Genomic DNA, 72,089 nt, shown 5'->3' with positions numbered 1-72,089 from the left:
ATTTGAAAATTATATCCTTGTAGAGGAGATGAGTGAAAGGAAGACACTTTTCTGCTAGCTTGGATATGAAGTGAAGAACTAACTAAAGTCTCCCCTGGAGGGATTGTAGCTAGCTCAAGTCCTAAAGAAGGTTGTATGTTGATAATGGCTTGTATCTTTTCAGGATCAACCTTGATTCCTTTAGTTGAGACAATGTACCATAAGAGATTTTCAAATTTCATGCCCAAGACACATTTCTTAGGGTTTTGCCTAACTTTGAAAGTTTCTAAGTGGGTGAATATCTTACATAAGATAGGAAGATGATCCTCTCAGGCATGAGAGTTGGTAAGAAGGCCATCTACATAATCTTCCATAAAAGTGTGCATCATGTCATGAAAAATGGTGGTCATGACCCACTAATAGGTAACCCCTACATTCTTAATCCAAAAAGGCATGACATTCCAATAGAATGTGTCCCATACACAAGTAAAGGCTGTCTTTTTCTTGGTCGTCTAGTACTATTCCTATTTTGTTTTATCCTAAAAAACCATCCATAAGGGATAACATAGAATGTCCCTCTATTAAGTCCACAATTGTGTCAATATTTGGAAGGGGGAATTCATCTTTAGGACACACTTTATTGGCATCACGAAAGTCAATATAGATCCATATTTTGTCATATTTCTTTGAGATAGGTATAATATTTGATATCCATGATGCATATGCCAATGGTCTAATGAAGTTGTTACTAAACAATTTCTCCAATTTTATTTTGACCAATAATGTGATGTGAGGATGCATTTTCTAGATTTTTTTTTTAATGAGCTTGGCATCTAGAGAAATGTTGAAATGGTGGAGGATTAGATTTAGATCTAACCCTGGCATGCCAGTGTAGGACCATGCAAAATTTATTTTCCTTTATTTGAAGAAGAGAATAAATTCACTTCTTTCCTCTATAGTTAAGGATTATTCCAAATGAATTAACCTGGGGTCTTACTCTATTCCAATGTTAAATTTCTCTATAGGTTCAATTAGACTATATGAACTTTAATTTGAATGTTCAGGCAAGGTATCAATCATCTCATTCGTCGGTGCCATAGTTTGGTTTACACCATTGGATGCATCATTTCTATTTGTTTCAATTTTTTTCTCAATACTAGCCACTATGGGGTTTGGGTCATTATTTCTTTGATGTGTTCGCCCCTTTCTTGTATGACTACGATGATTGATATTAGACCCCATCCATATGTATTTCCCTTGTTCTTTGTAAATGAGATGGTTCAACCACGTTAAGGTATATAAAAATATCTTGATTAGTGTCAAAATTTTGGATGTTATGAGGTTTGATTGTGTCCCAGCTAATAAGCTTGGGATAGACTAAGGATAGTAACTCATAGTATAGATGGGATTCTATGGGGTTCAAATACATGAACTCATTTGATGACTCATACACCGTATTGGTTAGATCTATAACATGTGCTTCTTCTAGAGTGTTGGGAAAATAGAACTTGTGAGTTGCTCATAATACTTATCATTGATATCTATGGGAAAGAAGTTTGGAAATAAGGTTTGAAACTAGAACCCATCATTAGGTTTTTCAATTTCATATGATGTAATGCTAGGTGTTTTTTCTGTGTTATCCTCTAAACCATTCTGATGTTTGTCAACTCTGGATGGTGAAGTGAATCCTGAATGAGGAGTAGATCCTTGTACTATAGAATTGTTGGGTGTTAGAATGTGAACAAAATAATACTCTTTATCATGAATTTATTCTTTAGATAATGAGTCAAATTTCCACTTGGTGGAATCATCATCATCTTTTTTTATTAGGGCCATCTATGGATGGTTCTCTTGTATGATGTAAATCAAGGAAAGATAGGTTCACATTCTTAGTATCAGCTGCTTTTCTGGTTGTTGACATCGTTTTCTTTAGGTACCCACACCAAGGTGGAGGAGGAGGAATCACCATGTTTGGAATGAGATCTAGAAGTGAATTTTTCTCTTTCTTGTTCTAGATATCCTACCCCTATTTTTGATTTGTTGGATATGAACTATGCTACTAGGGGTTCAAAAATACCTTTACCTTTCCCTAAAGGACCATCATCCATATAACCCATCTTCATCCTTAGATAAAAACCTTTTCCAAAGAGGTGAAGGGAGATTTCAATAATTTGTATTTGCTCACTTGCTTCCTCTATGAAACTTGAAGATACACCATTGTCTTTGATGAAATGGTAATGATAAGGTATAGCAATTGAAGATGGTTTACCATGAGATCTTGGAGATATGGGGGATCAAACAATGAAACTAAATACTCACCTAACCCTCTTTTTTGTAACTCACACTTACAATTAAAATCTTTCATCAAGCAAACCATTTTCTCATAATGTGACTATTTAGACTCTTTTGATGATGATGGTGAAGGAGTGGAAGAACTGGAACAACCTACTTTCTCTTTTCCCTTAGTTGATGTAGATAAGTGGTTGTTGTCTTGAATTATAGATGCTAAGGTATTTGTTGATGTGGATTGACTAAAAACATTTATCAGAATGTTGATCTCTTCCTTGTTATGAGGGATGAGGGAATTACAATAGTGTGCATGGTTTTGATCCCTTGGTATTGTCACCTCTTGGCCCATGTAAGGAAATTTCAAATGTTGGTGGTAGGTGCAAGGGGCAAATTGCATGTCTTGAATCCATGGCGTGCCTAACAAGATGTTGTATGTTGACTTCAAATCCAAGACTTGGCAAACAATTTCTTTTACTATAGGGCCAACCCTTATTGGCAGAATGACCATGATTTTAGAGGATCTCTCCTCATCATCATATGCTTTAATCATGAATTTCTTTTTGGGATCAATAGCACCCTTTGTGTACCCTAGGGATTTTACCAAACTCAAAGTGTAAATATTTAGGCCTACTTTGCAGTCAACTACAACTCTTTTTACTCTATTTCTATGAATAAAGACCTCAATGTGTAATGGAGAGTTTTTTGGATGTATGTTATACATGTCATCTTAGGTTGAGAAGGATACATAATGGAGGAAGACAAGGTTACTTGTCATATTTTTAAATCTATTAACATCAAGGTTGTTTTGCACTAAAGCTTAGGTAAGGATATCTTTATGTTATGGTGATATTTGCAATAATTCAAAGATGGAAATGTCAGTGAGATTCTTTAATTACTGGTTGACTAAACTATATTTAGTTATAATGGAACTTGTGGTTTCATGTATTAAACTAGTTATTAGCCCTAGTAGAATGACTTTGGAGGCTTGACCTCAGGTAACAATGTTTAATGACTTCTTTTTGTGTTTATCTTTAATCACATTGACATTTACGACATTGTCAAACCCCAAGATCATATTGATTGTGTTATCATAATTACAGGAATAATTGACATTATTGTTAGAGGATGTGTTCTTTTTGGCTTTGGAGGATTCACCCTTCTCATGTTTCATAAAAAGATTTTTGAAGACCACATGGCCTTCATTATTTTGAAGATTTTTTACTTTGATAGTTCCATTATTAATCAATTTTTGTATGGCAGCTTTAAGGGCATAATAATTGTTGGATATATACCCCTATTTCAGTGGTAAGTGCAAAAATGTTTGTTACTCCACCACTTAGGTTTAACTTATGGTTTATAGGGCTTGGATTCTAGTAGGACAATAAGTTCATCTATTAAAAGCATTTGCAAAACACTTTTGTAAGATACCATGAGGGATGTGTATTCTTTGGGTATGTGTGAAGATTGATATCCTCTCAGGGAAGAAACTTGATTATAGGTTACTTGTTGATTGGAAGTTAAAGGAGTAGTTGTGTTTCATTGATAGAATGGGTGAACATTTTCTTGTTTAGGTAGGTTTTGTCTATTATTTAAATTGGTATTATTGATAATTGGATATTGCTAGTTTGGATAAGGGTAAGGTTGTGATTTAACATGATTTTCCTCAACCTCCCCATCATTGACTATGTTTTTGTTGTTATTTCTCCACTATTATTTTTGTTTATCTACTAACTGATTAGATGAGTGATGTGTTTGTGAGGAGTTATTCGAGAAACCTTTGCCATCTTTTGATAGCTTAATGATGTCATTATTTATTAGGGTTTATTCTACTTTAGTAGCATTTTCTAAAGTAGTCTTGAAGGCTTTGGGACCTTGAAGTTGGAGCTAGTAATTCATAGAGTTTAAGAGTTTGTTGATGAATTTTCTTTTTCTCCTTATCCAAGATGTCTCAGTGGCATTTAGAAAAAGTATTTCTTCACCTTTTCAAGAAAACTTTAAAGGACTCTCTGAGGAGTTTATTTGTGTTGCACAAATCGATCACAGTAACTTTTCTTTCAATATTATATGAATATTGTGCAATAAAAACTAAGGCCAATTGATCAAAAGAATTAATGTTGGAGGGTAGCTTGGAGAGCCACTCCATGTCTTTCCCTCCTAGGCTTCTAGGAAATAACTGCATTAGGTAGGTTGTTTCATGGAAAAAATCCATACTTAAAGTATAGAATTGTCTGAGGTGATCATGAGGATTGGATGTGCCAAAATACTTATCATATTTTGATAGTTGTACATTCTATGGAAAGGGGATGAAGGTGAAATTTTTTTTTTAATGGGAGGAAACATACCTTCTCGAGGTTGAATTTAGTGGGTTGGATCTTCCCTCTTCCCTCTTTTCATTTTTTTCCATTTCTAGTTGTAAATCTTGGAGTTTTTATATGACAACTTCCAAGCGTGATTCTTCTTCATCCCACTTAAGGTTTTTTATGTCGAAGTTAGATGATAATTTGGCACCTTGTTGTGCTAATGATAGTAGGTATCATTATATATGGCATTCGAGTATTTTGTCCATTCTATTGATAAGCTCAAGATTTTTTTGAAAATCCTTGATTTTAGTTTCAAGACTCCTTTCATCCCATATGTTAGATGAACACATTTTGTTAAAGGGCTCTGAGTTGTATTTAGACAGGAGTGATTCATTGGTAGTGGTATTTGACGAGTGGTCAATGGGTGTAATAGGCACAAAAATGCTCATAGATTTGATCCTCATTTTTGCTATCCTAGCACTTACCCGTATGGGTGATCTTTTAGGCTCTTTCTATTTTGTAGCTACACTAGTTTTATGTAGTGGCATGAGACATGGATGAGATTCCATTGACTCTTCCACATTTTAGAAGTATAAGGATTACTTTTAGACCAAATTTCTGGGAATACCAAGCTATATTTCAACAAGCAAGTGTTTGGTATTGTTGATGACAATAAACTCAATTTTGCAATATAAGGTAGGGGACAGATGTGTATTTCTATTGGTTTCTGATTTGATATGCAAATTTGAAGTAATGATAACAATTAGATAAAAGATTTGATATTGAATTGGAACATGGCTTGCTTTGAATGTGGTGGTTAATTTTAGAAATCCTTAGTTTAGTAGAATATTGAAAAAGAAAAAGGGTATCTAAATCTATCATTTTTTTATGAATACTATGGGTATAGATAGCTTTTGTTTAAATTTTTTCATCAAATATGCTATAGAAAGGTTTAAATGTGCTATTTCAATGCTTGTGTGCACTAGTTTATTGTGTGCTATTCTATAGATTATATGCATTGTTTAAGTCTTCAAATGCATTGCAGTTTTAGTCAAATGCACTATTACAAGAGGCAAATGCATTACAGAAAGGGTCAAATGCACCATTTCAAGTATTGAATGTGTTATTTCAAGGTATAAAACATCATTTGTATTGGGTTTTGTACCAGTTTGTAGTTAAATTTTCCAAAAAGACCGTGATCTGAAATTTATTAATGTGTATTACAAAAAACACATTCAAACTAACTATAGTATAAATAACAATAAAATAAACATGCAGACACCTAGAAAATGAAAGAAATCACTTCCTAACAAGGTTAGCTAAAAGCTGGTGACTATAGGGTTTTCGTGTTTGACCAATAATGTTCAAATTTACCTCTCTTGTAATAGAGAGCTTCCCATCAATGCCATCACAATTGGCTTGAATTCAATTGGGAATGTAAGATGGAAGGAAATTCCTCTCACCAGCCCTACTAAGGAAAATCTTGGGAGGTATCCCTCCAATGGATGAATAATCTACCTAGTAAAAAAGTAGGAAAAGTAGAAATCAAAATTAGGTTTGAGAGTTTGATCACTCTAAATACTAAGAGTAGATCCCTATTACTTTGATCTCCCAAACACAACATATAAATATTGTTCAATTATGAGCCTTTACCTACAGAAGACAAGAGCTCCTACTTAATTCCACATGTTTGTTTGGTCCCAAATTGATTGCCACTGACCCTTAGAGAAGATTTGGCATTCTGATCAACTTGGTGAGTTGATAGCATAGGTCTACTTCTGAATAGATCAACAAAAGCAAACTTTCTACTTAAACTAGGTTATAAATATAGAAATGCTACAATCTAATTGAAAAGGGTTTAGGCCTACCTAATTTGATGCTAGCAAAGGCTAGGCACATTTCTGAGTGTCTTCATTCCCTTCTCACAATTTTTAATAATCAATGAGTTCCTGTTAGCCCATAAGAGATCTATAAACAACTTATAATTAGATCTACAAGTTAGATATGGTGATTTAAAACTTTGATCATATGTGCTAAAAAAAATGGCATATGCATTATAGAAATGTGTAAATGCACTATTTAAACAATCAATACGTTATTTAAACATGTAAATATGCTAAAAAATTTATCAGATGTGTTCTAAAAAAAGGTAGATGTGTTACATAACACTTCAAATGCAAGATCACTTTAAATGCATTAAAAGACTATGCAAAAGTGCTAAAACAGTGTTCAAAAGTGTCAAAGTGTTAGAGGAGTCTCATATCCATTGTTTGTGAGCTCAAGAATGTCTTCAAAAGTTCACTATTGCTGTTATGGATCTTCCTGAACATTGTAAAACTTGTAATAAGTCAAATCTACACAAGAAACTAGAGAAAAACATAGATCTAGAAGAAAAATAGAAGAGTAGAAAGAAAATTTGAAGAACGTAGAGGCTTTAAGACAAAGCCCCACAGTGGGCACCAATTTGTATATGGTAGATTCACATATTCATGAGACCTTAGTGCAGAGTTCTATCGAAGTAACAATGACCTATTCTAAACCCAACAAATCATTGTTAAACAAGAACTCTACGAATATCCCATTTTCTCTAACTACAGCCATTAATATTTCTACCAGACCAACATCTCAGTAATAGTTCTAGAACAAGAGTTTGCTACAAATACAGATCTATTGAAATATATACTACATCTATATGAAAATTTAGATTATGTTACAATTGATTTGAAAGTCTGTTGTTTTCCTTTGTTATCTGATTTTGTCCTTAATTTTCTTTATTTGATCAAAATTTGTGTTGTTTTAAGTCTTTGCTAATTTTTAGGTCTCTACAATTATAATATCCTTAATGCCCAATTTAATGTATTCTCTAGTTAGAGGGTGTGGAAGAAAAGAACCACCTCTTTCTAGTTTGAGCAACCAACCCTTAGTCATTGCATTATTGTATTCGTTAGCATTGATGGTGAATTAGGCATTGGATGCATTGGTAGTCCAATCCTCATAAAATTTGTGCAGAGAAATTCTCAACACACCCATCAAAAAAACTTTTGTTCACATATACCAAGACTTTTCCACTGTAGATGTAGATACATTTCTTATTAGAATCATACCTATCTCGACATGCTAGGACAAGTTCTAGGGAAGGGATGGCTTTCAGGGAAACCACAAGCTTGCAACAACCCACTCTCAAAGACTTTTTGAGATATTGATATAGGTTTTGAATTAGAGAATCTAGCCATTATTGAGGAATGTATCCTCAATCTTAGGTAGGAAACTACTTATGGCTGATTGCTTCTCCTTTTCAAACAATTTGTGGCAGAACATAGCCATGAACAATTGAGATTGACTAGCCACAAGAAAAGAAGAGAAAAAAAGAAAATATACAGACAAGGATTTAATTTGTAGGAAAAGAAACAACAACCAACATTAAAGAAATTAAGGACTCATCATGTTGGATGCATGAAAACTTTATTTTATATGAGGCCTAAAACTATCTTCTTGTGTCTCGAGACAAAACATAATTCTTATCTTAAACAACAATGGAAAAATGAATGAGAAGAAAACAATTTTTTTAATGCATGTTAGCTAGATAAAAAGATGTGTAGATGAATAAGAGTATAAGTGAAATGATAGGTACTTTCCATCATGAAATGTTTTGGCCTTCAATTTTGCACATACTGAAACATATCTTGCCATCATTCCCATTAATCATCAATTAATATGAGTCTTTTCCATGGGTCTTAGGAAGTCAAAATCATCTTTCATATTACCACTTACTTAAACATGTGTCTATGCTAAGACAAGATTTAGGCCCATGAACCTTTGAACTACTAATGATAGTTCAATGTTCAAGTTTATTGGTCATAATATATTGGAACTGGTGCTCATAAGATGACAAGATTTGAAATCTATTGCTTAAACTGATGAGCTTGAACATAAAATGTTTGACGTTCAACTTCACTAATGAGCAGTAAGGTCCAAAAGATGGACAAATATCCTAAGCTTGGACTAACCTAATACTATGAACACGTGAACCTATGAACCTTGAACATTGAACATATATGTTTAGAGTTCAAGTTCAACATTAAGTTTAGGAAGGAAAAGTTATGCATAAAAATAATGGACCTCAGATGCTTTTAACTAGTGAGCTCTCAAACCTTTTGGTTCATGCTCAAGACTTATTTCTAGAATGGAGGTTTCACTTGGTTATGTGACAAATGGGTATGGCATGCATAATAATAACATCCACACATGAAAATAACATTTTGACACCAGAACTTAATGTGAAAATCCAATTTGGAAAAAAAACCACCAAACTTGCTACCAATTTTTCACTCTTTTGAAGTGAGCTCAGTTAAGAACCAAAATTGTTAAAGACTACACACCAAACTACTAATTGTTAGAAATGCTTTAAAATAATTGAGAGGGGGGTGAATCAATTATTTAAGGTCCAAATGTCCTATTCAAAACTTTTTACTAAGTGTAGTGAGCTCATTCAACCATTCATTCATCCAAGCTTTAACTTTTCTAATTGACAAGTTACTGTAAATTAACATGCAAGCCTAACACATAACATAGTGATTTATGTGGAAACCCAATTTGGGAAAAACCGCTAATAACATGCTACTCAATTCTCACTCTTCTAAAGTGATGCCTTGTGAAAGGCCTGCCCTGTTAAAGGCTTACAACACACTATTAAATGTGATCTTGTTAGAGGATTTATCCATCCTGTCAGAAGTGGGCCTGGTTAGAGGACTTTAGAACATTCACTTGGAATGTCACCTTGTTAAAGGATTTACAAATGGATGTTAAACCAACTTAAGTCCATAGGATTTTCATATCTAATATAATTGCTAGAGAGTATTAGAAAGTATTTGACCTAATTACAACATACAACTTAACTTGAAAATTTCAAATCACTCTTCAACTCCTTCACATTGCCTGGCTTTTAATCTCTATAGCTCTGACAACTTGCCCTCCTTTCAAGCTTTGTCTCTTTGAGTCTCATGCTCAATGTACCAGTGCAATCATCACTTCTTTTACTACTTATCGAAGTAGAGCCTTTGTGCTTTATTCTTCCTTCTCCTAGATGTCTTCTCCTTGACACCCTTCTAACCACTTCAAAATTTGGCACACCAGCAGCTCTTGCTTCTTAGTCAACGACTCCTTAAATATAAGTCTTGGAGTTCCTTGTCCTACTCAATTCTTCCTTTCTTTAATTCCAATTCATATAGATTAGGTAGGATTCATTGAATCTAACCCATATCATGTTCCTTTTAAAAACTTCTTGAATAATCTTTTTGAATTCACCCAAAAATGGTTTACATAAAATTATGTGCCACCAACTCATCATCCTTATCTTCCAAATGGTTCACAAAAGTCAAGGTAACAACTATGTTGGCTTAGATTTGTTGAATCTTTGACATTTCCAATAATGCAATAGCTCAAAACTATTAAAATACTAGTGCTCAACACATACTGTGTTACTTAGCATCAACTATATTTTACTAATGCTCAACACCTGTTATATCACTCGACACTTGTTACTTTGCTCAGCACTTGAACTTCACTCGAGACACTATATTTTCTTTTTTCTCAACTCCAATTGAGAAATTTCTTGGCTTCAACTAGCTTGCTCGACATCGACTAATGAACTTAGTTTAAGCTTTGCAGTCACCCTTATTACAACTTATTCCTCCAATGTTTCTAAGTGTGGCCAACCTCTGTATCTTTGAGTATGTTATTAATACACCTTTTAACCATTGTCCTAACTAATCCTTGCACTTTATTACAACATCATAACTCAACCTTTCCCTTAGGTGCTCTTGTTACATCTTGTTGATTAAGTCCTCTTCATCAATCAACTAAATGATAGTACTTGGATCTTATAAGAAATTGTCATTCCTGCAAATAGTAGGTTTGACATCAATGACAAAACAATGATTAAAAACATTCTTTTAAAAAAAATCTCCCTCTTTCAGTCTATCTTTTTCATCAATAATCTTTTCAATCAAATTTGCAACAATCTCCCTCCTTGGCATTGATGGAAAGACAAACTGACCGACCATTAGACCAAACTATTCAACCATGTTATCAACATGCTAACTAGGTTAGAATAGCAAGTCAAATGCCAAAAAGAAAATTGTGTTACCATTAGTTTTCACATCTCCCTCTTTTGCTAACTTCTCCCTCTTAGTTGCTATATCCTATTTCTTTCCTTTCTTCCTTCTTATAGTTTCTTCCTTTGTATGTATTGCTCATCTTTTTCTATTCTTTGTTCTGATTAGCTTCTTGCTACTTCTTTTTTTCTTTCTCTAGATTTGACAAGTTTCACTTTCTCCCTCATATCATTGATCATTTGCTGTTGATTAGTTTCTTTGCTACTTCTCCCTCTTTGACAATAATGCCAAAGATATAATATCTTAGCATCTTAATATGAAAGTGTAGCTTTTGCAAGTTCTTTCACTTTCTCCCTCTGTCACCTTGCTTGTGACTAATTTGGGTCTTCTACTCTCTTGATTACTTTAGGCATGAGTCCTAAAGTAAGTATCCTTTCCATCAATGTATAATATTTTAACAATCAATTCATTTGATGCAGGGTAGTCTTGCTTTTGCTTTAAGTAGCCTTGGCTAGGGGTATCACCCCTAACTTACCTCAAAGATACTCAAAAGCATCTTTAGGTAGTGCTTTTGTGAAGATGTCAGCAATCAATTGCTTTGAGCTTACATATTCCATCTTCACTTGTTTTTCTTCCACCAATTCTCTTACATAGTGATATTTGATTGCAATATGCTTTGTTTTATTATGCATCATAGGGTTCTTTGATATGTTGATAGCACTTGTATTATCACAATAGAGTATCATAGGCTCATTTAACTCTTCCTTTATACCTTGCAACAAGTTTTTGATCCATACAATATTTGTGCAATTGATAGCAGCTGCAACATATTCAACTTTTGTTGTGAACTACGAGGTGCAACTTTTCTTTTTATTGGTTCACATAATTAGTATTTTTCCCAAGAAAAGTGCTCCTCCATTGGTTCTTTTTCTGTCATCAATAATACCTCCATAATCTACATCAGTATAGGCTCTTAACTCAAACTTTTTACTCCTCTTATAATACAAACCAAAGTCATCAGTTCCTTTTAGGTACCTTAGTATTCTCTTTACTGCCATTAGGTGATTTTCTCTTGGATTTGCAAAAAATCTTACCACTATTCCAAAAACTAATGCAATGTTTGATCTACTATGTACAACATACTATAACTTTCCAATCATTGATCCATACATTGTTTGATTCACTTCAGCTCACTCATCACTCTTGGATAACTTATGTCCTGTTGCCATTGGTGTGCTAATTGGTTTTGAGTCTTCTAATCCAAATGCCTTGTGTATCTCCTTGATGTATTTTGAATGGGTTAAAAATATACCATGCTTCAATTGATGTACTTTCAAACCAACAAAGTATTTAATTTCTCCAAACATTGACATCTCAAACTCATATTTCATCTGATTAGCAAAATCTTTGCATAGAACATCTTTTCCTCCAAATATTATATCATCAACCAAAATTTCAAATATCAAAATGTCTTTACCTTTTTCATCTTTTATGTACAAGTTGCTGTTGTCATCTGTTCTCTCAAATCTTATCTTCACAAAATATTTGTGTAGTCTCTCATACCATGCTATAGGTGCTTGCTTTAGACCATAGAGTGCCTTATGTAGTTTATAGACCATATCCTTGTTGTTGTTATCAACGAATCCCTTTTGTTGTTCTATGTAGACTTCCTCTTCTAGTATACCATTTAGAAAAATAGACTTGACATTCATTTGGTAAACTTTGAAACCTTTGTAGGAAACAAATGCAAGCAGTGTTCTTACTCCTTCCATTCTTGCAATAGGGGCAAATGTTTCCCCATAATCCAGTCCTTCTTCTTATGCATAGCCTTTGCAAACTAGTCTGGCTTTATTTCTTGTTATTTCACCATTCTCATCAAGTTTGTTCCTAAACACCCATTTGGTACCAATTAGATTCTTGTCAACTGGTCTAGGAACTAAGGTCTAGGTTTTGTTCTTTTCAATTTGATCTATCTCTTCTTCCATAGCTTTATACCAGCCATCATCTTGTAGTGCATCTTTCACTATTTTAGGCTCAACCTTGCTCAATAGACATGATTCATTCCTAAATCTATTCCTTGTGATTGGTCTACATCCTTGTCACCAATGATTTGATCTGTAAGGTGATGTCTTCTTCCATATTTAGCTAATCTTGGTTCTGTCCTTATTTGCATATTTGATCCTTCAGCTTTAGAGTCATTTTGTTGTTCTCCATCTGATACTTCATTATTTCTTTCACGTATACTATTTTTAGAGTTAGAATGTGCATTTCCTTCATTTTGCAACTCAACTTCTAAATGTAGCTCGACATTCACTAGGTGTGACTAGGTTGATACTAAAATTTGTTGCTAATTCCCAACTTGATTGGTAGCATTGTCTTCAACAATCATTCCTTCATAGAAGTATACAAAAGATCTATAATCTTCTAGTTGCTTGGACTCATCAACTTGGACTTCTACATGCTCATCAAAATTTACATTTTCATTCTCTGCGATCTTGTTAGTGTTAGTGTTCAAACACTTATATGCCTTACTTCTAGTGGAGTATCCAAGGAATATCCCTTCATCACTCTTTGTATCAAACTTGCCATTTCTAGTATCTTTAAGAATATAACATTTGCAACCAAATACTTTGAAATTATTTACATTAGGTGAGTGACCATACCATAATTCAAAAGGTGTTACATTTTTACCTTTCTTGACTTAAACTCTATTCAGGGTGTAAACAACAATGCTTATAGCTTCTCTCCAATATTTTAGAGCAACATTTTTCTCCATCATCAATGTTCTAGCATAGTCTATCACTGACCTATTTCTCCTTTCAGCAATACCATTCCGAGGTGGAGTTTTTGGTGCTGATGTTTTCCTTTTAATACCTTTGTCATTGTAGAATATCTCAAATTCTTTTGATGTAAATTCTCCTCCTCTGTCTAATCTTAGGAACTTCAGACTCTTTCCTATTTCCTTCTCAAATCTGTCCAAATACCACTTAAACATTTTAAATGCATCAAATTTTTGCTTTAAAAACATAGCAATCATCATCGTTGAATAGTCATCTACAAATAACATTATGTATTTGTCTCCTAGGTAGCTTTGCACTTCTATTGGACGACATAAGTCTGTATGAACTAGCTCTAGTACTTTTTGGAAGTGAAAGTTTTTCTTTTGAATCTAGACTTAGTCATCTTCCCTAGTTGACATTGTTTGCACATTGTGTTTTCAAGCTTCTTTAGTTTTGGCAAACCTCTGACTTTCTTCTTTTTGCTGATGCTAATCAAATTGCCAAAATTAACATGACACAATATTTTATGTCATAACCACCCATCATCAGGTCTAACAACAAGACATGTTGCATCTTCCATATCTAGGTAAAACAAGTTACTCCTAGTTTGTTCACCTTTTCCTATCAGATTTTCATCAATGTCATAGATCTTGGCAGTTTTGTTTCCAAATTCTACTTTGCAACCTACATTACCTAACTATGATACACTCAACAAATTGTAGTTCAATCCTTCAACATAGTATGCATTATCACATGAAATCTTCTCAGTAAGTTTAATGGAACCTTTTCCTTTGATTTGACATGGAGCATTGTTTCCAAATCTAACACTATTTTATTCATACTATGTAGAGGTAATAAACTTATTTCTATCTCCTATCATGTGATGTGAGCATCCACTATTTGTGATCCACTTGTCATTCTTGTTCACATAGGTTATCAATGTTGTTGCTTCATCTTCATCTTTAGCTGATTCATCCTTCATGGCTACATAGACTACTTCATCATCATTCTCATCATATTCTTCTTCAACAATGTAGCATCTTTTGCCTTTGTCCTTGTAATCTCTACTATCATCTTCTTTCTTATTTTTGTATTTATTTCCTTCTTTGTATTTCTTCTTTTGTGTACACCTTGCATCAATATGTCCTACTTCATTTTAGTTAAAACATATGATAGGGAGGTTACCTTTGAATTTTCCTTTGCCTCTATGGAATCTCCTTGCCAATAATGCTTCCAACTGTTCCACATCTTTCTCATCTATGCTGCTATCACTGGATGCATGTTTTCCTTTTAAACTTTTCTTCTTTGATAACACCTCCTTAGTGTCTTTCAATATTAGCTTGGCCTTGAAAGTAGATTCAAGTTTCTTAGGTCTGTAGTTGTCAAATTTAGATAGTTCAAATGCAGTGAGTCTTCCTACTATTCCTTCAAAGGTTAGTGTGTTTCCTTGTACACACTTTAGCTCTTGGATGGATGAAACTATAATAGCATAGATAGGGAGCAGAGTTCTCAAGTATTTACCATTGGCAGTCTCTTCTTCCAATTGACCACCTAGAATTCTTATTGCACTTACCACTTCTTTCATTCTGGATCCATATTGAGCAACATCCTCTCCTTCCTCCATTTTCATGTCATCAAAATTTCCTATGAGGCTTTCTCTCTTTGCTCTTTGAACATTTTGATCTCCTCCATAGATATTTGTTAGGGCTTTCCACATCTTGAATGTAGTGTCACAAAATTTGATATCATCAAATTTAGCATAACTAAGTGCAGAGGAAGTCTCCAACATTGCTTGATTGTGTTCCTTTCTTTTGCTCAAATCATCTATAGTGAGGGGTCTAATTGGGTCTACATGTTCTATTCCAATTGAGGTTTTTGCATAATCACCTATTGATCCAAGGTGCAATTTCATTAGACTTTGCTATGCAACAAAGTTATCTTTGTTGAGCTTGGAAACTTCTTTCTTGGACATCTTGATCTTCTTACTTCTAGTACCTTGAAACTAAATCAACAGATGGCTCTGATACCAATTGTTAGAAATGCTTTAGAATAAAAGGGGGGGGGGGGGGGGGGTTGAATTAGTTATTCAAGGTCAAAATGTCCTATTCAAAAATTTTTCACTAAGTGTAGTGAGTCCATTCAACCATTCATTCATCTAAGCTTTAACTTTCCTAATCAACAAGTTACTGTAAATCAACATGCAAGCATAACACATAAAAAATCAACACATAACACAATGATTTATGTGGAAACCCAATTTGGGAAAAACCACCAATAACATGCTACTCAATTCTCACTCTTCTGAAGTAATTCCCTATGAAAGGCTTACAACACACTATTAAATGTAACCTTGTTAGAGGATTTATCCACCCTATTAGAAGTGAGCTTGGTTAGAGAACTTTAGAACATTCTCTTGGAATGTCACCTTGTTAAAGGATTTGTAAATGGCTGTTAAACCAACCTAAGTCCATAGAATTTTCATATCTAAAACAATTGCTAGAGAGTATTAGAAATTATTTGACTTGATTATGACATACAACTTAACTTGCAGATTTTAGATCACTCTTTAGCTCCTTCACATTGCTTGGCTTTCAATCTTTGTAGCTCTGAAATCTTACTCTCCTTTCAAGCTTTGTCTCCTTGAGTCTCTATGCTCAATGTACTAGTGCAATCATCTCTTCTTTTACCACTCATCAAAGCAGAGCCTCTATGCTCTATTCTTCCTTCTCCTATATGTCTTCTCTTTGACACCCTTCTAACCACTTCACAATTTGGCACACTAACAACTCTTGCTTCTTGGTCTATGACTCTTTAAATAGAAGTCTTGGAGTTCCTTTTCCAGCTCAATTCTTCCCTTCTTTAATTTTAATTCATATGGATTAGGTAGGATTCATTAAATCTAATCCATATTATGTTCCTTCTAGAATCTTCTTGAATATCCCTTTGAATTTGCTCAAAAATAATTTACATAAAATTTTGTGCCACCAGCTCATCATCCTTATCCTCTAACTGGTTCACAAAATTCAAGGTAACAACTATGTCAGCTTAGATTTGGTGAATCTTTGACATTTTCAATAATGCAACAGTTTGACACTATTGAAACACTAGTGCTTGACATATACTAAGTTACTCGACATCAACTATGTTTTACTGATGCTCAACACCTATTATATCACTCGACACTTGTTACTTTGCTTGGCACTTGAACTTCACTTAATACACACTAGATTTTCCTTTTGCTTTGCTCTAACTAATAATTTGCTTGGCTTTAACTAGCTTGCTCAACACCCACTAATAAATTTAGTTTAAGCTTTACAGTCAAGCTTATTACAACTTATTCCTCCAATGTTTCTAAGTGTGGCCAACCTTTGTATCTTTAAGTATGTTATCAATACACCTTTTAACCATTGTCTTAACTAATCCTTGCACTTCATTACAACATCATAACTCAACCTTTCTTGATGTAGAGTGGGTAGCAAAAGTGGTGGTTCAATACAAATGCTTCTTCAATTGTGAAGGTTTCCCACTAGTCCTTAAGAAACTCCAAGGGTCAAATACCTACAAAACACACAATCTTGCCTCCAAATCTCTAGGGTGGGTGTAAAATGTGTAAAAAAAATGTTTCAAACAAGAACCAATCACTTTTTACCTTTTACACAACTCCCATTCATCAAATTCTTCAAAATTATCTATTAGGCCTATTAGCCCCAATTAGCCCTACAATGGCTATTTTTTCAACTTTTCTCCAATATTCACCAAAAAAATCAACAAAAAAATTACCTTTTCAGATACCCTTTTAATCCCAATATTGACTTCTTTGGGAAACGTGCTTGCAAACTTGACTGTCTCAATTTTTGAAGGGTTAATTTGATGGTTTTACAAAGGAATTATGCTCAAAACATCTCCAAACTCTATGAAATTCATAGGATCATCATTATTTATGTCCAAATAGGTAAATCAATGACCAATTTCACTCTATGAGGTGTTTAGATACAAAATCCCCAATTTCATGCTTCAAAAGCCTCAAATCCTAGGGTATCACCAATCTAGGCCAATCACTCACTTCCAAGACTCCAAATTTACGATTCACCATGTATTCATTAGCTTATCAAAGATTATCAAATAAAAAGTATATCTAATTCAGCCAAATGTACGGTTGTGTAACAGTTAGCATCAATTTGGGTACCCAAAATAATCCTTTTACCACTCAAACTTGCATATTCTCACTCTCAGCCTACATTCTTCATATTTGTTTCATTTTGTGAGTTAGTTAGACATGCTAGAAATTATAGGGTCCATCCCATGGGTCAAATAAGCATTCATAGGATGGATCCCTCATTTTCCCATTGAAAACAATGCAAAACTGTATGTTTCAGCATGACAACAACAATAGAAGTTGTAACTTGTTAAAAAATGTATCAAAATTGATTTAAAACCTCACAATATTACCTTACCAACATAAATGAAAGGTTAATCCATCAAATAAACTCCAAATGTGCAAGAAAAACTTAAAAATTCATTCAATATATTGTTGTTTTGTATAGTTCCTATCCTTTTTTCGTACAAACTATGCATCATACCTTGTATAAGGCTATGACATATTAAATAGACTCCTAACTGACTGCCCAACTGACCAAGTTGGTTGAGATTTCTTATTTTAACAAACAGGGACCTAATCCTACTTTTTCATCCAAAACTAATGTTACCATTTGAATTTGAAATTCAAATTACAAACTATGGTTTTTATGCATTTCTTGCCCTTCTAACCTATGCCACTAACCTATGAATGATGAAATGATCTTATTAAATGCATCTAAATAAGAAACTATCCCTAATCCACCCCCATGGCTCATTTGTTCATTTTTACATCATGTTCCCCTTAGGTCCTTACTAGGACTTTTATGACTTTTGACTTTCAAAGTACATTGTTCATTACATAATGCCATTATTGGTTTTAATATATCTCAATTAACAATAAATGATATCTTTGATCCTCTGTCTTCATCTGGTACCAAGGTGCTCTTAGATGATTTAATACGTGTGCCTACACCATTTCCCTTAGGCGCTCTTGTTACATCTTGTTGATTAAATCCTCTTCATCAATCAACTAAGTGATAGTACTTGGATCTTATAAGCAATTGTCATTCCTAAAAATAGTAGGTTTGACATCAATGACAAAACAATGATTGAAAACATTATTTTAACAAAAATCTCCCTCTTTCAATCAATCTTCTTCATTAATGATATTTTAAATCAGATTTCCAACATAAATATGACCCTATTAAAGGATTTAATGACTTTGTTAGGAGTGACCTTGTTAGAGGACTTTAGAACTTTTCATTTAAATGTCACCTTGATTAAGGGATTACAAAATGACTATTAGGTCAACTTTGATTAAAGTATTTTGACTAATACAATGTTTAGAATGTAATAGCAAGTTTGATTTCTAAAGTATAACTCACTTTGCAAATTTAGATCTGCATTTGCTCATTTGTTAGTTCATTGATTAGCCTTCATTGACATATCCATCATTGATCTTCTTGGCATCTCCTCAAGCAATCATGCTTCACAAAAAAATTCTTATTTCACCTCTACTATTTTCCTTTTCACAACTTCTCCTAAAAATAATCAATCAACAACAAACCAACCTTAAAATTCATTCCTTATGCCTCTTTCAATAGGTAAATTTGATATTTTTCTTCTTAAACAGCACAGTTGATATTAGGGTTAGGTTAGATTCATTAAATCCTTCCATCTTTTTGTTCTCCTTCTTTTAGAGACTTTTGATCAAATCCTTGCCTTTGATCACTCAACGAACTCTCCTTTTGCATTAAATATGCCAACTCATCAATCCTTCTCTTCCACACACTTTGACTAATTCAAATTTCCATCTATGTCATCCTCAAAATCAAATCTTTCTTAAACTATTACTTGGCAATCACTGTGTTCTTATGTTCGGTCATTATTGTGTAGGTCAAAACACACAATACTTTATCACTTGACATCAACACACTTTCTCAAGCATTACTACACTCAGTCTCTACCATGCTCTTCACATATATTCTCAACAATAACTAACACTTGACTTTTACTTTAGTTCCTTAATCTTCTACTTCAACTCCTTTGATTGATGAATGTTGACACTTGGTAAAGCTTATTCTTTTGACTTGTTTCTATTTTAACTTCATCTAGTTGTCTTCTTCACTTCATGTATTGATTAAACAACACATTATCTTGTCAAGAATTAACTTATCAAGTACACATTGTATATCCATTATACTTAACACATCTCAACTCAACCTTTACCTAGGTTATCTCATGATTTCTTCTTTTCAAATCCTCTTCATCAATCAAACAATATGACACTCTATACTATTAGTAAAATGTCTCTCTAGTGGTTTGATGCTCTATCTTACCAATAGGTTTGACATCAATGACAACGTAACAACTTCTCTAATTGTAGTTTCCAATAGGAATATAGACAAGAGGAATGAGTTTATTATGGTGAAACATTTCCCCTAGTTGCAACATTGGATGAAGTGAGAAGTTTAATTGCATATGCTGCTTACAAAGGATTCAAGGTATACCAAATAGATGTTAAACCTTCATTTTTGAATGAAATCTTAGAAGAATAAGTCTACATTGATCAACTTGAAGGATTTGTTAATCCCAACAAGAGGAATATGGTATGTAAACTACATAAAGCTTTATATAGATTGAAGCAAGCTCCTAGATCATGGTATGAAAGGTTAGATAATTATTTTTTGAAAATTAATTTTACAAGAACTAATGTAAACAACAATCTGTATCTAAAGAGTGAATCTGAGAACAAGACACTTCTAGCTAAAATTTTTGTTGATGATATCATATTTGGAGGACATGATGTGCTATGTAACTCATTTTCAAATGAGATGAAAAATGAATTTTAGATATCAATGTTTGGAAAGATCAAGTTCTTTATTGGATTATAAGTTTATCACATGAAGAATAGTTTTTATATTACTCAATTAAAGCATATCAAGGAGATACTGAAATTTTTTGGAATGGATGATTCAAGACCAGTTGGAACACCCATGGTTAATGGTCATTAAATAAAAGAATGATGATTTAATTGTAGTGAATCAAACATTATATAGGTTAATGATTGAAAAATTACAATATGTTGTACGTAGAAAACTTGACATTACATTAGTAGTTGGCATTGATGGTAGATTATATACTAATCCTAGAGAAAATCACATGATGACTATGAAATACTGAGATATCTGAAAGGAACAAAAGACTATGGGCTGTGGTAAAAAATAGTAACAAGTTTGAAATAAAAGTTTACATAGATGCTGCTTGGGCTAAAAAATTTGGTGATAGAAAAAGTACAAGTGAAGGTGCTTTATTTTTGGGATGAAAACTAATTTCATGGACAAGCAAGAAGAAAAACTATATTACTCAATCTACAATAGATGTTGAGTATATTGTTGCAACAGACAATTATTAAAATATTGTGTGGATTGAGAAATTATTGAAAGGTACGAAGGAAGAGATCACTAAACATATTGTGATAACACAAGTACTATAAACATATCAAAGAATCTTGTGATGCATACAATGACCAAACACATTATTATCAAGTATCATTACTTGAGAGTGTTGGTACAAGAAAAAGAAGTGAGATTGGAGTATGTGAATACAAAGGATCAAACAAAAGATAAATTCAATAATACATAACATAAGATGCAAATGAATATATAAGAGGTGAGTTAGGGGTGATTCCCCTATTTTAAAAAATCTAATAAGTGATATTACATTACATCAAATGATATGATCAGAATATCTTACACATTGATGTAGGAGATCACACTTTAGTAGTTGACTAAATATTTTGAAATAATGGACTAAAGCATGAAACATATAAGACTATAAGGATTCAAGGTAAAGATGAAAGAGAAAGTGACATTTCTATATCAGTCATGTTGTAATATGGAGCCTAATCAAACTCAGAAGTTTATTCAGTGCAGTTTCTCTCTAGATTATTTCTATGGGGGTTTGGGGGTAGTGCCCCCAAGATGAGGTCAAGGGGTAGTGCCCTTGAAGCCAAAAATGACCTTATATTATAAAAGGCATCAAATACTATTTTTATGTTATTCTAGCCCTAATTTTGTAAGTGGCAAAAACATTGTATAAAAAGGCTTAGGGTTAGGGATTTTCATAATGTATGATGCAAAAATCAGTTCTTGTAGTAGTATTCAGCTGCAAGGGATTACAAATTGTAATAAGGTTGTAATCACTAGATAAGAATAATATTGGACTTACTTTTGGTGCACATAGCATAGGGATTGGGTGAACCATGTTAAATCTTGGTGTCTTGTGTTTGCTTGTGTGCAATCTATCACTTTTTGATATTGGTTATATTTTCATGTAACTGTTATTTCTATCTGGGGTTAATCCTAATAAGTGGTATTAGAGCTAGATGATTGTCATTTTTTATAGCTTAGTATAGCCAAAACATCACAATTTTTTTTTTAGTGATCCTCTACAAGAAGGTCTCGCATTTGAGTGGGAGCAATAACAAACGAAGGCAAGCTGAGGATTAACAAGTTTAATGAGCAAAACTTTCAGTTATGGAAGATGCAAATGAATGAATATCTCTATTAGAAGGATTTATGGATGCCATTGGAAGGAAAAACCAAGAACCAAGGAACTATGACAAATGAGGAATGAGAGATTTTAAATAGAAAGGCACTTGGAAGCATTTGGTTATGCCTGGCACCATCAATAACATTTAACATTACAAAAGTGAAGATGACAAAAGAGTTGATGGAAACTCAAGCAAAATTGTATGAGAATCCCTCTACTTTGAATAAGATATTTCTCATGAAGAGTTGATCCTCTACAAGAAGGTCTCGCATTTGAGTGGGAGAAATAATAAACGAAGGAAAGCTGAGTATTAACAAGTTTAATGAGCAAAAATTTCAGTTATGGAAGATGCAAATGAATGAATATCTCTATTAGAAGGATTTATGGATGCCATTGGAAGGCAAAACCAAGAACCAAGGAACTATGACAAATGAGGAATGAGAGATTTTAAATAGAAAGGCACTTGGAAGCATTTGGTTATGCCTGGCACCATCAATAACATTTAACATTACAAAAGTGAAGATGACAAAAGAGTTAATGGAAACTCAAGCAAAATTGTATGAGAAGCCCTCTACTTTGAATAAGATATTTATCATGAAGAGTTGATCCTCTACAAGAAGGTCTCGCATTTGAGTGGGAGAAATAACAAACGAAGGAAAGCTGAGTATTAACAAGTTTAATGAGCAAAACTTTCAGTTATGGAAGATGCAAATGAATGAATATCTCTATTAGAAGTATTTATGGATGCCATTGGAAGGAAAAACCAAGAACCAAGGAACTATGACAAATGAGTAATGAGAGATTTTAAATAGAAAGGCACTTGGAAGCATTTGGTTATGCCTGGCACCATCAATAACATTTAACATTACAAAAGTGAAGATGACAAAAGAGTTGATGGAAACTCAAGCAAAATTGTATGAGAAGCCCTCTACTTTGAATAAGATATTTCTCATGAAGAGTTGATCCTCTACAAGAAGGTCTCGCATTTGAGTGGGAGAAATAAAAAATGAAGGCAAGCTGAGTATTAACAAGTTTAATGAGCAAAACTTTCAGTTATGGAAGATGCAAATGAATGAATATCTCTATTAGAAGGATTTATGGATGCCATTGGAAGGAAAAACCAAGAACCAAGGAACTATGACAAATGAGGAATGAGAGATTTTAAATAGAAAGGCACTTGGAAGCATTTGGTTATGCCTGGCACCATCAATAACATTTAACATTACAAAAGTGAAGATGACAAAAGAGTTGATGGAAACTCAAGAAAAATTGTATGAGAAGCCCTCTACTTCGAATAAGATATTTCTCATGAAGAGTTTATTTAATATGAAAATGGAAGAAGGTGGATCTATTGTAGATTATTTGAATGAGTTTAATACTTTTATTAGTCAGTTATCTTCTGTGGGTATTAATTTTGATGAGGAAATTAGGGCTCTCTTGATTTTGTGTTCTTTGCCTGAAAACTAAAATGGCTTGGTAATGAGTCTAAGTAATTCTATTTTTGGATATAATACCCTAAAAGATGATTATGTGATCAGTGTTATTTTGAGTGATGAAATACTAGGAAATCCTTAGCTAGATCTACATCAGGAAGTGCTTTGAATGCACAAGGCAAAGGCATAATGACTAATAGAGGAAATAATTTTAAAATCATGGAAAATAAAGAGGATAAGACTATAAGGATTCAAGGTAAAGATGAAAGAGAAAGTGACATTTCTATATCAGTCATGTTGTAATATGGAGCCTAATCAAACTCAGAAGTTTATTCAGTGTAGTTTCTCTCTAGATTATTTCTATGGGGGTTTGGGGGTAGTGCCCCCAAGACGAGGTCAAGGGGTAGTGCCCTTGAAGCCAAAAATGACCTTATATTATAAAAGGCATCAACTACTATTTTTATGTTATTCTAGCCCTAATTTTGTAAGTGGCAAAAACATTGTATAAAAAGGCTTAGGGTTAGGGATTTTCATAATGTATGATGCAAAAATCAGTTCTTGTAGTAGTATTCAGCTGCAAGGGATTACAAATTGTAATAAGGTTGTAATCACTAGATAAGAATAATATTGGACTTACTATTGGTGCGCATAGCATAGGGATTGGGTGAACCATGTTAAATCTTGGTGTCTTGTGTTTGCTTGTGTGCAATCTATCACTTTTTGATATTGGTTATATTTTCATGTAACTGTTATTTCTGTCAGGGGTTAATCCTAATAAGTGGTATTAGAGCTAGATGATTGTCATTTTTTATAGCTTAGATCGTCATCATTTTTTATAGCCAAAACATCACAATTTTTTTTTTAGTGATCCTCTACAAGAAGGTCTCGCATTTGAGTGGGAGCAATAACAAATGAAGGCAAGCTGAGGATTAACAAGTTTAATGAGCAAAACTTTTAGTTATGGAAGATGAAAATGAATGAATATCTCTATTAGAAGGATTTATGGATGCCATTGGAAGGAAAAACCAAGAACCAAGGAACTATGACAAATGAGGAATGAGAGATTTTAAATAGAAAGGCACTTGGAAGCATTTGGTTATGCCTGGCACCATCAATAACATTTAACATTACAAAAGTGAAGATGACAAAAGAGTTGATGGAAACTCAAGCAAAATTGTATGAGAAGCCCTCTACTTTGAATAAGATATTTCTCATGAAGAGTTGATCCTCTACAAGAAGGTCTTGCATTTGAGTGGGAGAAATAACAAACGAAGGCAAGCTGAGGATTAACAAGTTTAATGAGAAAAACTTTCAGTTATGGAAGATGCAAATGAATGAATATCTCTATTAGAAGGATTTATGGATGCCATTGGAAGGAAAAACCAAGAACCAAGGAAATATGAAAAATGAGGAATGAGAGATTTTAAATAGAAAGGCACTTGGAAGCATTTGGTTATGCCTGGCACCATCAATAACATTTAACATTACAAAAGTGAAGATGACAAAAGAGTTGATGGAAACTCAAGCAAAATTGTATGAGAAGCCCTCTACTTCGAATAAGATATTTCTCATGAAGAGTTTATTTAATATGAAAATGGAAGAAGGTGGATCTATTGTAGATTATTTGAATGAGTTTAATACTTTTATTAGTCAGTTATCTTCTGTGGGTATTAATTTTGATGAGGAAATTAGGGCTCTCTTGATTTTGTGTTCTTTGCCTGAAAACTAGAATGGCTTGGTAATGAGTCTAAGTAATTCTATTTTTGGATATAATACCCTAAAAGATGATTATGTGATCAGTGTTATTTTGAGTGATGAAATACTAGGAAATCCTTAGCTAGATCTACATCAGGAAGTGCTTTGAATGCACAAGGCAAAGGCATAATGACTAACAGAGGAAATAATTTTAAAATCATGGAAAATAAAGAGGATAAGACTATAAGGATTCAAGGTAAAGATGAAAGAGAAAGTGACATTTCTATATCAGTCATGTTGTAATATGGAGCCTAATCAAACTCAGAAGTTTATTCAGTGCAGTTTCTCTCTAGATTATTTCTATGGGGGTTTGGGGGTAGTGCCCCCAAGACGAGGTCAAGGGGTAGTGCCCTTGAAGCCAAAAATGACCTTATATTATAAAAGGCATCAACTACTATTTTTATGTTATTCTAGCCCTAATTTTGTAAGTGGCAAAAACATTGTATAAAAAGGCTTAGGGTTAGGGATTTTCATAATGTATGATGCAAAAATTAGTTCTTGTAGTAGTATTCAGCTGCAAGGGATTGCAAATTGCAATAAGGTTGTAATCACTAGATAAGAATAATATTGGACTTACTATTGGTGTGCATAGCATAGGGATTGGGTGAACCATGTTAAATCTTGGTGTCTTGTGTTTGCTTGTGTGCAATCTATCACTTTTTGATATTGGTTATATTTTCATGTAACTATTATTTCTATCTGGGGTTAATCCTAATAAGTGGTATTAGAGCTAGATGATTGTCATTTTTTATAGCTTAGATCGTCATCATTTTTTATAGCCAAACCATCACAATTTTTTTTTTAGTGATCCTCTACAAGAAGGTCTCGCATTTGAGTGGGAGCAATAACAAACGAAGGCAAGTTGAGGATTAACAAGTTTAATGAGCAAAACTTTCAGTTATGGAAGATGCAAATGAATGAATATCTCTATTAGAAGGATTTATGGATGCCATTGGAAGGAAAAACCAAGAACCAAGGAACTATGAAAAATGAGGAATGAGAGATTTTAAATAGAAAGGCACTTGGAAGCATTTGGTTATGCCTAGCACCATCAATAACATTTAACATTACAAAAGTGAAGATGACAAAAGAGTTGATGGAAACTCAAGCAAAATTGTATGAGAAGCCCTCTACTTTGAATAAGATATTTCTCATGAAGAGTTGATCCTCTACAAGAAGGTCTCGCATTTGAGTGGGAGCAATTACAAACGAAGGCAAGCTGAGGATTAACAAGTTTAATGAGCAAAACTTTCAGTTATGGAAGATGCAAATGAATGAATATCTCTATTAGAAGGATTTATGGATGCCATTGGAAGGAAAAACCAAGAACCAAGGAACTATGACAAATGAGGAATGAGAGATTTTAAATAGAAAGGCACTTGGAAGCATTTGGTTATGCCTGGCACCATCAATAACATTTAACATTACAAAAGTGAAGATGACAAAGGAGTTGATGGAAACTCAAGCAAAATTGTATGAGAAGCCCTCTACTTCGAATAAGATATTTCTCATGAAGAGTTTATTTAATATGAAAATGGAAGAAGGTGGATCTATTGTAGATTATTTGAATGAGTTTAATACTTTTATTAGTCAGTTATCTTCTGTGGGTATTAATTTTGATGAGGAAATTAGGGCTCTCTTGATTTTGTGTTCTTTGCCTGAAAACTAAAATGGCTTGGTAATGAGTCTAAGTAATTCTATTTTTGGATATAATACCCTAAAAGATGATTATGTGATCAGTGTTATTTTGAGTGATGAAATACTAGGAAATCCTTAGCTAGATCTACATCAGGAAGTGCTTTGAATGCACAAGGCAAAGGCATAATGACTAATAGAGGAAATAATTTTAAAATCATGGAAAATAAAGAGGAAAGTCAAAGGGGAAGAGGTATCAATCTAGAGGATAGAGAGATTGCCATTACTATGGAAAACCAGGGCATATGAAGAAATATTGCTAGAATTGAAAGATCCAAAGATCAAAATATGAATGCAAATGAAGATGAAAACTCATCTAAATGATGACAATGCAAAGAAATGCAAGAAATGAAATCCAATCTATGAAAGGAAATTATAGTGCAATATTTAGTCTATGAAAAAAAATATGAATCTAAAGTAATATGAAAATGCAAAGATGGATCATGTTGATGAAAGCCATAGATACATGAGAGAAGAAGACAAGAAGATAGAAGTTTTCTAAAAAAAGCTTTAATGGTCAAACTCCTCTAAAAATTGCTCTCCAAACTTGCAGCATAAAAATAGCATAATCATGGATGAAAAAATGAGGAGAGGGCTCTCCCTTAAAAAGAATAATAGATGATTAAGATTAAGAGACAATAAAATTTAATCAAGAGTGGAGAAAGAATGATCTATGTGAGACAAAATTACACCAATGAGAAAAGAGGAGGAAAACTAAATGGAATCCCACTTACAAATATGTGCATTTAAGTGTAGAGAAAATAAAAAAATTAATTTAATTTAATTTAATTTATTTCCTTTTTTCAAGTGGGATTTTATTTATTTAATTAAAAGGGGGATCTTCTTTTAATTCAAAGAGGTTTTTATTAAATTAAAAGGGAGCAAGTTCTTTTAATTAAATAGGAAATATTTAATTAAATTAAAAGAGGGATTTTTCTCTTAATTAATTAAATGTGGATCAATTATTTAATTAAAAAGAGATTTTTTTAAAATTAAATTAAACTTAGGATAACATGATCAAACCTTTAGGAAATATTGAAATATTGAAATAAATTACAATTTAATCAAAGAAATTAATTTGAATTAATTTAATAAAATATTGCAAACCATTGATTCAAAAAATTTGATAAATTGAATAATGGGGGCCCATAGTCTAGGTGACCATTTTAGGGTGCATATATTTTCCCCTCTTTGACTAGTGTGTGATTGATTTGGGAACACATGTAATCAAAGAAAGAAATTGAACTGTGAGATCGATTTGGGATCACAAATCAACCCAAATATGTAGTCAATTTGAGAACACATCAAGAAAAATAATACAAATAAATTTTGACCTAAAAGTCAAGGATAAAATTGATAAAACTGAATCAAGGATTGAAGTTGACAGATACTACTCCCTCATGATTGAAATCAAAATGAGATAGAGGAGAAACACCATATTATAAATTTGATCAAATCGAACAAAAGATAAAGTTCTTGATGTAAGATGAGAGATATAAGAATCATAGAACCAAGGTTGATCATTAAGCATGAAATATTATTCTCCAAAGGTGAATTAGAAGAAAAGAAGTGGGGGAAAATAAAATGGAAGATAGAAGTTTGGAAGATATGGAAAGAAAAAAGAAGAAGAAAATAAAATGCCCCAAAATCAATCAACTATTTAAGATAGAAATTTCGATTGAGATCATGAAAGAAGATAAGAAAATGAAGATCAAACTATGAAAATAGTTGATTAAAAGTCCACAAGAAAGATGAAGGGAAAACCCTCTCAAACTCATAATGTAGCCTAAAAATGCAAACTAACATAAAGTCTAATAATGCAAGCTACATGAAAATGCGAAGGTGTAATTGCAAAAGAGAAACTATAACATAGGATTTTGTGTTCATCATTCATTAGATAATGTTACATAACTTATTTTCATCATTGGGCCATTATTAATGGACATCAGAAAATCACATAATCATCACTAGTTACAAGTGCAACTATGAAGATATGAATGTGATTTATATCGGATTGGAATGAGGAAAGATTCTAACATAAGCATAAAATACATAAAGTTCAAGATGACCTTAATGTTAGCTTACCCAATTTAATGGTTTTTACACAATTTAATGTATCAAAACCATGTTGGCATCAAGGTATAGCTGTCAGGATGATCAAAAGAATGGTTATGTAAAAATAGTCAAGGACGATGCCTCAAATCTCCTAAGTATTTTGAGGGGACAACAAGAGACACTCTAGACTTTCAAGACCATACCCACAAGAAAAATAAAATAAAAACATGCCCCATGCCCCAAGTCCTCTAGCTATGCATCCCAGAGAGACTTATCAAACAAGGACACTCAACAAAAATTAATAATAGTTAGCACACAAAGAAAAGATTATGACATAGGTCAAGCATTAAGTGTTTGTCTTTAAAAAATTTAAAAGAGTTAACTAAAAATTTGTTAAGGATCAAATGCTTGCAAGCAGGTAAGATCTCATGATGAAATTGGGTAAAACCAAACTAATAAATGTTGAAAAACACTCGATCTCAGGGGTTGTATTGAAAAATACAATTGGTGTCCTAAAGACTAACACAACCAAGAGACCAAAGTGAACATAGTTATGCCCCCTAGATAAATACCAATTCAAAACCAAGGCAACAAGGACAAGGCATAATGGAGAAAGGCCAAGTGTCAAGGACACGTGCTAAGAAATAGGGGTACAAAGGCCTCAAGTAGTGCCCATCTCCAAGTTTTCACCACTTGGATTTTTTTTAATTTTTAATTTTTTGTTTTGGAATATATTATTTTTTTGGAGATGTATGCAAGAAAACTTGACCTGTTGGGAGTAAGAGACATATATCAAATATCCAAAATAAAATGAAATAGAACTAACACTTGCTTGAGTTTTACAACTGAAAGCAACCAAAAGCCAAAGTCCTCATGCAACCTCAAGTAGCTCAATAAAGGAATTCATGAGAGGTTTTGTTGGTGTGCCTTGGATTAGAGGGATGTTGGTGTGCTCTCCCAAAACACAACTATGTGAATCTCTTGGAATGCAATACAATATAATGATGAAACTATGCTAAATGAGTGGAGAATACTTCAAACAATGGCTATGGAAGTAGCCATGTTTGAGAGCATTCAAGGGATATGGAGATGGATGCAAGAAGGAAACTAATATAACTAAGAAAAATGAGATGAAATCTATCAACTACCAACTGGTTAGTAACAAATGCAACTCTAAAGAAAATCATTAAAAAACTCAAATGAAAAACTAGCATAATAACAATACATATGAGGGAGATATATAATGCTTGAGACAAGGGCTCTATTTATAAGTTTTAGAGAGGCCTTGGTGAGGTGACATCTATGTGGCATCCACCTAGGTGCCACAAAGAAGACACATAGGCAAGTCATGCCAGTGGTCAACATTCAAAATTTTCTCACACATGTGTGAGAAAACTTGAAGAAAGGAGTGGGGGACAAAGGTGTAAGAGGTATGAGAAGTGTGAGGGGTGTGAGAAGTGTGAAGGGTTCCTCACACATGTGTGAGAACACACTTAGGAAATAAAAGGGGTTTAGGAAAATAAGTGGGATTAAGTAGTGGGTAGGCTTAAAAGGATGAAAGTGACGGTTGTAGACTAGGTTTAAGATTAAATTAAATAAGATTTAATTTAATCATAGGTTTAGAGAATTTAATGGGATGGAGGGAATTAAATAAATAAGATTTATTTAAAAGGGGATTTATGGAGGATCATGCATTAAATAAATTTAACACATTAGGGATGGAAGTATTTAAATTAAATTCAAATACATTAGGAAAGTGAACCTATTTAATTAAATAATTAGAAGTATATGAAAAATACAATTAACTAGTAAATAATTAACTATAGTGTCAAAAGAAATATTAAATGAATAAATATAGTGTTTAGGACAATTTTAAGTGTCTACATTTTGCCCCGCTTTGGTGTGATGTTGGGATGACATTATATTAAAGAAAAGAAAATATAGGTTGCCCAAGAGAGGATAGGAGTCTAGGAGTTGTTTCATGATGATGACAGGGGAGGAGGGTGTCCCCTCAAGGAAATGGGGTGAAAAAGGAATATATTTTGCCCCATTTTCTCAAAAATAGACACAAGAAGGAAAAGAGAAGGAAAAAGGCTTAAAAAGAAGGCCTTGCATGACTTGTTGGTAAGATCATAATGAAGTGGGGTGAATTGGATAATGATTAATCTAAATGCAACTTAACTACATGAATGCATGGGGTTCAATTGTGTTCATATGGAAGAGCACACCTTAGTTTGATTTTTCAAGAGGAGTTATACATCAAATGCAATAGTAGCATTGATGAAAAGATTCCTTTATGTGGACTAGATTCTCAACATAATAGATGTGGGTTTCAGAGTCATGATGGAACAAATGACATATACACACTGGAGAGGTCTGGGCACACCCAAAGTCTTGTTAGGGATCTTGGTGAAAAGTGTGCTAACCTGTTGCCCCCAGTGAGCAATGCATAACCATAACTTGAAACTGACATGGATGTGCTAAAGAATCATGGAAGTAGATCATATTGCAAAATGACACGTGTAATTAGGTTAAGTCATTCACATGATTCTAAGATATTGAAGATCAAGCCACACTTGAGAAGGCTATCATTGATACACAAAGATAAAATCAACAAAAAGACCTTATGACCAATTAGTCATTCAGTTCATAGTGCTTGCCATGAACCTGATTCTGATAGTGAAATTGTTAAGCCTGTGTAGGAAGGATTCATCCTATAAGGCAAAAATTGATTGTTTTATTGAATTGTATTGAAATGTTTGTGATTGTTTACTGGCAATGACAGTGAAAGGAATGATGTTCTCAAATCATTTAGTCTCAATGTAAAATTGTGTAAGTTTATTTGCAATCACTATTTGATAAGCTTAGTTTGATGGGTTAAAGCTCAGTGTCATGAGATAAATAGAAGAATTTATATAAGATATGATAAGATAATGGAAAAAATTTGATTAAATGAGATGAATGATGTAATAAGTCTGAAATTTATTTTTATAAAATGATTGGATGAAGGGAATTGTTGGGCATTAATTTTGCACAAGGTCAACGGTAGGAATCCATAGTGTAATTCCTCCCTTGAAAAGTAAATCTTTTTAAGGATCTGCTCCAAGGTTCAGTGTTTGTCTTGCGACGTACCAAAATCTGCTCAATAGAAGATAAATGTGAATGTTCATGAGGAAGCCTTTACTGGTTCCAAAAAACTCTTTTACCTTGGAATCAAGTAAAATCTATTTGCTGTCTCAAAAATATCACACCAAAAGAACAATATTTTTGTATTTTCTATTTTTCAATGAATGCAACTCTAACAATGCAACTACTATGAGGTCCTATTCTAACAGGGGTTTAGCAAAGAAAATAATGAAATTTAAAGCAAATAACATGAAATCAAATAACTTGAAAGTGAAATTCCTAAACGGACATAAGCTACAGAACACAACACGCTGTGAGTTAAACCTTTGAAGAAATCGGTAGGAAACCAATGAAAATAGGAGAAACGCTTCCTAGAATCCACTGATGCAATCATTGGTGAGAATCTGTAACAAATCAAATGATGTTTCACTCTTCATCAAATCACAAGGCCATGGAAAGTGCGCTCATGCGAGACAAAAAGCTATGTAGACACAATCAGGTGATCTCTTCTCAAGCTCGTTACGCCAACAGAATTCATATATCTATAGCAAACACTAGAACTAAAAGATCGCACAACCAGAAACAATGCAATAAACCTTTGGCTCAATCAAAATCTCATGAATAAAATCCATAAAACAATGACACATTCAGGCAAGAATAACTACACTCCGAATGCTAGCACCAAAAGCATAATTTTATTGCATAATAACGGTGACCCTTGTTACATTTTACAATGGGGTATTTATAAGAAATCATCTCCTCAATTTGTGTTGAGAGTGAGAGATATGTTGATGCAATAAAATGCTTTTAAAACATTAAAACAAACTAAATATATACAAACTGGTAATCTAACTGGTGCTTAGAGGGACTCCATCCATATTTTATTCATTAATTGGATGCATGAGCCCTTTACATGTCAAAAATAATGAAATAATGAGAGATAAAGTAGGAGGAATCCATTAGTTGAAGTAGAAGTGCATCAAGACACAAAAAATAGAAGTTTCCCCTTCACTAGGCGTGTGTCAGTGTTAAAATTGCCATCAGAATGTGCTCCCAATGCATGGAAAGTGATATTTTTGGAACTGGCAGTTAACAATCGGTGCACCTCTAAATTGCGGAGCTACATGAAAATGCGAAGCTGCAGAGTTGTGGACCTCAACTCAGTCAAAAATCTCAAAATTTTTCTAAGTGTCAAAATTGAAATTCTGGCATTTGGGTTTTGTTCATCTTCATCCTAAAGATATGTTTGGATATTTGCCCTTGAATTTCTCTATAATCTCAGTAATCTTAGCAGCATCAGGAAGATCCAAAGCCTCATACTTATCTTTGACCTTCTATCTATAGTTGTCCACCTCAATTCGAGTTTTTGCAAAATCTCTAAGTTTGGTATCCAACTCTAACAATGCTTCTTCTGTCCTGAAGGCTTGTCTAATGTCTTCATCACTGGATGCTTCCTCTAAAGTCTTTCTAAAGTTTTCTACAACTACCTCAACTAGTAAGAGCTTTTCTCATTCTTCATCTTCAAAAATATCCAAGCATGCATCACTATATAACTTTGCTACTTCCAAAATTCGCTCTCGAGCTTGGTCCTTGAGCCTATGTATCTCATCATGCAATGTTTCCATCACTTTATTTCCCTCTGCAATCTTTTCTATCCAATCATCTATCATGTCTAGCTCTTCTCTGGTATGTACATCAATTAGAATGTGGTACCTTTGTCCTTTTATGGCCTGTAGAATTTGCAAATCCTTGCTCCAAACCCGTACCTCATCCATAATACTGAAGTCCTATCTCAAAATTGCCACGATCTTATCAAAATTGTCTTGTGTAGCATGTAATAATTTCAGACTTCCTATAATTATAGTGACACCCCTATCCTCAAGGTTGTCTCACCAATCCTGACAAGCTCTCAAGAATGGACTGAGCCTACACCTTCCCCTTCTTTAAGAATGGTAGTCAAAGTCTCCTCAAGGCATTCAGAATCAAGAGGACCAATAACTTTAGCTAGATATCCTTTCAAGATATCAACTTGCCTTCGAAGTGTTCTAATTTAAATCTCATCATGTTCCATATGGTTAAGAACCTCTTTGACTCCCATAGTCATCATTTGTCAAGTAGTATCTCATGTAGGCTTCCCTAACATGATATCCTTCACTTCATAGTCCTAAAGGCTGACAACTTCTTCATCTGTACCTTTCAGAGGGTGAGCCACTTGTGCAAATAAGTTCTGGTTCTGAGAGGTGGTAATGAATGCAAATGGTGTTGCATCCTATAAGGGAGAATCAGGCTTGTTCAAAATCTCTGCAATGTCAGAAATATCATCCTCTGAAGCAAGGAATTGATGCTTAGCACTTCTCATTATTTCCTTTCGAAACCATCTCGGGATATGTCTTTCTATAACCTTGCCTCTAGATGATGAAGGGATGCGTTCAACTACCTCCTTCCCTTTGTCACTCTTACTCAAAGTCTCCTATTGTGAGGGTTCTTCTTCTATAGTCTCAATTTCTGTAGATCTCGTAGTTTGATCCTCAACTTCCTGGGAAGGCTATTGTATACATTCCATTACTTGTGCCTCTTTTGGTGGCTCATTAGTAGTCCTTGGTTCTAGTTCTCCTTCTAATGATGATTCTTTCTAAACATGTTCCTCTGAACTCAGAGGTGGAGGTGTCACTGAAACCTTATCTACCATCATAGCCTGAGGTGAAGATGTGGGGCATTGGATGAGGACCTTGTGTCTCAAGTGGCATCTACATCCAATCTTGCTGTTGAAATTCACTTGTAGGAGTATCTCTAATCTTATCTCCGACCAATTCTATACCCACTAGCATGAATCAAAATCTGGAATGGAGAGAATATCATCACCTAGCTCTCTTTTCTCATTCAACCATTGTTGTACTTCATCTTCTAAAGAAGAGAGCTCTACTATTTCAGCTTGGGTGGGTGGTGGGGTATTTGTGACATTCTTCTTTCTTTCAAATTCTGTGGCTTTGGCAAGTCAAGTTCTCCCTTATAAAGGAACTTGTTCTTCCTCCCCATCCGACTCTATCTCATCCTCATCTGATTCTTCCTCAGGAATGGTTTCAGGAACAAATGGATTAGGCACTAATCTTTTACGAACTCTCTACCTCTTATTCATTCTAACCTTAACCCTCCTTTGCTTCCGTGGAACCATAGGAGAAGCAGGTTCTTCATGCATCGGATGAATGGATGTCTCTAGAATCTCTCCTTCTTCTTGTTGGCTTGACAAAATAGGAGGCAATGGAAAATCAACCTAGATATGAGAAATTCTAGGGTCTCGGGGGTCTTGGAAAGTAGATTCATGTTGCTGCAAAGGGGCCTGTTCTTCAACATGCTCTATCTGGATCCTCTGAGGAGAGGCCCTCTTCCTCTTTTCTTTCTTCTTCTCTAAAGGATGGTAGTATCCCACAGGACAATCAAGATGGCAGACTATTTCTGGCCTAATAGGAGACTGGAGTGCAAAGATAGGAACTATGACCTTCCTCCCCTTTACCCTTTCTGGGTGAGCATGTGCATGGAATATCACTGTGTCCAGAATCGGATCAAGTGGAAAGGGTTTCTTGATCCAACTCTTTGTCATTTTGATGACATGTCTTGCTCAATCATTAATGTCATCTCCTTCCTCCCTATCAACTTTTGCATTCAGAATGGGCCTCTTGCCAACCTTATCTATATTGAATAAGGGATCTAGTAGCTCCTACGAATCTTGTAGCCTTATCTCATCCGGGAGGGTCAAATGGAGAGCCTTCTCTACTAAATACAAAGTCATTCTACAATAGTCCCTGATATAGACATCATAGTTATTTGTGGCATTCATCCAATGATCTTCAATGGCATCCTCATGGTAGAACTCTTTTCCTACCAGATTTTCCACTTTACCAACATTATCAAAGAATGGCCGGGGAGAGTTATATTCTTTGAGAGGATAGTTCTCCCATTCCCATTCGAAAGTTGAGATATCCTAATTTCTCTTTACCTAGTATGCTCCTATTACAAATGGCCAATCCCAATAAGGTCTTCATTGTTTCTTGATCCTCTCATAAGCTGACTCAATCTGTCGAGAAATTTCCATTAGAACCAACTTGTCACTTGGGTACCTTGGGAGCTTCTTTGGATGGATAGATGCACCACCAACCCGAATGTATGTGAATGTCTAGAACTAGATAAAATATGTATCGAGAGCTGTGATTTGTTCCTTGGCCTCATCAAACAATCTCTTTTCATAATCACCTTCAATGAATCGAATGATGGAAAAGATAAAGGCATCATTCACAATCCTGTACTCTTTTCTTTGTGGCGAGAGCTTCTTTTTAACTAGCTGAGGATAAACTATATACGACCATGCATTAGGGTCCTGCATATTGCCCTTTTTGTACAACCCAAGATAGTCGGTGGCTCTTGCTACAAGTAGATATACCACATAGGAAGTCATATATAACTTCTTCTTGTCCTTTACTATCTGTAACTGATCACACACGTTCTCACTAAGTGTAGTGGCCCAATCTAGTGGCATCTTTGCATGTCTGATGGTTTCAATGAAGTTAACCATGAATGGAGCAAGATGACCTGCTGCAGGCAATCTCATAACTCTGCTCAAGAGAATGATTGAATATCCAATGTCATCCTTCATGTATCCTCGAGCCATATCTACTTTATTGATTGTCTTTCCCTAAGATGGCTTCTTAATGAAGTATGAGGAATATATGATGTCGATGGCCTCCTGGTGCTGATCCTTATGCCACCTCTCAGCTGCTTCATATGAAAGCCTGATAAACTGATCAGCTCTAGGTAAGTGAAAAACTCTCTTGATATTATTAGTTTGTAGATCTAAAACTGCTTCCCTAGTGACGCTCTTTACCACCCTTTCCTCGGGAACAAAATGTCGAGATAAGGTCATAATCAATTCAGCTGACTGAACAGTCCCAGGATGTGATGCTACCTTTACCAATCTAGACCAGATTAAGGCAGATCTCAAAGAAGATCTTTCAGTTGGGTTGTTACAAACCCTCAAAAATTCTCCCAAGTCTGTGTGTCCAAGTTCTATGTCTTTGATCTCAGAGTGTTCATTGTGCAATCATGACTTTGGGGTTATGCCTTGGAACTTGTACACAACTAGCATTGTTGTTGATCTGGATGTGGACACCATTTGATTATATTACCTGTACGTCACAAAGAAAAAGAATGATTAATCACTGGATACATATAAAACATTAAAAAAAATGATATTCTAGAATTTATTTTATTTGTTGTGATTTTTTATTTTTTTATTTTTATTTATTTATATATATATATATTTTGGGTTTTTAGATCATATATAAAAAATAAAAATAAAAAAATAAATAAAACAAAAATTTAAAATGAGGTTTGGGGTGGCAGTCATGCGTGCTAAGAAGGGTGCGACAGAGGCCGCATGTGCGCCAAAAAGGGCACAGTGGAAGCCATGCGCGCGCGTCCAAAAGGGCACCGCAGCGGAGCAGCCCAGAAGGCACGCACAGCAGTCGAGCTGCCACACGTCCTTAAGGGTGCACAGAGCGGCGGCCATGCACGGCCCAAGTAGGTGCATGCAGCAGCTGCTCTGCCACGCATTCAAAAGGGTGCGCGAAGTAGTGGCCACGCATAGCCCAGAGGGATGCGGTGATAGCGTCACACATGCACCGAGAAGGGCACGGAAGTAGCTCTTCGTGCACTTCTTCTCCTGCATGCACGCTCAAGCCTGAGATCATGGGAATGGAGGGGGGAGGTTTCATACCTTCCTCTCTCAGCTCTACTGTTTCAACATCAAAAAAAAAAGAAAAGAAAAAAAGGGGGGAGGGGGTTTTTATAACTTCCCTTCCTCCTTTCCTTGCATGTGCGTATGCCTTGATATGTGTGCATGCAAGATTTTTTTTAAAATTTTTTTTGTGATTTTTAATTTTTTGATTTTTTTTGTGATTTTTGGACTCAACTCTCAAACAAAATTTCTTCTCTCAGACTCAAATTTTTAGTTCGAGAGTCAAAAAAAGTAGGGGGTCCCCATTCCTCACTAGGAATGGGGCGTGTGTTGTGGAGACCACAACAGGAATGTGATTAGATGAGAGGGGAAATGAATTGATAGAATTGATGAAAATAACTAGATTGGGACCATTAACAAGGGAGAACCAAGGAATGATAAATGAATGGGAAGGGTGGAAATATCTAAATGGAGGAATAGAATGGAGGACCAAAGGATATGGTATCAAACAATGGGAAACCAAGGACCATGTTTCAAAGGAGTTCAAATGCCTCATACCAAGGATATGAAAATGGAAGGAAATATGGTGGGAAAGGATGCATGAAAATGGAGAGATGGTGCAATGGCTATTGGATGAAGGGAGTGAAATAATGTGTTCTTCCAAAGTGTGTATGAACATTTTAGTATTGTGCCTCTAGTATGGATCATGAGCATGGACATGAAAGTGGAATGAGTAAGGGATATGGGAGGGATGGTATGAAAAATGGATAATGATATGAAGAGTATGGATGAAATGTGGATATGAAATGAATGAAATAGATGGGATAACCAAGACCAAGGACATATGAAAGAAGGATGGAAGTATATAGGAGTATGGGTGAACATGACAAGGACTATAGGATGCAGGATATGGCTAGAATGTCAAGATCAAATATATGGAAGCATTATGGGAGTATATAGCATAATGTATGGATAATGCGCAAGGGATATGTCAAGTGAGCATATGGATGGATGGAAAGAAATGATGAAACTAAATGGTAGATGGGAGTATGGAAGATATGTATGGAAGTTTGGTATGGTTAGAGCTTGCCCCCAATGTAGAGTGAAAGTGGAAGAGAAAAAATGAATGGATGAATAAGTGGAATTGGAAGATAATGGATACATGATAAGGAAACAAATAGATGACTCAAGCATCTAGTTACATGGATGGAATCCCTTGATATCTTTTTCTTTTTTCTTTGTTATTTTGAAGGAATTTGGACTATCTTCTCATAGATGTTGGTAGGATAGTGAAAAGAAGGATAAAGTGGATTAGGGAATGGAGGACAATGACTTATGAATTTTTTTAGATTAAGGGGGTGAAGTGGTTGGGAGGAAGACATGGTTGATGGTAGCTAGGTTGGAAGACTTATGCATGAGTGGATGAAGGAAGTGAAAAGATCATCATTGACACACACTTTGAAGGGCGATGGAAAGGAGGAAATTTTGGAGGATATGTAGGAGAGAGTTTGAACTTCGAGAAATAGGGACCCAAAATGGATGAAGGAGATGATGGATTTAGGATGGTGGATTTGGGTATATAAGGACCCAAAATGGATTTGGAAAATGGAAGCTTGGATGATTTAGGAATGAGGGAAGCCTTTGGGTTAGCAAAATTGGATGCCCTTTTGAATCTTTCTTTGAGATTCATTGCTTCATTAACTAGATTTGGAATCCAATTTTTTTTTTGCATTTATCATTTTTAGCCTTTGTGGCCTTTTGATTTTTCTTTGGATCATATTTTTCTTTTCTTGAACATGTCTTTTAGAGGGAACATGTTGATCCTTGGATTTTGGCAGATTTGTGGCTTGATTCACTTTATCTTTGGCATCTAACTTGCTGCCATTGGCCATGGTATGAGTGTATGAGGATAAGTGGTATGGAGAGCTTATGGGTGAAATTATGATGGTGAACATGGAAATGAGTTCAAGGATGTGTGCCTTTGTTGATCTTTACTAGAAGCATGACAGGATGACATGGAAGAATTGGATATGATGTATGGATGTATGTAAGGACCCAAGATGGATGGAAGTAATGAAGGGTTTGGCTTTGGAACATAAGGACCCAAAATGGATGAAAATGAGGAAGGAATTGGAGTATGGATATAAGGGCCCAAAATGGACTTAGAATATGGATGCTGAGAATATTTAAGTTTGGAAGGAGGAATTTTGGAATTGGAAGGAGTGGAAAGTTTACCAACATCTTGAGACATTATTTCTTAAATGTGATACTTATTATTTTTAACAAAAGATGCACTTCCATGCATATGGGGTTCATGAGTGGATTGGATAGGTGTGATAGGATCATGTGGAGGATTAGGATCACAACAGGGATTATGAGGGATAATAGGATCTTAAGATGAAGTGGGATCATGAAAGGAAAATAAAGGGGTACTTTGATCTTGACTTAAAAGAGGATCATGTAGTGGATGGAAGGAATGATTAGATCATATAATGAAGTGGATGGAATTGAATTATGAGATGGAACATTTTGATCTTGACATGGAGGAGAGTTAGTGGATGGAATGGAAGGAGAATCTTCATAAAGTGGAGGATCTATGGATCCTAACTCTTGAGACAGAATGGAATTAGTAATGTGCACAATACATGGAATGTCTTGATCTTGATTAGGAAGGGGATCATGAGATGGACTAAGAGGGATACATGGATATTGGGGGATAAGGGAATAATGATATGGAGAAATGCTTGAATCTAGAGGAGAAGAGGAATCTATAATGACATGCTTTGGAAAAAGTTCTTGAGATGGAATTGGATGTATGACTTTGGGTGATTGGATAGCTTTATTTTTAGCTTTGTATTTAGACAAGCTTTCTACCAATGATTGTGGGACAAAGACATACTTATTACAAGCTGGCAATGATGTTGATTTTGGAGGATTAGGATTGTGTGGAGGTGGAGGTATGGGTAGGGGATTGGAATTATGGTTTTAGATATTAAGCTCAAAGTATGGGGAATTACATGGAGGATTTGGGTTGATGCAACATGAGGATTATGATCTTTGAAACATGGGGGAAGAGGACATATGTCATGGAAGGTAGATTTTTCCTTTTGATGTGCTAGGCTCAAGATAGAATTCTTGAGTTCCTCAATTTCTTTGGCAATGAAATTTCTATTTGAGGAATTGTGTGGGATATGAATATAATCATATGTGGTTGAAGGATAATGAGGTGGATTTCCCTTGTCAAAGGTAGAAGAATAGAAAATGTGAGATGGATTAGAATTGGATATGAAGTTTTGAGGAGTGATTTGATGTGTATGTTGAAAGGGGGTATAACTCCAAATTGCCTTTGAACATCTTCAACCATTTGATTAAGCCAATTCTTATCCATGGATCTTAGATGAAAAGTGATGAAATATTTGATGATGAATGAAATATGAACCTAGGACTAGGAGCAATTTTGAACTTTTTGTTGACTTGATTTGAATTGGATTTGACTTGATATTGATTGGATTTGATTTGATTTGATATTTGGATGAAGGTTTGAGATAACCTTGATAAGATTTGGGTCATTCAAGATAACTAGGATTAAAGTCCAAGGATTATGATGGTGTTCCTAAGTCTAAAGTAGAAGATTTTATGAAAATTGAATTAGAAGAATATTTGGATAGATGAAGAAAGATTGATTGATTTTGGATGAAAATGCAAATGGATTGACTTAGGAATTGATTAGAAAAGAATGAATTAAACAAGGGATTGGATTAAGAATCATGAAGATGAATCATTGAATGAGGGAATTGGATCTTGACGTGGATTATGAACCATGATTAGGATGAAGATTATGGATTTGATTAAATGATTAAGAAAATGGGGAAATGATTTGGATGATTAGAGAAGATTAATATTTTGAGGAATGATTTGAATGATTAAGACAAGAGATGCAGAATGGTGATGAATTTGATGGATCGAAGAAGTGAGGGGGAAAAATAAGAGCTTTTTTTTGTTATTTTTGTTGTTTTTGAAATGTTTTTGGATTTTTAACTTTTATGATTTTTTTGGATTTTTTTGAAACTTAACATACAAAGCATACAATGAAATATATACAAGAATAAGTTTAGGTGGTGTGTGTCCCCTTCAAATGGGGAGGTTTTTGAACACTTAGCACGTTGAACATACCAACAATCCTATAAGGTTTTGAGTAGGATATACAAGGTCAACTAGGGATGCCCTCGATATACCCAAGATACGTGAGGCCCAAATCTATAGATGAAAGAAAAATTATGCCACATAGCCAGGGGGAGACTGTAACCCAAATCTCCATCTTCACTTTCTAAAGGTATAAATTTCCTTGGGGCTTAGCCAAGAGTGACAAGATTTTACTTCCAAGAGAGGTGTCTTTTGATTCACCTCCCAATATTTACACTCTGCCAGAATGCTAGAGTTGAGGTTGTCCCAAGGGGTGATAAAAACCCCAAGTAAGCCTCCTAAAAAGTGTAAATAAGACCACTTATTTATTGTGCACTCAAGATCACCTAAAGGTGCAAGAGGAGTGAATATGTAAGTGGTCTTGGGTTTAAAAGACACTTGTTCTTTTCTAATGAAGCTTAGATTTTCTAATCTATTCTTGAAGATACTCATGTTTATAACATACAATGTTTTTTCCAACTTGACAACATCGTCATCATAATAAAAAATAAAGATTCATCAACAAAAGTAAATCAATAGTGAATATAAGCAAATTTCTAAAAATGAAATCAATTCCATTAAGTCATTCAAGATTGAGTGAGTTTATTTTAAGCAGCAAGTCCAAATGTTTCATAGCAAGCTTCATTGACCTTAGGCATTCAAGAGTGTATTTTCTATCTACACATTAATTCTAATGAAAGTATGTCAATTTTCTTAAAGCATTCAAGATTGTGTTTGACTAACCTAAACATGCATTCTAATGAAAAACTTATCCATTTCTTAATGACATTCAAGAGTGTGTTTTAACAAAATTCATCCAAATTAAAGGTTTCATTGAATTGACTATACATTCAAGATTGAATTTTCTTGTTTTATATTTAGCCATTCAAGAGTGTGTTTGATTTATCCTATTAAGTGCAACATTCATTCAAAGACAAATAGTTAAACACTCAAGTTCATTCCTAAGAGAAATAAAACATTAAGCAAAACTTGTAAGAAAACATAGTTAATCATTTCTAAAATGCTCCAATTTGTAAGAAAAAATAAACTTGATTAGCCTCATAAGAAAAACTCCAAAATGAAGGCTTTACTATGAGAAAATTTATTTTAACTTTTTTTGGTTATCTTTTCTATATGTAAATAAGCTTAGAATGACCCCAATCCTATGGAACCACTAAAAGGCAAAATTTGATTTATACTCATTTAAAAAAAAAATCGCAGATGACAGAATGCAGGTAGAGATGACAAACAATAGAGATGACAAAATTTAGAGACAACAAAATAAAAAGAAGTGTGATATACCTGATACCTACACTTGTAGAGCATAGACAAAAGAATGTAGATTGAAGATGCCAAACTATGTAGATGACAAAATACTAAATTTCATAGATGATACTTAACAAATATTATAGATTTTTGGCTACCCACAATACAGATGACAAAATAGGTTAGCATAGATGACAGAATGTTAGAGATGACAGTTTAATAGAGGTGCAGAAAACAAAATGTCAAAGATGATAGTTTATAAAAATGACTAGTTTTTTGGCCACCCACAATGAAGATGACAGAATAGGTTAGCATAGATGACAGAATGTCGAGGATTACAATTTAATATAGGTGCAAATGACAAAATGTCAGAGATGACAATCTATAAAAATGACTAATTTTTTGGCCACCCATAATGTAGATGACAAAATAGTTTAGCACAGATGATAGAATGTTAGAGACAACAATTTAATAGTTGCAAATGATGAAACATCAAAGATGACAGTACAAAAAAGTTTTTGGTAATGGTAGAGATGAGAATCTACATAGACGTCAATCTACAAAGATGACAATATAGTAGGTAGAGATGACAAAGAAAACTTTAGACACGCTAAAATTTGGATTTAATGTGATAATAGGTCAATTTTAAAATAATAGTGGCAGAGATGCTAATCTGCATATAAACTAGTCTACAGAGACACTAATTTGCAAAGACGATAGAGCATCTTCGCAGATGACACTGCGTCCTAGTAGAGACAACAATGTGTAGATTTTGATAGTGAGTTATGAAGGAAAAATAGAGATGTGGGTCCTAGTGAGTGTGCCAAAATATATGCTAGAAAATTGAACCTGTTAGGAGCAAGAGAAAATAAACAAACGTTAGCTACATGCATATATCAAATATCCAAAATAAAATGAAATAAAACTAACACTTGATTGAGTTTTGCAACTCAAAGCAACCAAAAGCCAAAGTCCTAATGCAAACTCAAGTATCTCAACAAAGGCACCCATGAGAGGATTTGTTAGTGTACTTTAGATTGGAGGGATGTGTGTGCTCTCCCAAAACACAACTATGTGAATCTCTTGGAATGAAATGCAATATGATGATGAAACTATACTAAATGAGTGGAGAATACTTTAAACAATAGCTATGGAAGCAACTACATTTGAGAGCATTCTAGGGACATGGAGATGGATGCAAGAAAGAAACTAATATAAAAATGAAAAATGAGATAAAATCTATCAACTATCAAATGGTTAGTAACAAATGCAACTCTAAAGAAAATCACTAAAAAGCTCAAATGACAAACTAGCATGATAACAATGCATATGAGGGGGATGCATAATGCTTGAAATAAGGGCTCTATTTATAGGCTTGAGAGAGGCCTTGGTGAGGTGGCATCTATGTGGTATCCACCTAGGTGACACAGAGGAGACATTTAGGCAAGTCATGCAAGTGGTCAACATTCAAAATTTGCTCACATATGTGTGAGAAAACTTGAAAAAAGGAGTGGGAGACAAAGGTGTAAGAGGTATGAGAAGTGTGAGGGGTGTGAGAAGTGTGAAGGGTTCCTCACACATATGTGAACACACATTTAAGAACTAAAATGGGTTTAGCAAGATGTTTAGGAAAACAAGTGGGATTAAGTAGTGGGTAGGCTTAGAAGGATGAAAGTGATGGTTGTAGACTAGGTTTTTGGGGAGGTTTAAGATTAAATTAAATAGGATTTAATTTAATCATAGGTTTAGAGAATTTAATGGAATGGAGGGAATTAAATAAATAAGATTTATTTAAAAGGGGATTTATGGAGGATCATGCATTAAATAAATTTAATATATTAGGAATGGAAGTATTTAAATTAAATTTATATACATTAGGAAAGTGAACCTATTTAATTAAATAAGTAGAAGAATATGAAAAATATAATTAATTAGTAAATAATTAACTATAATCTCAAAGAAAATATTAAATGAATCAATATACTGTTTTGGACAATTTTAAGTGTTTACAAGAGATACATCAAAGCACTTATTGCTAAGATAATCATTTTTTAGGACATTTTATGCTTTTTAGGATTTTTTTTAGCATCATATATGATTTTTTTGGATTTTTAGAATGATTTAGAGATTTCTCACTCTCAAGAAAGATCACATTATTTCGTTCCATTTTCAAGGAAGGTGTAAGGTATGATGTAGCAAGAAGTTGGTGGATATGATGGATAAGCTAGGAGTGTATGAAGAAAGTGAAAGTGATCTTCAAGGACTGACTCCTCAAAAGTACCCAAGCTAGGGATATATTGCCATATAAAGCACGTGTTGGTTAAGGAAAAAAAAAAGTCATGAAAGGAGATAACATGTGGGATAAGTAGTGAAAACTAATAACTGAGATAGCATGAAAGCGTGTAGTCTAACAAAAGTGGGCATGTCAAGAAGCCTAAGAACCATGTTTCTCATTGTGTGATGAAGACCAAGGGGTCAAATGGATAGAATAGTAGTAGGATAAAGTAATAAGAATAATGGTAAATATGTAGGCTATGAGTGAATGAAAAAGCATAACAGGGAATTATATGATTAAAATAGCCAATACTTAAGGATAGCTCAACATTTTCAAGATCAAAGAGGAAATATGAGATAGATGAATTAGAGAATGATTACACATGACACCTTTTTGCCAGGTTTTCATCATGGTACTTATACAAGGCACCACAAGAAGTGGTTTTCACCATAGGACAAATTTCTTTCTTTACTTTTTCTACTAAGGTGCCTATTTACTAGGTTTTCATCAAGGTACATTTTCATATTTTTACTCCTTTTTTTTTCCTTTTTAGAAAGAGTTCAAGTTGTTTCAATTTAAATGATGGAATAATCATGGAGGAAATAGTTTGAGGTTTAGATGTATAAGGAAGTAAGAGAATTTTGGAAGAAGATGGAGTGGAAGTATTTGGAAGCTTCTTAGGAATATTTTTGGAAGAAGATGGAGTGGAAGTCTTTTGAAGCTTCTTATGAAGATTTTTGGAAGAAGAAGTCTTTGGTGTTAGGATTAAACCATGGACAAAAATAATAACTACATACAAATATAACCAATATCAGAAAAAAATAGATCACACAGAAAAAAACACAAGACACCAAGATTTAACATGGTTCACCCAATCCTTGGGCTACGTCCACCAAATAGCAAGTTTGATATTATTACAATCTAGTAATTACAACCTGATTGCAATCCTTAATCCCTTATAGCTCAATACTACCGCAAGGACCAATTTCGCATCACAAGTATAAAACAATCCCTAACCCTAAGCTCTTTTATACAAGAATTTTTAGCACTTTAAGGTTATAATTAATAATTACATGTCATCCCAAAATCCTAATAAAATAGGGCCCAAATTTTTTTTGGGGTGATTTCCCAAGCCCCAAAGAATTTATGAAGTATGTATAATACTTTCCTGATCAGTCACCATAATCTAATAATCTCCCACTTGGGGACTGATTAGACTCCACATAAACAACAATCTCCCACTTGAAGACTGATCATGTAGCTATGCTGCTACTCTATGAGGCTCCCATTGGATCAAACCACCCTAGACATTGCTGTTCTTTTATTCACATTCAGTCTAGAAGACCAATTGAAGTTGAAGAGGAGTTCAAATTCTCCCTTGTTACTACCTTTATCAATATATCTACTGGATTTTCATCTATATGTAACTTATCCAACTTTAACTGTCCATCCTCCAAAATCGATCGAATGAAATGGTACCAGAATTGTATGTGTTTGGTCTTTGAATACATAGCTGAATTATTTGCAAGATGAATGACACTTTGACTATTTGTGAACTAATAATTATCCTTTTGAGGATGTCCCAATTCTTCTAAGAATAATTGAAGCCATATCATCTCCTTGGTTGCCTCTATAGTAACAAAAAACTTTTCCTCTGTAGTAGATAAAGCATTAGCCTTCTATAACCTAGAAATTTAGCTTACAACTGCCCCACCAATAGTAAAGACATAACCTATAATACTCTTCCTAGTATCAATATCTACTACCAAATTTGAGTCAACATAGCCCTGTAAATTAGTAATAGAGCCCCCAAAGTGTAAACACTTATTGTATGTTCCTCTCAAATATCTAAGAATCCATTTGATTGCATTCCAATGCTCAATCCATAGATGAATCATATACTTGCTAATGAATCCCACTACACGCCCAATATTTGGCCTTTTACATACCATAGCATACATCAAACTTCCTACAACTAAAGCATAGGGTACATTGGACATCTTATCTTCCTCTTCTTGTGTCTTGGGACACATCTCCTTAGTCAACTTCAAATGACTAGGTAAAGATGTGCTGATAGCTTTAGCATTCTCCATAGAGAAACATTGCAACACGTTCTCCACATAATCAACCTAAGATAGTGTCAATGTTCTATTCTTCCTATCTCTGCAAATCTTCATACCAAGGATTTATTTTGCTGCCCCCAAATCCTTCATAGCAAATGTATGTGCTAATTAGCATTTTAGGCCCTTAATATGATCCATGTTAGACTAGCTACAAGCATATCATCAACATATAAATATAAAATAATGTAGCTATCATCATCCAACCTCTTAAAGTAAACACAAATATCTGAATGACACCTATTGTAACCATGCTCATGCATAAAACTGTCAAATTTTAGATACCATTGCCGAGGTGCTTGCTTTAAGCCATATAAACTTTTCTTCAATTTGCACACTAAGCTTTCCTTATCTTTAACCTCAAATCCCTATGGCTGAGCCATATATATCTCTTCATCCAAATCACCATGAAGAAAGGCTATTTTAACATCAAGCTGCTCTAAATGTAAATCTTCAGAAGCCACAATACTTAAAATAATACAGATAGAAATCATCTTAACAACAGGAGAAAATATCTCATTAAAATTGATTCCTTTTTCTGTGCAAATATTTTTACAAACAAATTGGCTTTAAATCTTTTCTTACATCCTTCCCCTTCTTTCAACCTATAAACCCACTTATTCTATAAAGACTTTTTACCTGCAGGCAACTTACATAAATCTCAAGTTTTATTTTTCAGCAAAGAGTCCATTTCATCTTTCATGATAGACTCCCACTAAATCTTAGTATCCGTATGCATAGCTTCACAATAACATTCAGGTTCACCAGCATCAGTAAGTAAAATTGAATACAAAGAGGGAGAGAATCTTTTTGGAGGTCTAATTTTCTTGGTTGATCATCTAACATTCACTAGTGTGTGTGGTATTTGTGGTTGCAGTTGTTGCACATCATGAGGAATGGCTGGAACATCATCTTGTGGAGTATCATCCAACACTACATAATCATCTTCTTTCTTCTCATGTTGCTACAACAGATCTTTGTACAACACATTCTCATTGAATATGACATCATTAATTTTTACAATTTTTTGATTTTCAAAATCCCAAAGCCTATAACAAAATTCATTAATGCCATATTCAACAAATACACATTTCTTTGACTTAGCTTCTAGCTTGGTTCTATTTTTAGAATCTATGTGAGCAAATGCTTCACAACCAAAGGTTTTGAGAAAATAATAACTCACATTCTTACAAGTCCATGCTTCCTCTAGAATACCATAGCCCAAAGGAGTAGAGGGACCTCTATTAATCAAATATATAATAGTATTGATAGCTTTTTCCCACATGTGTAAGGGCAACCTAGCATGCAACCTCATGCTCCTTGCATGCTCTATTATAGTCTTCTTCATGCGTTCAGCAACTCCATTTTTCTATGGAGTCCTTGGAATAGTTTTCTATCTATAAATACCATTAGTGGAGCAATAATCTTTGAATTCATGACTGCAATACTCACCATCATTATTAGATCTAAGACATTTTAATTTCTTACTAGTCTCATTTTCAACCAAGTATTTCCATTTCTTAAAAGTTTGAAATACATCAAATTTTTATCTAAGGAAATAAACCCATACCTTTCTAGTTGCATCATCAATAAATGTAACATAATAATGAGAGCCACCAAGGGAAGATACCTGAGCCAGTCCCCATAGATCGATATGTACAAACTCTAATTTTTTCATGTTATTTTCCTTCTCAGTCTTCACAAAAATCATTCTCTTTTGTTTTCCATACACACAACTTTCATAGAAATCCATAATAACACATTTTAGACTTGGTAAAACTTTTTTTGAATGATGTACTTTCATACCTTTCTCACTCATGTGCCCAAGTCTATTGTGCCACAACGCTGTATCATAATTTACATCAATTATTTGTTCTCCTTGCTTAATTGCAACAACTGTTCTTGAACATTCATTTTTCTCTGAAATAATTAAAATAGAAGGAACAATATGATCTATAAAAATATATAAGGTGCCTACTTTCACATGTTTTGCTACTACAAGGGAACCTTTTGAAATTTTCCAATTTTTATCATTAAAAGTAACTACACAACCATCATTATTGAGTTGCTCTACTGAAATTAAATTCTTACTCGGCCTTAGAACATGTCTTACCTCATGTAGTAGTGAATGGTTTCCATTTTGCAACTTAATCTTAATTTTTTCCTTTCCAACAATCTGACAGGGTTCATTGTCCCCCAAATAAACAAGTCCAAAATCTCCTTGGACATAATCAATGAAATAACCTCTATGAGGTGTAGTATGAAATGAAGCACTAGAATCTAAAACCTATGAATCATCAACACTTTCTAAAGATAGAAGCAACGCATAATCTTCAGATTTGTTACTTACCACAATTTCCTCCTTGTCTCCATATGGTCTATCTCCTTCATTTTTCTTTTGATTCCAAAAATCTTTCTTTTTGTGCCCTGGTTTCCCACAGTACCAACAGTTATTCAATCCTCTTGATTGAGACCTCCTCTCCTTTGATTTTCCTCTTAATTTCCCATGATTTTTAGAATTACTTCCTCTCTTAGTCGTTCTGCCTCTGCTTTGTGCATTCAAAGCACTTCCTGATGTAGATCTACCTAAAATTTTTCTATGAGTTTCCTCACTCAAAACAACACCAATCACATCATCATATTTTAGGGTACTAGATCTAGGAACAAAATTACTCACAACCATTACCAAGCCATTCCAACTTTTAGGCAAAGAACACAAAATCAAGAGAGCCCTAATTTCTTCATCAAAATTGATACCCATAGAAGATAACTAACTAGTAATAGTATTAAACTCATTTAAATGATCTGTAATAGATCCACCTTCTGCCATTTTCATATTAAATAAATGCTTCATGAGAAATACCTTATTTGAAGTGGAGGGCTTTTCACACAATTTTGCTAGGGTTTGCATCAATTCTTCCATCGTCTTCACTTTTGTAATATTAAATGCCACTGATGGTGCCAAGCATAATCAAATGCTACCAAGTGCCTTTCTATCTAAAAGATCCCATTCATCATTTGACATAGATTCCTGATTCTTGGCTTTGCCTTCTAATAAAGATAGTCTTCCATTTGCATCTTCCATAACTGAAATTTCTACCCATTAAACCTATCAACCCTCAGCTTACCCTCATCTGCTATTGCTTCCACTAAACCGTGAGACTTTCCTATAGAGGATAACTAAAAAAAAAACTCGCTCTGATACCACTTGTTAGGATTAAACCACATATAGAAATAACAATTACATGCAAATATAACCAATATCAGAAGATAAAATATCACACAGAAAAGAATACAAGACACTAAGATTTAATATGGTTCACCCAATCCTTGTGCTATTTCCACCAAATACCAAGTTTGATATTATTACAATCTAGTAATTACAACCTAATTGCAATCTGTAATCCCTTACAGCTCAATACCGCTGCAAGAACCAATTTTGCATCACAACTACAAAACAATTCCTAACCCTAAGCTCTTTTATACAAGTATTTTTACCGATTTAGGGTTATAATTAATAATTACATGTCAGCCCAAAATCCTGACAAAATAAGGCTCAATTTTTTTTCCCCCCAAGTCCCAAAGAATTTATGAATTATGTACAATACTTTCTTGATTTGTCACCAAAATCTAATATTTGGAAGCTCGAATGCCAACTTTGATTTATTTTCAATATTCAACTCTTTCAAAAGAGATTTGGGAATCCATATAGCTTTATGATTTTCTTTTCCTTTGGATGCTTTATAACACATTTATTCAATGATGGATTTAGGAACCCATATTTGCTTTGATTTAGCTCTTTGGGTAGTATACCTTTTTGGTCTCTTGAATAATTCTTCTTTCTTTTTATTCACATGTCAATTAGATGGGATGTAGTGATATTCATTTTAAAATGGATTCTTGTGTTTGTTCTTAAATTAATCATCCAAATTGCTTCCAAAAGACTAGGGATTTGTGGATGAATAAGGATTATATGACCTTTTCATATGGATAGATGAATGCAAATTCATCAAAGATGAGTGTCTTTGTTGATCTCGAGGTATGATAGGAGAGCTAGGAAATGAGATCGGAGTGAAAGTAGGATATGGAGGAACATAGGGTCCCAATATAGATGGAAGGTTTGAAGGCTTTATCTTTGACAGATAAGGACCAAGGATAGATTTAGGAGATGAAAAGGTATAGTGAATAAGGATATTAACATCTTTAGCATGAGCAATATGACCAAGGCCATCAATGGACTCATGTGTATCTTTAATAGGAGCAACACCTTTGATAGAAGTATTTGAAGCTTGAGCATAGTTTTGAAGTGAATATGGAGAAGTAGAACAAGAAGGGATTCTTTGATCTTGACATTTCTTTAGATAAAATAGGCATACAACTTTGTTCACAATCTTCAGTAAGCTCAAGGGAAATAGTGGAAGTAGTGTCTTCATCATACTTAGGAGGTGGATAAGGCTTAGGAAATGGAGGGGTGACATCTTGAAGGAGATGAAGGGTTGCTTGATCTTGATCTTTCTTGACATTTTAAATTTTTTTTTTTTCGAGTCCTCTTGAAATGGATCCACTTCTAAGGACAAGGGAGTATATGAGGTTTTCATGATAGGATATTAAAGGGAAATAAAGGAATATCTAAAGTGGGTATAGTAGACATAGCACCACATAAAGGTTGAGGATCTTTAGTCTTACAAGCATGAAAACATTATTCAGCCAAGTGTAGATTAGCTTGAGTTTCTTTAAGAGCTAGTGCTTGAGGATAACTATAGGGAACTACATGAAAAGCATTAGGACCTTTTTTTGATGGAAGAATGTTGGATTTTGAAGTTTTTAGAGATGCACAAGTATTGGAAGGAATGGAGGTATCAAGGAAACCATCACTAGACATAGGTTCATCAACATGATCCTGCTCAAGAGATGCATCTTTTTTACATAGATTTTTAGGAATTTCAACATCAATGATAATGTTATCAATAAAATCTTGACTTATACATTTAAATACAATAAAATATTTAGTTTTATAACCTTTGCATGTATGGTAGCTGCAAAAGTGACCATTTCTCCATAAATAAGGGTTTATCTCAGGTCCATAAGGTGTATAAAATTTGTATGGTAAAGTAATTATTTGTTTTGCAACTAAGGTCTCAAGTGTCATGTCATGTGAAAATATCACATGCGTAAAAATTCTCTCAAAAGTATATCTAGGATCATTTTTTTCATTCTCATCTCGGTCAAAGATAGGCCCATCATGGAATATTGGCATATTCTCAAAGGAGTTATTAATCACTTTCTCTCTTAAAAGGTCTTTGGATATATAAGATGAAGACAATTGATATCTTGGAGTAGAAGATGTAGACCTTGAGAAAGAGAAACTAGTAGGTAAGTCTAGATACTTTTTAATGGAAGATGAGAACTCATAATAATCTAGACTTGATTGAGGTTTGGTTGGTAAGTCTAGCTACTTTTTGATTGCACAGGACAACTCATAATCAGCTAGACTTGATTGAGGTTTGGTAGCATATGGTTTGAAGCCCATAGTGGTTCTAAAAGCATATGGAAGGAAAGAATCCTTAAGGCTCAATTTGATGGATGTGTCCCCTTTTTTTCAAAGTGGGGAAGGTTCTAAACATTCAAGCACATCAAATACACCAATAACTTATTCAAAGTTTCTATAAAGATGCACAAGCTCAACTAGGGGATGTTCTTGATATATACAAGGTATGTGAGGCTTGAATCTACAAATGAAACAAAATACTACCAAACAGCCTAGAGAAAATGGTAACCTAATAGCCACCTTCACTTCTAAAAGGTATAAAGTTCTTTGGGGCTTAGCCAAGATTGACAATATTTTTACTTCCAAGAGACCTATCTTTAGATTCAAGTCATGCTATTTATACTCCGTCGGAACATAGGAGATGAGGTCATCCCCTAGAGTGATCACTCCTCTAGAAAGCCCCCCTAAAAAAACAAAAATCAAGATTCCTTATTTAGGTTCCCCTCAAACTCCTTAACAAGGATGCAAGAAGAAAACACCAATAAGAAAATCTTGGGATTAAAAGACAAGAGGGTCTTTATTATTATTTTAAGCTTAAATGAAAATGTGAATGATTCATTTAAAGCCCTTTTTTCAATGTTGAAAAGATATACCAAACAATTTGACAAAAGAAAGAAAATTATTTTACAATGAAAAAGAACACAGTGATCACTTTTTATAATTCAGATGAGAAGGTTTGGAATGTGTGCACCTTGATTTCATGCTTTTCAATTTTTATTTATTTTTTCCATTTTTTGCTCTTTAGACATCCAAGTTACCTTCACAAACTTCAGTCAAGTGCATGAAATCATGGAGAAATATGAAAATTCACATGAAAATATATTGAACTATCTAATTGCATGAAAAATGACAACTCATATCATGCATTGAACTTTGTGCAAATAAAGTACGATTTAATCATGATTCTTAACCTAGTCAACAAGATTGGACCTATATACCATGAATTTGGACCCATAACCCTAAATCACAAAAATAGACCCCAATAAAAAATCAGAGAGATTTCCAAAAATGTTATAATTTTGAAAAGATCTTTTCATTTGTGCCCTAGAGAGCCATTTTGTTAAAATAGACCAATTTTTGCAAATCGAATTATTGAGCCCTAATATGATCTCTTAAATCAAAATACAAAGAACCAACCTTATTTAGAATTCATAGACCTTTCCAAAAATGCATACTTTTTTCAAATATTCACTAATTTGGGCACTAAAACAAAGTTTCATGAAAATCCAAGAAAAACTTATAAAAAATTAGAAATACCTTAGAAAAATTTGAAAATTTCATTGAAGCTTCTTTGATATGTCATCAACCTAAAAAAATTAGACCAAAACACCAATCCGTATCAGAGAAATGATCAAATTTTTAAGATCTAGAGTTTTCTTATCGCCAAACAAATTCATAAGGGGTTAGCTCCAAAAATATCTAAAACCAACAAGTAAAGGTGGGTTGCCCCATGGTGGGTGCCAAAGATGTATACCTAAAATGTGAGCACACTTCTATAAGTCATTTTATCCAAGATTTCTCAAGAATGAGGTCTTGAATGGCAACTCATAGCTCTCTATTGATGGAGTTCAAGGGTTTCATGGAGGCCCTTAGTTTGACCTAGTTTGTGCCTATGCAAGTACACCATAAAATGAGAGATTCAAAGATCAAAATATGAACGAAAATGAAGATGCAAACTAATATAAATGATGATAATGAAAAGAAATGTAAGAAAGAAAATCTAATCTATGAAAGGAAATAAAAATACAATATTTAATCTATGAAAACAAATATGGATCTAAACTAATATAGAAATGCAAGGATGGATCATGATGATGAAAGCTATGGATGCATGAGAGAAGAAGAAAAGAAGATAGAAGTTCTCCACAAAAAGTTTTAATGCTCAAACTACTCCACAAACCACTCTCCAAACCTACAACATAACAATAGCATAATTGCAGATGTCAAAAATGAGGAGAGGGCTCTACCTTATAAAGAAGAATAGACGATTAAGATTAAGAGGCAACACGATTTAATCAAGGGTGGAGAAAGAATGATCCGTGTGAGAAAAAATTCCACCAATAAGAGGAAAGGAGGAAAATTAAATGGAATCCCACTTCGAAATATGTGCATTTAAGTGTAGAGAAAATAAAAAAAGATTTGTTTAATCTTTATTTAATTTATTTCCTTTTTTCAAGTGGGATTTTATTTATTAAATTAAAAGAGGGATCTTCTTTTAATTCAAAGGGGATTTTATTTAATTAAAAGAGGGCAAGTTCTTTTAATTAAATAGGAAATATTTAATTAAATTAAAAGAGGGGTTTATCTCTTAATTAATTAAATGTGGACTAATTATTTAATTAAAAGAGAGGTTTTCTTTTAATTAAATAAGATAGGATAAAATGATCAAACCTTTAGGAAATATTGAAATAATTAAATTAATTACAATTTGATTAAAGAAACTGATTTGAATTGATTTAATAAAATATTACAAACCATTGATTCAAGAAGTTTGATAAATTGAATAATGGGGGTCCATAGTCTAGGCGACTATTTTAGGGCGCATACAATATCTTTGTTTAGGTCATATTGTTCCTTCTATTTTGATTATTTTAGAGAAAAATGAATATTCAAGAACAATTGTTGTAGTTTAGCAGGAAGAACAAATAACTATTGTAAATTTTGATACAATACTATGGCACAATAAACTTGGACACATGAGCGAGAAAGGTATGAAAGTACTTCATCCAAAGAAAGTTTTGCCGATTTAAAATGTGTTTATATGGATTTCTATGAAAGTTGTGTATATGGAAAATTAAAGAGGGCAAGTTTGTGAAGATTGGGTAGGAAAAGAAAAGTGAGAGATTAAAGCTTGTGCATAAAGGTGTATGGGGACCGACTCAAGTATCTCACCTTGGATTCTCTCATTATTATGTTACATTTATTGATGATGTGACTAGAAAAGTATGGTTTTATTTTCTTAGACAAAAATCTAACATATTTCAAACTTTTAAGAAATGGAAATGCTTGGTTGAAAATGAGTCTGAAAATAAATTAAAATGTCTGAGATCTGATAATGGTGGTGAGTATTGTAATCATAAATTTGAAGATTATTGCTCCACTAATGGTATTTTTAGACAGAAAACTATTCCAAGGACTCCATAGGAAAATGGAGTTGTTGTATGAACAAGACAATAATAGAGCATGCAAGAAGAATGAGATTGCATGTAAGATTGCCCTTAAACATGTGGGTAGAGGCTATCAATACTATTGTATATCTGATTAATAGATATTTTCTACTCCTATGGGTTGTGGTATTCCAAAGGAAGCATGAATGGTAAGAAGGTGAGTTATTCTTTTCTCAGAACCTTCAGTTATGAAGCATTTACTTATATAGATTTTGAAAATAAAACCAAGGTGGAAGCTAAGTCAAAGAAATGCATATTTATTGGGTATGGCATTAATGAATTTGGTTATAGACTTTGGAATTTTGAAAATCATAAAATTGTAAGAAGCAAGGATGTCATATTCAATGAGAAAGTGTTGTAGAAAGATCTATTGTACCAACATGATAAGAAATAAGATGATTATGTAGTGTTGGATGATACTCCAAAAGCTGATGTTCTAACAATTCCTCATGATTTGCAACAACGTGAAGAAAAAATACCACACACCCTAGTGAATGTTAGATGGTCAACAAGGCTAAGTAGACCTCCAGAAAGATTTTCTCCTTCCTTGTATTCCATTTTACTTACTGATGTTGGTGAACCTTAATGTTATGATGAAGTTGTGCAGGTGGATATTAAGATTCAGTGAGAGTCTACAATGAAAGAAGAAGTGGACTCTTTGATAAAAAATAAGACATGGGATTTATGGAAGTTCTCTGTAGGTAAAAATACTTTACAAAATAAATGGGTTTATAGGTTAAAAGAAGAGGATGACGGTAATAAAAGACTTAAAGCTAGGTTAGCTGTAAAAGGATATGCACAGAAAAAAGACATTAATTTTGATGAGAGATTTTCTCCTGTTGTTAAAATGACTTCTATTTGCATTGTTTTAAGTATTGTGGCTATTGAAGATTTTCATTTGGAGTAGCTTGATGTTAAAACAACCTTTCTTCATAGTGATTTGGATGAAGAGATATATATGGCACAACCACAAGGATTTGAGGTCAAAGGTAAGGAGAACTTAGTGTGCATATTGAATTTTTTTTTATATGGCTTGAAGGAAGTACCTCGACAATGGTATCCAAAATTTGATAGGTTTATGCATGAGTATGGATATAATAGGTATCACTCAGTTTATTGTATTTATTTTAAGATGTTGGATGATGATAACTACATTATTTTATGTTTATATGTTGATAATATGCTTGCAGTTAGGTCTAACATGGATCACATTAAGGGGCTAAAATGCTAGTTAGCACATGCATTTTCTATGAAGGATTTGGGGGTAGGAAAATAAATCTTTGGTATGAAGATTTGTAGAGATAGGAGGAACAAGAAATTGACTTTATCTCAGGCTGATTATATTGAGAAGTTGTTGCAATGTTTCTCTATGGAGAATGCTAAAGCTATCAGAACACATTTACCTAGTCATTTGAAGTTGACTAAAGAGATGTGTCCCAAGACACAAGAAGAGGAGGATAAGATGTCTAAGATACCTTATGCTTCATCTATAGGAAGCTTGATGTATTCTATGGTATATACAAGGCTAGATATTGCACATGTAGTGGGAGTCATTAGTAGGTATATGAGTCATTCAGGAATTGAGCATTGGAATGCAATCAAATGGATTCTTAGATATTTGAGAGAAACATCCAGTAGGTGTTTACACTTTGGGGGATTTACTACTAATTTACATAGATATATTGACTCATATTTTGGAGGGGATATTGATACCAGGAAGAGTACTGCAGGTAATGTATTTACTATTGATGGGGCAATAATGAGCTTGGTTTCTAGGTTATAGATGGTTAATACTTTTTCCACTATAGAGGTGGAGTACGTTGCTGCTACAAAGGAAACCAAGGAGATGATATGGCTTCAATTCTTCTTGGAAGAGCTGGGACACCCATAAAGGGATAATTATTTGTTCATAGATAGCTAGAGTGCCATTCATCTTGCAAATAATTTAGCTCTGCATTCAAAGATAAAACACATACAGTTGTGGTACCATTTTATTTGATTAGTTTTGGATGATGGACAGTTAAAGTTGGAGAAGATACATACAAATGATAATCTAGCATATATGTTTATCAAGGTAGTAACAAGGGAGAAGCTGAATTCCTCTTTATCTATGATTGGTCTTCTAGGCTAAATAAAATAAAAGAACAACAATATCCAGGGTGGTTTGATATATTCTAGTGGAAGCTATAGGTTTAGCAATGCTATGAACAGTCTCCAAGTGGGAGGTTATTATTGTGGAGTCTGATCAATCTCCAAGTGGGAGATTGTTGTAATGGGGAACCTAATCAAAATCAAATTCTTATTAAGCACGGTTTCCTCTAGATTATTTCTACGGGGGTTTGGGAGCAACACCCCTAAGATGGGGTCCTGGGGTAGTACCCTAAGTGCGCTCCCTGTCACAGTACATGGTAGGATTGAGAGGAAATGCCCCCATGGGGGTTTTTGGGGGTAGCATCTTGAAGCCAAAATGACCTAATATTGTAAAATGCATTGGCTACTATTTTTCTATTATTCTAGCCCTAATTTTGTAAGCAGCAAAAAGCTTGTATAAAAAGGTTTAGCGTTAGGGATTTTCATAATATGTGATGAAAAAATTGGTTCTTATGACAATATTGATCTGTAAGAGATTATGGATTGTAATCAGGTTGTAATCACTGGATAATAATAATATTGGACTTGCTATTGGTGGACATAGCCCCAATATTGGGCGAACCATGTTAAATCTTAGAGTCTTGTGTTTGCTTATGTGTGATATATTATTTTTTGATATTGGTTATATTTGCATGTAACTATTATTTTTGTCTAAGGTTAATCCTAACAAGTTAGAAATGAAAAATTGAAGATGCCATATACAAATATATGTGAATGGTTGATATCTTTGGCATTGTTGTCAAAGAGGGAGAGTATATGTTAAGCAGTTACCATCCTATATGGAAGAGGGAGAGTATGTTATATAGTTACCATTTATATGAAGAGTATATGCTAAGATGTAAGGAGATATTTTGTAGTTACCATCCTATATTTGCATGAAAGAGAGAGAATCTATATGCAATGTTTGTTATTAAAAGAGGGAGATATGTCTACAAGTATTCCTATCTACTGATAGAGGGAAAAGTTGAATTAAAATAAATTTGAATGATGTTAGAATTGAAGATATATACAAATTGGTATCATAGAGGGAAAAGTGTAAGTGAGTGCAAGATGAGAATTAGAATGAAACTAAAAATATTAATGAAGATATTAAATCATAAAGTGAGTATTACTAATAAATCATGAGAATGTCTTTTGTTTTTACATGGTAACTAGAGGTGTTTGCATCAAGGCCAATGAGAGAGATTGTTGGGAACTACAATTAGAACAATTATTATGTTGTCATTGATGTCAAACCTATTGGAGAGATGTTTAGTAATAAAAGAGGGAGATATGTCTACAAGTATTCCTATCTACTGATAGAGGGAAAAGTTGAATTAAAATAAATTTGAATGATGTTAGAATTGAAGATATATACAAATTGGTATCATAGAGGGAAAAGTGTAAGTGAGTGCAAGATGAGAATTAGAATGAAACTAAAAATATTAATGAAGATATTAAATCACAAAGTGAGTATTACTGATAAATCATGAGAATGTCTTTTGTTTTTACATGGTAACTAGAGGTGTTTGCATCAAGGCCAATGAGAGAGATTGTTGGGAACTACAATTAGAACAATTATTATGTTGTCATTGATGTCAAACCTATTGGAGAGATGTTTAGTAATAATGTAAAGTGTCATATCTATTGATTGATGAAGAGGATTTGAAAAGAGAGATAATTAGATGAACTAGTGATACAATTGAGTGAAGAGGAGCAAGTATGATAGAATTACAATGGGCATGTTATTAGTTAGTGTTTGACAAGATGATGTAATCTTCAATCATCATATGAAGTTTGCATGTGTGGAGTTAAACACAAGAAAAGCTTAGTAAAATTTGGTAGGTCAATGAAAGAGCTAAAATAGAAGATTTGGGAACTTAAGAGTTAGTCAAGCAAACAATATTAGCCAAGTGATAGTAATGGCTGAGCAAGATGAAGAAGTGAAGTATAGTAGTGTGTAAGTGTAGTGATGATTTAGTGAGCTAGTTAAGTTGAGCGAGATAGAATAGTAGTGACTGAGGTACACAATGATGGCCAAGTGTTAGCAAAAGTTACACTTTGTAAAAGAATCAAGTTTGAGGCCAACATAGTTGAATTTTTGGATTAGCCAAAATGCATGGATGATAAGGATTGATGAGATAGTATATTTAATGTATCAATTAAGTTTGTTATATGATCAAAGGAAATGATTTAAATAGAAGTTTTTAGAAGTAGATCAAGAAAGGAGTAGAAGGACAAAATAATGTATAGATTTAATGGATCTAACCTACCCCTAAGATCTACGGTGATGTTTAAGTGGAAACAGATTAAAATTACCTATTTAAGGAGGCATATGAGATTTTTCTAAGGTTGGTTCATTGTTGTTTGATGATCTTAAGGAGAACTTGTCAATAACAAAGTAGTAGAGGTAAAGTGTGATTACTTGAAGGTTTCAAAGAAGATCAATGATGGAGATGTTAACAAAGTCCAATTAATGAACCAAAAAATGAGCTGAATAGAGATTTGAATTTTCAAAGTGAGTTGTGAAAAGATATCAAACCTATTGTTACTTTCTAACCATTGTGGTAGTCAAAATCCTTTAATAAAGGTTGAGCTAACAATCATTTTGTAAATCCTTTATTTAATGTGACATTATAATGGAATGATCCAAAGTCCCCTAACCAGGTCACTCCTAATAGGGTGATTAAATCCTTTCACAGGCTCTCACCTAATAGTGTGTTTGGTAACTTTTAATAGAGTTGGCTTTATTTTTTCAAATGATTTTATATTTCTAAAATTTATTTAGTAATATTGGTAGGAAAATGTAAAATTTTTGGTTTCTTTTTTTTCTAATTTTTATTTGGTAATATATTTTCTATTAAATTTTCACAATACAATTGTTTTTAAAATGATCATTTTAATAATATATCACAAATTGAATATAAATAAAATAATATTTCTTTGTCTATGTAAAAGATTTATTTAAAATTTTATTTTATTTTAGTTAAAAATTAATTATAATATCTACAAGCACCTATTAACTTATTATTGCAAGTACAAAATCATGCAACTACTAATTTAATTATTTCCTATTCCCTACAATAAAAAGATGGATTATTCAATAGCAATGAGTTTTGAGCCATATGTTTGAAGTATAGTGAACATATTGTATGTGAAATAGGTTTCCTAGTTGAAGCATCAATCAAGAGTGATTTGGTTAACTTTCCATACTAGAAAATTTAATAAGTTTTTTATTTTATGATGCAAGGGATTCAAAGTTGGTGAAGGAGCTCTCAAATTGTGGTTAAAATAAGTATTGGATTTGGGTATATTCTTTGTCAACCCATCATGTATGATCCTAATCATTTCCCTCTAAATTTTGGCATTTTGTCATAAGATGAGTGTCTTTATTTGTTTGGTGCATTTGCAAGTAATTTAATAATAAGTTGTAACCATTGGGCATGCTTTTTCTTCAATATTGCATTGTTTCTTCATTGGTCAACAAGAGTTGACAGGTAATCAAAGCTAAATTTTATGCATGTGATGTAATAGAATTGATATTGACATATTTTATGGTCATTTGGTCATGTTAATAGTGTTGACAATATAAGAGGAGTAACTAAGAGGGGAGGGGTGAACCAATTACCACTAAAATAAATCCCAAACCCCTTATATTTCAATACAAAACATAAAATCTACTCAAATATTGTAGCTTGGTAAACACATAGGCACTTGGTTAATACTAATAATATGTTGTAACTTGGTAACTACTGAAATAATAGCTATAACTCAAAAAATGCTTAACATGAAAATATTAGGATATTATCTATGATTAACCTTAATTAATTTAGTTGCATATACATGAAATAAATAGCATGAACATAAGTGCCAAAAAGATTTAATGTGGAAACCAATGTGAGAAAAACAACCAATTTCAACTAGTTATTAATTTTCACTTTTGTAAAGTAAGCCCTATTAGGAGACAATCATGTGAAAGGTTACAAAACACACTATTAGGTGTGACCCTATTAGAGGATTTAATCACCCTATTAGGAGTATCCTTTTTAGAGGTCTTTAGAAACCTCAATCTAGAAATGCCACCTTGTTAGAGGATTTACAAATAGTTGTTAAGCCAACTCTATTGAGAGATTTAGATCATTACTACAATAATTAGAGAGTAACAATGAGATGACTTGATTTTTGATGCAACTATATTGTTGATTTCAAATCTCAATTTTGGCTCAAATACTTGATCCTTTCTGATAGAATGTATCTTTGTAGCTCCTCAAGGATATTCTACTTATCCTTTCAATTCACTTCCTCTAAGCATCTTCTATTCTTCCATGTACTTGCACATTAAATCCTCAACTTGACCTTATACTTATATCATACATATTGTCAAGTTGACTTGAATACATCTTAGAATAATTAATATTCATCTCCTCAGCCAGCTATAACCAACAAACAAATCCAATTAACTCAATATAACAAAATAATAAACTCCTTTGTTAGTCAACCCTACTCAATAGACACTAGCTCAAAAATGATTTTCTTGTGTTAATCAAGTGAACTTAGTTAACACTATATCTTCAAAAAATTTCTTTGGTAACTAAGTGAGCTTTGTTAACAGTAGTTCCATCCAACTTTCCTTTGTTACCTGAGTGAGCTCAGTTAACACTCGACTTTTGTGAACTTTACTTTGACGCTCAAGTAAAATTGGTAGAAACTGTCTTTTGAACTTGGAAAACACTGAAATTCTTGGTAGACACAAGGAAATTCCTTCTTTTCCTAAGTGAACTCAACATACACTGGTTGGCAAAGATATGAAATTTTGTGTAACACCAAAGACAATATACAATTACCCAATTGTTTTCAAAAATCTCCCTCTTTAGCATTAGTGGAAACACAACATGTCATAATACAATAAAATTTTAGAGAAAAATAATAGTAAGGATATTGTCCTTAGTTTTATTCTAATTCTGATCCATGAGAACTCCCTTTATCAGTGTAAACTCCCTCTACCTTCAAATTTTCCCTTTGTTAGAAAACTCTACCATTTTGATATCAAAGCAAGCTCATTCTTTTTGAAATCTCTATATGATCAAACTCTCCCTCTTTGATATGACACATATAATTCTTCCTTTATAGAAAATTTCTATGATATATGATAATGAACTCTCCCTCTTTGACATCTCATGCTAAAGAAAATATATAGTGAGTTTCAATGTACCTCATGTATAGATTCATATGCATTCTGCTCTTTTATTACTACATCAACTTGACCAGTTGATGCATCACTAAACTTCATTTAGTGAGCTTCAGATAAGGGAATGACCCCTAAATTACCTCTTATATATGAAAATGCATCATTAGGTAATGTCTTAGTGAATATGTGTGCAATTTTTTCTTTAGTATTTACTTATTCCAATCTTACCTCTTTATCTTGCACCAATTCTCTCATAAAATGATATTTTATTGCAATGTTCTTGGTCTTATTATGCACCATAGGATTCTTTTATATATTAATTGCATTGGTGTTATCACAGAAGATAACCACTAGATCCTTGATATCTACCTTCATACCTACCAATATTTGCTTGAACCAAACAACATTGGAAAATTTAATTGCTCCTAAAACATACTCTACTTCTTCTATAGATTGAGAAATGCATTTCTTCTTCTTACTTGTCTAAGATACTAGTTTTTTTACCAATACAGATCACTACACCACTAGTGTTCTTCCTGTCATCAACACTTCTTGCCGAATCAACATTAGTAAAAGCTTCCAAATCTAAAGTGCCTCCTTTCTTGTACCAAAATCCATAGTCTTTAGTACCCTTCATATGTGATTCTCTTGATTGTCATAATATGATTTTCTTTAGGATTTGTTTAGAATCTTGCCACCATACCAACTGCTAATGCAATTTTAAGCCTTGTATGCACTACATATTATAGTTTTCCAATTATTGATCTATATGTAGTTAGATCTACTTCCTTCAAATCATCATTCTTGGAAAGCTTATTTCTAGTAGACATTGGTGTTCCAACTAGTCTTAAATCCTCCATTCCAAATTTCTTTAGTATCTCCTTGATATATTTGGATTGAGTAATGTAGATACCATCTTTCTTCTATTGAATCTACAATCCAAAAAAGAATTTTGCCTCTCCAAACATGGACATCTCAAATTATTTACTCATTTTTCTAAAGAATATTTGCACAAGTCATCATTTCAAGTAAACAATGTGTCATCCATAAAGATTTGTACTGACACAATCTTCTTGTTTGGTCCTTCTTTGATATATCGGTTGCTATTATCATTTGTCCTTTGAAAATCATCTTTATCAAATAAGTATGAAGTCCTTCATACCAAGCTTTGGGAACTTGCTTGAGACCATACAATGCTTTGTGTAGTTTACAAACTATATCCTTTTTGCCAGGATCTACAAAACCTTCAGGTTGTTTTATGTAAAATTCCTCTTCAAGAATTCCATTCAAGAATGTAGAGTTCAAATCCATTCGATAGACTTTAAATCCTTTATATGCATCATAAGAAAGTAAAGTCCTAACACCTTCTAATCTGGCAACAAGAGAAAAGATTCACCATGATCAATACCTTCTTCTTGAGAATAAGCTTTGGATATTAATCTTGCTTTGTTTTTGGAAACTTCTCCATCTCCATTTAGCTTATTTCAGAAAACCCATTTTGTGCCAATTACATCTTTATCCTTAGGTCTAGGAACAAGAGTTGAAGTCTTATTCTTTTCTATCTATTCTATCTCTTCATTGATCACTTCAATCCAACTTTCATTATCCAAAGTATCTTTAACTAATCTAGGTTGAAATTTAGTAAGCAAATGTGTACCTTTCACTTTTTTTCTTGTCATTGTTCTATCTGACTTGTCTCCAATAATCTGATCATGTGCATAGTGCCTTATGACATATCTTACCAACATAGGTACTTTGGACTTAGAACTTGTTCCACTAACCTCACTATAATCTTATGTATCAAGCTTGGGTCCCATTGTCTGTGACTCGAGTCCTTAAGACTTAGTTTGCTCTGGTTGTTGCTTGGTAGCTTCTAACTACAACTTGGGTTCTTCAAACAGTGACTTGGGTTGCCTTGGATGCAAGTCGGGTTCTTCTGGAGATTTTTGGAACTTGGGAGGTGAACTCTAATAAGTTGCAATTAGATTTAGAAATATATTAGGTTCAAATTAAATAAACTTTCTTTAATCCTTAGGTCCTTTGCTACTCTTTTCTTCACTATTTTCTACAAACTCATCAATCCTCACATGTGCACTTTCTATGATTTTATGAGTAGAAAAATTCAAACATTTATATTCTTCACTTCTATTGAAGTATCTTAGGAATATGAATTCACCACCTTTGACATCAAATTTACCTTTCCTAGTCCGTTTTAGAATAATATTACATTTGCTACCAATACTTTCAAGCAACCTACATTAGGTTTATAGCCATACCATAGCTCACAAGGAGTTTTATTTGAGTCTTTCTTCAGCTATACTCTATTGAAGGTATCACTTCAGTACTAATTACTTCCTTCCAATATTTGATTACAACATTTTTTCTATCATCAAAGTTCTTGCACAATCCATGATGGATCTATTTCTTCTTTTAGCTATACAATTCTATTGTGCTATATTAGTGGCTAATACTTGCCTTTTGATTCCTCTTTTAGTACATAATTCATCAAATTCATTGGAAATGAATTCACCATGTCTATTTGATCTCAAATGCTTCATCTTTTTTCCATGTTTCATTTCTACTCTAGCTAGATACCACTTAAACATTTGAAAGGCTTTAGACTTATCTTTTAGATACATTATAGTCATCATTCTAGAAAAATCATCAACAAAAAGAATAAAGTACTTATATCCACTGTAGCTCTCAATTCTAGTAGGTCCACATAAGTTAGTATGAAACAACTCCAAGATTTCTTTAGAATGATAGAAAGCCTTCTTACCTATCTTACCAATTTGACAATTTTTTTGCATAGGCTGATATCAGGTTTCCTCAAACTAGGAATACCTCTCCCTCTTTTTTTTTTTCTCATATTGATCAAATTATCAAAGTTAGCATGACACAACCTTTTATGCCATAACCAACTTTCTTCTACTTGAGTAATGAAACATAAACTTTCACTAAGAACTAGGTAGAATAAGTTATCTTTTGTTTGGTTACTAGACCCAACTAGCTTTCCTTTTCCATCTAGCAACCTGGCCTTCCCATTCATGAATTCTACCTTGAATCCAATGTTATTCAACTATACCACACTTAGTAGATTATGATTCAGTCCTTCAAACCAGTAAGCATTATAACATCTAAGTTCATTGGTTAGTGAGATACAACCTTTTCCTTTTATGCAACATGGTTCATTGTTTTCAAATCTTACACTTCCACCATCAGAATGTTCCAAATGTTCAAACTTTTTTTTATCACCAGTCATATGATGAGAACAACCACTATCCATAATCCATGTATCATTTTTTCTAACATGAGAGATAAGTGCCATTTTATCTTCATCATCAGATTAATCTTTCGCAACAATATAGACCATTTCATCATCACTATTATCTGAATCTTTAGCCATTAAACAAGACTTCTTTCCTTTTTGTTTTTAGTCCTTGAAGTTCTTGAAATCCTTCTTGTCTTTGTACTTGCTATGCTTCTTTTAATATTTTATTCTCTATTTGGACACCTTGCATCAATGTGACCAACTTCTTCACAAGAAAAATAGATTAGAGGAATCTTAACTTTGTACTTTCCTTTGTTTTTGGGATATCTTCTTACAAGAAATACTTTAAAGGATTCAAGATCAGTGTCAAAACTATCTTCCTCTTCAATTTTAGATTGTTTACCTTTAGACTTTTTAGCTTTCTTCTTGAGTGATAACTTGGCTTCAAATGTAGACTCAAGATTGCTAGAATTACAAGTATAATTATCATAGTTATCTAGCTCAAATACAACCAATCTTCCAACTAGAGCATCCAAGGTTCTCTTGTTATTTAGATCATATCCCATCTCTTGAATAGAATAAACTCTAATTGCATAGATAGGAAGAAGGATTTTTAGTACCTTTCTTACCACTATCACATCTTCAATTTTTCCTCCAAAGGATTTGATTGCACTGACACTAGCTTTGATTCTCTCAACATATTTTGAAATATTTTCATCCTCTCTCATCTTCAACCAATCAAATTGACTTCTCAAAATATTTTCTTTGGCTCTTTTCACATTATCATCACCTCCATAGATATCCTTTAGTTTGGTCCACATGTCATGAGAAGTAGCACATCCTTTGACCTCATCCAATTTAGCATCGTTAAGAGCTGATGCAATGTCAATCATAATAATGTAATGATTTTTCTTTTCAGGAATCTTCTCTACAAGTTCAAACTTGAACTATTGATGGTTTCTAGGTGCAACTTCATAAGTTCCTATCATGCCTCAAAGTTATCTCTATTCTACTTTGGAATCTCTTTTTTGTAAGACATCTAAATATTTTAGCTTAGGTCCTTGAAACCTTTTTTGCAAGCACCAAAATCTCTAATACCAATTGGTTGAAATATAAGAGGAGAAACTAAGAGGGGAGGGGTGAATCAGTTACCACTAAAATAAATCATAGATCCCTTAGATGTCAGCACAGAACATAAAATTTACAAAAATACTGTAGCTCCATAAACACTTTGATACTCAACTAATACTGATAATATTCTATAACTCAAAAAGTACTAAAATAACAACTATAACTCAATGAATTTTTAATATGAAAATCTTAGGATATTATCTATTATTAACCTTAATGAACTTAGTTGTATACACATGAAAGAAATAGCATGAACACAAGTGACACCAAGAATTAACATGGAAACTCAATTTGGAAAAAACCACCAATTACAACTAGTTACTGATTTTCACTCTTCTGAAGTGAGGCCTATTAGGAGCCAACCCTATTAAAGGTTACAAAACATAGTGTAAGGTGTGACTCTATTAGAGGATTTAATCACCTTGTTAGAAGTGGCCTTGTTAGAGGTCTTTAGATACTTCAATCTAGAAATGCCACCTTGTTAGAGGATTTAAAAATAGCTGCTAAGCCAACTCTATTAAGAGATTTAGATCACTGCTACAATAGTTAGAGAATAACAATGAGATGACCTAATTTTTGATGCAGCTATATTTTTGATTCTAGATCTCAATTCTAGCTTGAATACTTGATCCTTCCTAATTGAATATATCTTTTTAGCTCCTCAAGGATATTCTACTTATCCTTCTAATTTTCTTGCTTTGAGCATCTTCTATTCTTCCATGTACTCACACATTCAATCCTCAACTTAACCTTATACTTATATCATACACATTATTAATTCATCTTGAATACATCTTAGAATAATTAATATTCATCTCCTCAATTGGCTATAACCAACAAATAAATCCAATAAACTCAATATGCCAAACCAAGAAAATCATTCGATAGCCAACCCTACTTGGTAGATACTAGCTTAGAAATGATTTTTCTATGTCAACCAAGTGAAATCGATTAACCCTACATCTTTAAAAATTTTCTTTGGTAACCAAGCAAGCTTGGGTAATGCTGGTTCCATCTGAAATTCCTTTTTTACCCAAGTGAGCTTTGTTAATACACAACTTTTGTGAACTTCACTTCAACACCTAAGTGAACTTGATAGACACTCTCTTTTGAACTTGGAAAATATTGGAATGCTCAATAGACATAGTAAATGATCTTCATTGTCCAAGTGGGCTTGGCATACATTGACTGGTAGAGATATGAAACCTTGTGTAACATCAAAGATAATATAGAATTAACTAATTGTTTTCAAAAAATAGGAGTCATATATTGTCTTGGTGAAATTTTTTCAAAAAATTGCAATGTTGCAAAAAATGTTGCAAATTCACAAAAGGAAACTTTTACATTTTTTTTGTAGAATTTGAAAAGTCATTTTGATTTGTCTACATGTGAATATTTTTGGTTTGCTATAAGGAAATGTCCCATAGTGGCATAAGTGGGATGAAAGACACTCGTTGAAGTTTTTAAAGAATAAATGCTTGGATTTGGTGCACAATTTCAAGATTGTGATAATGGTATAGTATAAGGTAGGTGTATCCCCAAAGAAGATGACCTATCCCCCAAAAAATAATCACACAATGGAAGAATAACAATAAAATAAAGATTTAGATCCAAAAAATTGTCGATTCTCATAATAGAATCATAAGATTTTCATCCAACATGCCTGATTGTAAGGCATTCTGGGTTATGGCTACATACATCAAAAAATTACTATAGAAGTTCTACAAGACCTCACAATATCCAACTACTAGCTAGCCCAAATCCAAAATTTGGTAGAAAACCCCAAGATGAGTCTAAAATTATTCTTGCAAGCCACCAAGAAACCTTACTATTTATCAAGCCCAAACTTATCTACTAGCTTTGCTAAAATTTTCTCATCTCAGCTACTCATTGTTGAATTAAATGCTCCATGATGACTCAAGACAATACAAGACCCTCTACTTATATTAAACTAAGCCATAAGTCAACCTAGAAAAAAAATATTAAATAAACACTCAAATTAAATAAACTATCAAGCTACAAGTTGGCTTGGCAAAAAACATTAAATACCATATACATAGGACAAGCCTAAAGTTTACAATGCCTAACTAACTCAGAAGAGAAAATGAGGGTACATACTCTTATCCATAGGTCCACATGCCATCCAACTATCCAAATACAAGAGCACACATGACAACTCCCTTGGATCAAATCTCACAAATACAATCTCTAAGGTCTTCTTGTAAATTAGGAACATGTTACCAACTAAATAGGGTAAAAATGGATCTTTAACAATGCTTATAACATTCATCACTATTCATATTTTATTTTAGAGTTGATATGGGATTAGTAATGAAAATTATTGAAATTTGACAAGATAAGATACATACCTCAAAATAGAACCAATTTGGAAATTACCTATTTTTTGATGCTGGTGCATAGTTTTTGGAAATTCTACAACCTTCTCTGGACTGGAAATGTCTAAAAGGAGAAAAACTAGAAAACTTCTATCCTTTTGAGGGTAGATCAACCTTAACCCAAATAGTGGGGCACAATCTTACCCTAGGCCACAACTATGCCCCAAAAAGTGAACCTTGACTTGTACTACTTTGATGAAAATTTTGTTCATAAGTCTCAAAAGTTTGCCAAAAAGGATATCCAAATATATACTCTAATTCTTGAAATAACACCTACATATATCTAAAAATAGGGTTTTGGGGTAACTATATAGGGGTTTGCCTTAGTCAAACCCCCATTTTGGTGATCTTCACCTCCACAAATAGCCAAATATAATAGAATATGTGTGTATTGAATATGTAATTCCAAGGTCTAATCCACTAGATTGAAACCATAGCATGAATATGTATGAGAAAGTAATGCATAGATTAGAATAAGATAAGAAAAAATACTCAACCCCCAAGGTTAAAGTACTCCTACCAAACTCATAATCTATAATTTCTACCCCATGATTTTATATTTGAATTCTTGAATTCTTGAATATTAATAATCACAGATCAAGGAAGATAGGATCTTTCTTGCTCCAAATAGATGTTCACAATTGTGTGCTCATAAAATTGTTTGATATCCACAATATCTAGATAGTCTATATCATTCTCTTAGAATCTTGCATCTTCATAGAATCATCTTGTTCTCTTTTTAACTCTTGATTCTATTTGTTTAGTTCTAATTGTAAATGGATGTAACTGAGAATCTTTATAAAGAGGCTTCAAGGTGAGGCTCTTAGAGTAATGCGAGGACCCATAATTCAAATTTCATCTTGAATTATGGTCCAATAATAATAACCAACTAAGGAGGGAAACTAATTAAATGAATATCAAATTAAAACCCTTCCACATCAGATCTAAAAGCCTAACATTAATTTTGGGGCCCTTTGGGACCAAAATTTGAAAAGGGGGATCAAATCCTGAAGAAGGTCAAGGATGACCTCAACCCTAACCTAGGTTAGGGTTGACTTGGTTGAACTGGGGGTCTAAATCCTACTAGAGTAGAAAACAAGAGGTCTCAAGGATACCCAAAAACCTAGAAATGATATCAGAATAGGACTAAGTGCCAAGAATAGGCACAAAATCCTATGATGAACATGATGAAGATAGGAGGACCTATGCATAATTCCTACCTATAAAATAGAGCCATAAAGGAGAGAAATTAAGGAGAATCTTTGAGATCTGAACCTTAACTTTACCTAGAATGAAGGAATCAAGTGCATAATGCATCCTAAATGCAAGTCTAACATGATAAATATACTAAAAGAGGGTGCTAAAAATATTAATATGGAAGTGATTCCATTTTAAGATGATACATTTAGCCCCCACTTTAGCTTAGATATGACACTACGTGAACCTACAAGCTAGAGAAAGTAAACATCATAGTAAATAAAGTTGATATAGCCATGTCCTCAATGTAAAGATCCTACAAAAAATTGTTAGA

Source organism: Cupressus sempervirens, chromosome 3, assembly GCF_028749045.1.
Source record: "Cupressus sempervirens isolate cs-2001-9-10 chromosome 3, ASM2874904v1, whole genome shotgun sequence".
NCBI classification, from domain to species: Eukaryota; Viridiplantae; Streptophyta; class Pinopsida; order Cupressales; family Cupressaceae; genus Cupressus; species Cupressus sempervirens.
This window is presented reverse-complemented; position numbering follows the sequence as displayed.